Source organism: Papio anubis, chromosome 1, assembly GCF_008728515.1.
Source record: "Papio anubis isolate 15944 chromosome 1, Panubis1.0, whole genome shotgun sequence".
Lineage (NCBI taxonomy): Eukaryota > Metazoa > Chordata > Mammalia > Primates > Cercopithecidae > Papio > Papio anubis.
In genome coordinates this window covers 85,829,410-85,901,498 of record NC_044976.1, presented here as the reverse complement: position 1 = coordinate 85,901,498, position 72,089 = coordinate 85,829,410, and positions in this window count along the sequence as shown.

Genomic DNA, 72,089 nt, shown 5'->3' with positions numbered 1-72,089 from the left:
GTAGCAGGGAATGCTTCACTTGGTTCTTATTGTTTTCGCTCAGGGTGGAGGTAGGGGGCCTGCAAGAAGCCCGTTTTACCACCTCGGTACAATTTCTGCTGCAAAAGAAATCTACACAGCCCTGAATGGAGTCGAGAATCATTTATTCTTTCTTTATTAGCATTTTTTCCTTCCTCACATAAGAGTCTGTTGGAGTCAGGAAATTGCTGTTATTCAATATGCAAGCCAGAGGTTGTAATGACCGCTTGGAAGGGTATGACCAACAATTACAGCCCTTAATGAATTGGGGTAATCTAGTTGAGACTAAACACTAGTAGCAACTCTGGGCTGTCTCTGGTTAAATTAAAAGAACAGCAATGCAAAGGAAGTTAACAAGAATTAATTAGTTAGATCGAACTGAAAACCTACTCATTAGAGATGTTATAGGCAAAGTAAAAGCCTATCTTCAGTGCAATTAGGTAGACAAATGAATTGTACAACTGACTGACTCACACCTGCTAACAGCTAAGGGCTATAGCACTATGTATGGGATCCACTTTTTCCAGTTCATGCATACTTGCATAGTTTAATGGATCTTACATTCTTGAATTAGCCTCCATTCCTTCAAATTTTTACTTGGATGTTTGATCTAAATATGGGCAGTTTCAGTGCTGCAGGATGTTAACAAGCACTGGCTGAAGAGGGCAAAGGATGTGTTTCAAACCCCCTAGAGAGGGTTTGTCTCATTTAAAAACAGCCTAGAGTGGGTTCCCCTGACCATTTCCTCAAAGAAAGAAACTGCATCTTAAAGGGTGTCTGTTTTCAGATATGTCTATTACCTAATTATTCAATCTTAAATCATTAGAAGACAGTCTAGGGTGCCTGCATGTTACAGGTAAATAAATGTTAAAAATAGAAAGGTAGTTTTAGGAAGCTTTATAAAGCAGCTGTCTTCTTTAATGACACAGAGGGTTGGGAGTGATGCATGGTTGTGGGGAGGCACCGGGGCAAGGAGGTCTGCTTTGCTTTTGGGGGCATGTGTACAATAGATAAGGAAAAGAGAATCCCTAGAAATCTTAAACTGGGACCTTTCTGGAAGCTGATATCATAATAATGTGCTCTGGTATTTTTTTTCCAGATGTTTCTCTGTTTTTTTTTCCTACCTATTACATTTTGTCTTCTTTGCCTTCTTTCACAGAGTTTCTGAAAGCTCTCACTGTCTAAAGTATTTGCTCCTGCTCTCTAGTTTGGGATGGACGGTTTCATTACAGGGGGAGGAGTAGGCAAAGGAGTTGTGGAGTTGGATTCGTCTGCTATATTTATGAATGGAGTGACAGGCTAGGGGCAACGTGGTTCTCCCAGAGTGGTATTGTCGAGCAGGAATCAGGAGTCAAAAGTTTCTTTTCCCGCACTGCCCCGGTGTCTCTGAATGAACTTGGAATAACCTCTCTGTGGCCCATATTTTTGCCTTTTTAACAGGGGTGATCACCAGAGTTTCCAAAATTTATGGGTCAGTCACAGGGGGAAATTTTCTACTAGTCCCCCTTTCACCACCTCTTAATCACTTCCCCACTACCAGTCAGATTGGTCTTTGCAGTGGCACCAAGTAGTTGTTTTGGCACCAGCCTTCCTTTCCATTTTCTTTCTTGTCAGTAGGGGCAGAGGACAGACCAGACAAGCAGGAGTCCAGCACTGATCCTCAACTCTGCTTCCCTCACCACTTTCGTCCCCACCAGGATGCCTCCTACTGGTGTGAGAGAAGGAAGGGGCCTCTAGACAGGCTCTTACAAGGCAAGTGTTCAGCAACTGCTAAAAGCAACTGGATGAGTGGGTTTCTGAGCTATGGTTTCCTGGCATAGCTTCTAATCACTTTCTGAGAAGGGCAGGACCAGTTGAATCCACTAGTTTTGAGTCTCCAGAAGGCGAGGGTGATGAGTGCATAAGCTGTAGCCTTCTGCTCACATGATATTGTGCTAAGAGCAGTTATAAAATCCAGTCTAACTCAAGTGCCCTCCCAGGCTGCCATACGTCTAACCCCCAGAGTGAAAGCCATGGAGCCAAAGCATTTTTGAAATTGTAGTCACTTCTGCTAATACACAGTAAGCATGCAAGTAATTAGAGAACTAGTTTAGTTTAGTCAACACAACTTCTCTTTGCTCTGAGCCAAAGAAAGCCCTTATGATGCTGCCCAATAGGTTGGAAATAAATGACTAAGGCAACAGTATAGGGGAAAGGCTACGGAGAAACAAAGAAAGGAAATGCCCTCTTCAACTAAGAGCAAAGAGGACAAACCATGAACATGCTTAGAGGGGCCAGAATGCGAAACAAGCTTGGAAATGTTCTCAGTCTTATTTGAGAGCCAGGCAGCAGGGGTGAGACAATTAAGAACATTCAGGGTTCTCACCCACAGGCCACTTGGTGACCCCTGGAGAATCCCCACAGGACAGGAGTGGCATTGAGAGGGGCCCCGCCAATATCTCTGCCCTATCATGTCTTTTCCCTTTATATAGCCTTTGGAATGCTGATGGCCCTGGCCCTTTCTATGGGGTTCATTCACTGCAGTTTGTCTGGGCCTTAAACTTCTTGTGAACCTCCTCCCATTTCCCAAGAGCAGTCCCAGCAAGGATGGCCACATTTCCATGGGCCCCAGATGGAGGCACTTGGTTCTTAGAGTCTTGGTTCTGGTTTACTGATTGGACTTTCATTAGTTTCCTAGGGCTGTGGTAACAAGTTACCACAACCTTGATGGCTTCAAAGAACAAAAATTTATTCTCACACTTCTGGAAGCTAGAAGTCCAAAATGATGCCTCAGATTAAAGAACCACTTCTGGGGGCTGAAGTCCAGGGGTGCTACTGGAGGATGTTTTCTTGCCTCTCCCAGCTTCTGTTGGCTCCTGGCCTTCCTTGGCTTGTGACAACATGTCTCCAGTCTCTGCTTCTATCATCACATGGCCTTCTTATCTAAGTGTCTCTGTGTCTCAAATCTCTCTCTCCTTTTTCTTACAAGGGGATTGGCCAATGAATTTAAGCCTCACTCTAAAGTTTTTAAATCCAGGATAATCTTGTCTTGAGCTCCCTACATAAATGACATCTACATTTGGATCTTTATTCCAAATACAGTCATGTTCTAAAGTTCTGAAGACGTATCTTTTGAGGGTCACAATTCAACTCACTACAGGACTATAATCAACGATGTCGGTTCTTCAATCCAAGGCACCATTTTTCAAAGCGTGTTCCGTGGAGCAGTAGCCCCTTGAGATTCTTTGGAGGGAAAAAAAAGGTTGGATGGCTCTGTGGTCAAGTAAGTTTAGAAAGCTATACACCCCTTTGGGGAATCACAAATCACTGAGCTCATTAAAGATCATGGAGATGTCCCAAAGTTGTTTAACTTTATCAAAGTCATTGTTCCCCCAAACTTAATTGACCAAAAAGAGCTGCTGCTTCTTTTTTAAAGTAACACATTATTAACAACCCATGGAATGCACTGAGAAATGCAGGGCCCATAATGTTATTTCAGTGAGCAAATATGAGCCTCAAACCTCAAGTCTATTATCTAGTCTTTCCTGAAGTTTTGCTTCATACTGAATAGCAGTCCATGGCTAGCCCTTTCCACTTCTTTGGTCTATCAAGTTGTAAACAAGCCCAATTACAGCACAACTTCATGTCACCCAGATTCAGCCAGACTATAGGAGTGGTCTTCTGAAGCAAAATGAGTTTTATAAAAATATGATCTTTTAAAGTTTTTGCAGAGAGTGTTAGTTCGGCCCAATCCTAGAATTATGAAGAAAGAAAAAAAAAAGCCTCATTTCATAATAGTGCCTTTATTTCTTGGTCTAAGGTTTCCTCCCTTTTCCTACTTAACCTTTGTGATATCTGACATCCTTTTACTCAAAACAGGATTAAGTATCAAGAGAATGAAATTGTGATCCTAGCTCTACCAATGAAGACCTATAAAGCTGTATGAAAATCAGTTAACTTTACAGTGGAGCCTTAATGTAATTCTTTAATCTGAAAAATGGGCTTATTTTAGCCTAACAGCCTCATCGAATTATTTTAAAGATCTTATTTGAAAATAGATATGAAAACATTTTACAAGTTCTAGAAAAACTTTTTTTTTTTTTTTTTTTTGAGACGGCATCTTGCTCTGTCCCCCAGGCTGGAGTGCAGTGGTGCCATCTCGACTCACTGCAAACTCTGCCTCCCGGGTTCATGCCATTCTCCTGCCTCAGCCTCCCTAGCAGCTGGGACTAAAAGGTGCCTGCCACCGCACCTGGCTAATTTTTTGTATTTTTAGTAGAGACAGGGTTTCACTGTGTTAGCCAGGATGGGCTCTATCTCCTGACCTCGTGATCCGCCCGCCTCGGCCTCCCAAAGTGCTGGGATTACAGGCGTGAGTCACTGCACCAGGCCGAAAATCACCTCTTAAGTGTTTTATTTGTTGTTATTAAACAGCATTTTAAAATCAATAATGCTTAATAACAATGCTTTAGAAACAGCAACAAACATTCTTATCATACCTTGAGAATACTAGAAAGAGAGAGAGAGAGACAGAAAGGAAGGAAGGAAAGAAAGAAAAAAGAGAAAAAAGGAAGGGAGGGAGGAAGGAAGGAAGGGAGGGAGGGAGGGAGGGAAAAGAAGGGGGAGACAGGGAGGGAGGAGGAGAGGAAGAGGAGGGGAAGAGAGGGGAGGGGAGTGGAGAGGAAGGGAAGAAAAAGAAAGGGAAAGAGGAAGGAAGGGAGGGGAGAGGGAAAAAAAGGGAGGGAGGTGGGGAAAAGGCCCAGTTAGGGGCCAGCTTCATGGGCATGCAACTCCTGCAGTCTCTTGGGGCCCCACACTTAGGCCTTACACTCAATTTAATTCTCGCTGTCACTGTCTTGAATTTTTTTTCTTAACAAGGAGCCCCACATTTTAACTTTGCACTGGAGCCCCCAAATTATGTAGGCTGGCCTAGGCCCAGCCATTCGTCTCTCATAACCCTGTGAGGAAGTTATTGAGGGACCCCTTTCCAGTGGAAGCTAGACAGCATTCTGACTAATTTGATCCTACAATTTCATTTCTGCAAGAAAAGCTTACCATTAAGGAACTTCATTCCAGTTCAACAAACACTAAAAACCAATCTTTGGAACTGCTCCAAGTCCTGAGTCCCTTCGTATTTTCAGTTTACACATTTTGAAAAAGCCCAGGCCACAAAGCCAGCTAGAACATTTTAAATTATGGGTGTGGCCCAAGTGTTATTTTTAAGCCATTAAATGAATTCTTTCAAAGTTTGAACTCTTGCAAAGTTACTTCTGTGCCGAAAGCTTTTTAATGACCAAAAAATGGGAATTTGCAATAAAAATGTTGACACAAGCCCACTCCAGGGGCAGAGTTTCTCCGCTCTAAGCGTAGTACACGGCAGTATGGTAATAAGGGCAACACCGCGTAACTGACAAGAAGCAGAGTCTCTGAGCAGTCAAGAAGGTCAGAGTTTGTCAGTTTGTAAAGCTGGGTGGATTAGTCATTGGATCTCAGGGAATATTCTTGTCAATTCTGTTGGCCGGTATTGCTTCATATTTATAATAACCAGGTACCTTCGGATTTTACTTGTCTTATTATAGTTGCTTCAATGTGGAAAAGACAATAGTGTTGGACTCTAACTTCTGCTTGCTCAGAGAAAAAGTTTCAAAAAGGATGCTGACTGGATAGGCTCTGATCTTCAGAAATTGTCATTATCATGATGATAGCATTTGTCGAGTTATTTTTAGAAACTGTTGAGTTCTCTTTCTCTCTCTTATACATTTCTTACTTTTTAAAAATATCTTGGAAATTTGGAACTACTTTAATATTTTTTCATGATTTTGTTCTTTAAGATTCAGAAAGCAAGTGCTGGGTACTTTCATTCCATCTTCGGTTGTGCACAGAGCTGAAATGGCATTGGTGCTTTTCCTTAACAGCAATGACAATGGCTTAATTTATGTGGCGCTGCATGTTGCCAAGCCATCTCAGTTTGTACCCCATCCACATCACCAATGATGGCACATCTCACAAACAATACTTGTTAGCGGCTGGGACCGATTCAACAGATGGAGTCCAAAACACTGTTTACACAAGTTCTATAAAAATAGTGGTTTTAAAAACACATTGGCAATTTTATGGTAGATTGAAGAAGAAAAAAGAAACTACTTATCATTTAGATTAGTTTTTCCCATAAGATTGTGAAAATGTTAAGGAGATTAATCTCAGATCAAAAAAAAAAAAAAAAAGAAAGAAAGAAAGAAATACCTGCTAGGGATTGGAAAAATGGGTATTCAAATGGAGGACAACCTTTGAGAGAGATACAGAAGGTTGAATGCGAGACTTTGGTTTAACCAAACTGCTTAACATTTACAATAAAATCAACACTTCTTAGGCAACAATTGATATCCAAGCCATTCCTCGAAGTTAAATAATTACCATCACCATACAGATTTAAGAGACAGTTGAGGGACAGTTTTATAACTTCACTATTTTGAAGCCACCCGTGACTCAGAAGCTAAGCAGGACTACATGTAACCAAAACCTCCTGGAATTTTAAAATTTAAAAAAACTTTAGAAATCTTCTAGTCTAGCATTATGTAATAGAACTTTCTGCAATGCTAGATATGGTCTAAATATGTGTGGTCCAGTATGATTATCATTAGTCACATGTGACTGTTAGGCATTTGAAATGTGGCAAGTGTAACTAAGATACTAAATTTTAAATTGTATTTAATTGAATTAGTTTAAATTTCAATGACTGCATGTGGCTAGAGCTCATAGTGTTAGGCTGTACAGGTTCTAGTCCAACTCCTATTTTGCAAAAGAGGAAATGGAGCCTACAGAGTTTCAGGTTCTTGGACAGAGTCTCACACCGACTTCATGAAAACCAAATAGTATCAGAGCAAGGGAGCCGACTCCCAGGCAGGTGTTCTGTGTGCTCACACAGTAGTACCCACTTCCTGGTCCATAAACGTGCAGAGTGACTCAAAGTAAAGTGAGAAAGATGAGGGCAATAGCTTATATTTTTCATAAAAGTTCCCATGAGTCAAGTTTTAACTTTTTATAGATTTCTATTGTTGTTATAGTTCTCTATGCTGTTATATACACATTCCAAATACAATTTTCAAACTGATGAATAGATGAGAAAAGTTAAAAACTGGCAAGTCAATGTTGGTCTCTTTTTTTTTTTTTTTTAATTTTTCAATTTTACTGGCCTAAGAAACCTAGTTCCAAAGTCTTGGAAACATGTATTAAATCCCACGTGGGCAGCTCACTATAGTCTGGTATAATCCTTTCTAATTATGTCATAATTTCTTAGAAAGTAGCCATTTCTTCTACCTGTCTCAAAACCTCCACAATATGTATAAAATTGCAAGACACATAACAGACATTTAATAATTTCTCACAGAATAGAATTAGATTTTTTAAATGATGCCCTCATAATCCAAGCATGCCAGTTATCTGAGAAGAGGAATATTTTAAGCTATTGTCAGTCATTAACTCAAATTGGTTATACCATAAGAAGTAATCTAAACATATATCTCTTGCTAGTTCATAAAACTCTTTTGCCCATATGCTGTCATTTAATCTTAACAATATTATGAGACATAAAACAGAAAACTGCTATAATTCTTGCCTTGCAGTCAAAAACTGAATTCAGAAACGTTAAGCAACTTGCCCAAGGACTCACAGGTAGTCAAGACGTAACCATGACCGCGGCAGCTGCAGTATTCTAATTCCTTGGCCAGTTCTGTTTCTAGCATATACCAGAAAGAAAAAGTGAGGTGTTAACAGCAATGTAATTTCAATAACCTCGAAATTAACAAACACATGTACTGAGTACCTTCAGTGTTCCCGGGACTGGGTAGTGTAGGGAACACAAAGACAAAACTTTCAGAACCCAATGGTCAAACTAATTCACCTGAAAGAGCAGGCAATATGGAAAGAGGACACCGACTGATGAGTTTGAATGACAGAGGAAGGGGAGAGGTGATGAGTGAATGCGTTCAGGGCATGAGGTACTGTCCCAAGAGGAAAACCCAGAGTGATGGGGAGGAAAACCCAAATTGATGGGGAGGAAAGTGGGCCTGATGCGCCCAAGGAAGCAGGAAGGCATTGGATTCTTGTGAGTAGAGAGTGACAGCAGAAGGGCCCAGGGGCACTAATGGAAGAATGAACAAACACTAAAAACCAGCATCTCCTGTTGCCCAGGTGCTCCCTCCATTCCCATTGCTCAACTCTGCATGCGAACAATGGAAGCAATCTATTTTGCATCTGGTGGGTAGGCCCATTGACTTGATTGTCTGAGTTGGTAGAAGTCCCTTTCTGGCAAGTGGCCCAGAGCCACTCCCTACTGGTTGGTGTAGGCTGCCTTCTGCTTTGCCAGGTCCCTCTGGGCAGCACCTGCCAAAGCCCAACCTAGTGTTGTTCTCCAGCCCCTGGGTGAGCAGGCTCTTTGAAGCGTATTTCACAAGCTCCATCACCAGTGGCTGCTGTCGAGGCATAGCTAGACCAGTTGCCACATTCCCCAAAACAGCTACCATAGAGAAAGAAGTCTGAGAACACTTAAGGGTGGTAGTGAGAAAGAAACGGAAGATCAGAGACCCAGCTGTTATTGAGAAGGAAAGGAGGAGAAAGAGCAGGAAATAAAGGTGAGGCTGAGAGGAAGGAGGCAAGGGACAAGAAACCATAGGATGAATGAGAGTGATCCCAGAGGTCTGGAAAAACATCTCGATTCCAGATGGACTGCACCAGAGTCGTGCCTCCAGGCTAACAATACAACAAACTCTTCAGCATCAATGAGGTCTTTTATCCTCTTCGATATATTCGTAGACAGTGAACAGCAGCTCTCTCAGTAGCCAATTTCTATGTTTTATCAGACTAATGGCAAAGATTGCTTCCTGGTACTAGTCAAAAGTTTCCTGCTTTACTGTTTTGTTTTCTCTGACTTAGTCACCTGGGGCATTTAAGGCTGCTAGCTGATAGGTGATAAAACCCACTACCACCCTAAGATTATTGGTCTCGTCTTAGTAGACACATACAACCTTTGCCATGATTCATACATTCTTTCAACAAACATTCAATAATTGACTATGATATTCAAGTCACTCCTACTCAAAGTTGATGAATACTTCTCTATTAAGTCAGCTGTTTGTAATATAACAAAATATATTACAAACAGGATGATTTCTAAGAGAACCAGTATTATACAGGTAAATGACTAACAGGTGACTAGTGCATACACAGACTCTTTCTATCTTCAATTGAGTGTTATTTTTAAAGATACTATGTTCTAAATTATTTGTGACTGTACCCCCTGAGTCTAGCTTGTCCCTGGCCCAAATATTTCTTTCCTCAAGCTTCTTTGTGACTCCACTACACTATTCCCTACTCAAACCCAGCTTTCTTGTGAACTCTACAAGGCACCTAAGGAAAAGAGAGGCATGGATGTTTTTTTCTGCCTACCACTCTGCCACCTCCCACAAGTCCCATGTTCTGTTTCAACTGAACCCCACTCCTTTCTGAAGTGTCCTGACACCCCAAACAAGATGCCATTTCTAGTCCCAGCTCCTACAGAAGTAATTCTTTTTGTGTCTGTAACTGGCCTCTTTATCCCACAGAAACCCCAGGGAATCTGCTTTCTTTTCTCTATGGTGTCATCCAGAACCTAGACCCAGCCAGTCTTGTGATGGAACAAGAGGCCTCTCTTGTTTATCTCTTGTCTATCAGCTCTTAGCAGCCAGAGCTAGTCAGTTTGCAATTGTTTATTCATTTATTCATTCAAAAACATTTATTGATTACCTACCAATACCATACACTCTCTATGCCAGGACAATATAAGAAGAAAGAAAGGAAAGGAGAGAGAAATAGTGAGCTCTTGTGCTCTGGATGGTTATAGTCCAGTGGAGGACTAAGACAAATAAACAAATACCTATAATACAATGTAATTATTGTTGTGATAAGAGAAAACAGCTTGCCAAACAAAGGTGAAGACCATCCAGGCCACACTCAGACTCCTATCAAAGAAATACCACACAGAGACCTGTGGGGTTGAAATGTCAATATTGATAGTCTTTTAATCCCATGGCACTTTTTAAAAACTAGTGCCAATTGTCTTTCTCTTGTGGAAGGGCTGTCACCAAGCACATAGACACCAAATCATCACACCCATTGACAAATCACCTCCTCCCTGATTCCCCAAGGCCTCTCCTGCCCAGACTACACTGGCCCCTTCCTAAGGCATCACCGATCCTTTGCTCCATAAGCCAATACCTGTCACGGTGTAGACTCCAGCCCCTCTCCCATGTTGGTGGTTCAACAGCACCTTTGTGCTGTCATAGTTATCGCTCTTTTCTGCATTTTTCTGCAGCAGTGACAAAGATAACACTGAAAAAAACACCAATGAAGAAAGATGCAAAAATGGCTTATTAATTTTAGAGTAATTTTAAATTTATAGCACAGATTCTTTCTACAAGATAGAGATTTCACATTGGATGTGATATTCTAATATTTGAAGGATTGGTAATCTCCACACAGTGTATAAAATGTGACTTGCTAAACCTGCCTTTGTCTAACCCAGACATACTTCATCCATTTCACATGTGAAATTCTAGAAAGGAAACTGAGAGGCGTTCTTGTCGGGGCATGGTTGCCTTAACAAGAAAAAAGGTGCCAAAGACCCTGCTTGTTGTCTTTTCGCTGGGCACCCTGGGAAGTTGGTTTGGGCTGCTCCTGGCTCACCACCACTTAACCCCTGAGTGTACCTCAGGAAAATGGTCAAGGAGGGATAATTAATGCAAATTTGCATTTGATTTAAAGACCTTTCAAAATCAGTGTAGCTGGTCCTTAGACCCTGCCTGTATCTACATATAAAGAACTTTTATCCCAGCCGTTATCCCAAGACTTAAACCTAACGAAGATCCCATTTGGTTTGGTTCTCATGAGTCCTGCTTGATTCTTACAACAGTGCTTCCCAAACTTTAACGTGGGTCAGAATCACCTGTAAGTTTTGCGAAAATGAAAATTGCTGGGCCTCATTCACAGAGTTCCTGATTCAGTAGGTCTGGGTTGGGGCCCAAGAAACTGTGTTTCTAACACATCCCCAGATGCTGTTACTCTTGGTTCAGGGACCACACTTTGAGAAACACTGCTTTACAAAAACCACAATATAACTCACTGTCAATTTGCAATTCCCATAATTTTTATCATTGTTACATATTGAGCTCCTCTGGACTGTGTAGAACTTTACTGAGTAAAGCAAAGAGAAAATACAGTTTGGCAATGACACAATTACTAAAAGGTTTACAATTATATGCATCATTCCAACAGCTGTGTTTTGTATCCTCTTTCTTCCCGATGGATTTGAAAAGTCCCATAAACATTTGTCAAGTCTTACTGGTCCCCACTCTTTGTATGGACCTCACCACCCCATGCCTCTCATGGTCACCCAGGCCTAAGCTATCACTTCCTCTAACTGCTTTCACAATCAAAGGGCACAAGTATCAGCTTTTCAAGAGACTAACTCAGAACTTCTCAGTTAATACAGGTTTTCTAATGAAAAGAAAACTAAGAGAAACAAAGCATAACATGTCTTTCGGGTAGACTGCCTAATTCTCTTGAAGCTCAGAATAATTTTTTCAGCCTGGGGTCCATGAAAATCTGCCTCCTTGCATGATTTTGTTGGGCAAATTTTTAAAAGTACATTCTTTCTGACAAAGCCACTCTTTTGTCTCTCATTTCTCATCTTATAAGTGATTGCTCTCAGTAAAATTAAAAGTACTTACCAAACTTTATACTTTCACTGACTCTAAGGGCTAGAGGCACATTTGCATTTTGCATGTGCTTGTTTATTAATTATAGAGTAATTTTTATTTGGATCACGATTGCTCTATCTGCCTACACAACAACGAACATGTACATTCATTGTTATCATTGTTTGCATCAGAGAGCTATTAATCAATCATTAAAAGTTGCTTCATATCATGCACAGAAGATTATTAATGTCTTATTGTTGAAAAAGCTTACCTAAGCTGATGTTTTCAAAACTGAAACAGTTCATCACATTTGGCATATTTTGGTTTTTATTTAGTATACAAGCCTAGCTTGTCCAAATAAAAGTATCAAATGACAAAGATCACACTGGGAATATACTGATGGAGAGATAGATGCAGAGAACGTGTCTAGTTGAAAGCATCCAAATATGTTTTCATTGGAGAGAATCAGTAATGAAGACATGTATTTAAAAGAACCTGGGATGTTTTCATTTTCAAATTTAGCATTTAGACCAAGATATTTCTATTTTTAAAAATCCCTATGAATATTTTTCATTTCCTATTTTGTTGTTGGTTAATAGTTTCATAGCTTTTCAGCGTCTTGAATTGTTACAGGTGGGAGATATTTTCAAGTTCTAACAATATGCATCATTCCACCTTCTAAGTAAGACTTCTTATTAAATTTTTTTCATTCCCCTGTCTCTTCAGCAGTCTCTCTGTGCCTTAAAAGTAAAATAAACCGTCATTTTAAAAAATGTCAGCCCTATCCACAGCCTCAGAGGAAGTCTTATCTAGTTGTTAGAGCAGGAGTCTGGTTCTCTAGAGCCCTAGGTACAATTCTGTGCTTCAACACATGCTCTGAATTTGTCACTTATATTCTCCGTGCCCCAGTTTTCCCATTAGCAAAATGAGGACAATATCACTTCTTATAAGTGTGATGGGAATGAATCGGCATTGGCAAAGGGTTTTGAAGTTCTTAGATAAAAACAGACAACATGGAACCAGGTATTTGGCCAGATCTACATTCCCTTGAGCCAAGTGGGAATTAAAGAAATATCTATTCTCAGGAAATTTTGAAGGGAAAGGCCCTGGCCTCTTACTATGATACTTATCCTGCAAAAGGAAACAGGCCCTTAAGTCTTTGTGTTGTGATGTGTTGATTTTGGTGTTTCCCCACTAACCAAAAGGAAAATGTTTTAAGGTGGATAAGCCTTGATCATATAATCTCTGATCAAGAAAATGAAGCATGCCAGCATGTCATCTTCTGCCACTCTGTGGGAGAACTTCCAGGTCTGGTCCTACGTAAATTTTTTAACGTGGGAACACAGGCTCTTGAAAGAATTAGGCAGAATAAAAAAAGTCTGGAGGAATCAAGTTGGAAAAAATATCCTATCCATTCCCCTATTGAGAATATCAGAGCTTCAAAAATATGCTCAAGGGAGAAGGAAATTGGAGAGCATGTAGGTTATTTTAAATATATATACACACATATTTATACCCATGTAAGAGGAAATAAATTAGAGAAAAAGGAAGAACTCTCACTGTGAAAATCTGTTTTCTATGATGTTTTTGGATATAGAGAAGGCAAGGACCTTCAGGAAACATTTTAATGTTAAACAATATCCCATCTATTGTCTAGAGGCAATTTGACAGCAGGGAGTTGAAAAGATCCAAGTTCAATTCCTCACTCACTGTCCTCACGGATGACAGCCAGTAAGCTTCATGACCCAGTTTATCCTGCAAACCTAAGATTGTAACGATTTAATGAGTAGATATCGGCAAAAGTGGTATGCTTGTTAACCTTTGTGCCACAAAAAATAGGCAGTGAGGAACTTTGGAAAGAGAGTAAATCTTTAAAAGCCCTGATTTACAGTGAAAATAAAAGGCAATAACTTTTATCAAACACTCACAAAAACCTTATAATCTGAAAGAAATAATAACTCTATCATAGAATATAAGTAACATACCAAATACTCATTTAGTCTTCTTCTAATTGTAGATATATCATAAAAACAGGGAAACAAAAAAAAAGTCAGTGAATAACAGAATGTTCTTTGGATGAAACCCTAGCAATCAACTAATCGAATGTTCCAATTTTACTGGTGAGAAAAAAGCAAAGCCCAGAGAGTGACTTGTCCAAGGTCACTCAAGCAGTTTGTAGCAGAGGGGGATAAACAATTCAGATCTTATGAATCTGGGTCCTTTTCTTTTTTTTTTTTTAACCATACCATGCCACCTTTAAAGGAGCATTTCTTCAAAGAATGTCAGAAAATATAACTAAATAGGCTTAGCTTTGAAAGTCTAGTGTAACCAGAGACAGAGAAATGTTCACCCTCCTGTTTTCTATTAAAGTTATTTCTATTAAAGAGTTCCAATTAAGCTCTTAAACTTGATATAACAAGAAATTAACACAACTATCTTTAATGATAAGCATGTCCCTGTTCTGGACACAAGATGGATGACATTTCCCACCCCCTTGCAGTTACATGTGCCCATGTGACTGATGGCAGCCAATGAGATGTGAGCAAAAGTGATACATGCCAGCTCTCAGCCAGGCCTGTAAAAACTTAATGTGTAGTACTCATCATATTATTTCCACATTCACCAGCTTGATGCAAATTAGCACGGCAACTTTAATAATCACAAGTTGAAGACAGTAGAGCTGCAAGATGAAAGGAGTCTGGGTCCTCAAATTCCACCTTAGAGGAGAGCTGCCCCACTTGACATGAACACTCAGTTTAGACCTCATGCAGGAGAGAAATAAACTCCCTTTATGACCAACCCACTGTGATATGGGGGCTTATGCATTATGTCAACTGATGGTACCTTCACCAATGCACAAGCTCAAGCACAATATATTTACTCAGTTTTTCAAATGTTCGTGTGGCTTTCTTCCATCAGCAGTGGACATGTGACATTCTTCATAAAAACCTTGATAAAAATTATGAAGATGTGACATTTTTAAAGAAAGCTCAGCACAACTTGAGAATAAGTCTATTGTTGATGGCCATGAAATACATATTTAAATATAAGACATGGATGATTCAAATGAAAAGGAGTAAAAGTTTTAGGATGTGTAGATAGTTTTAACTCAGCTAGAGCTGCCGTATGGTTGCCTCATGCCTTGTATTTCTAATTACATTTACAAGGAACTTTGGTCATCAAATTAGGCTTTAATCTGACAATTCCAAAATCACATACATTTGTGGACTGAGGGCTCATATTATCTGGACGATTTGAAATGATGTATATTACAAATGAAAACATATCGTTTGCAAATGCCCATTTGAATAAAAAGCTCTATAGCTTCTACAATCAAAGATATTGCAAAGATAAGCCTAAATATAGAAATACAGAGACATATGTGTGACTTCAGACACAGGAGGGTGGATTTTTGTGACATGTGTGAATTGTCTGTTGGAAGCTTTTTTGTTTTCTTTTTCTTACTTTTATCTTCTGCCTTCCCTGTGGCAGCTCTGCTGTTGGGATATGAACAGTAGCCACGTTTCTCACTCTTTGGGCAGGTTTTCTCTGGGTCCAAGGTGCATTCTTCAGTCTTAATAACTGGGAAGAGCATTCTTAACCTAGACCATAAAATTGTATTATTACCCTATGAGGCCAAAAGCCTTTTGTAACTATGCACACTTAACTTCTGACCTTAAAGAGATTTTACATATGTAAAACTCTCGACAGGGGAGTCTGAAATCATCCTCAAACTAATCTATGCTGTATTGGCAAATTGGAATGGCTATTTAGAAAGTACAATGGCAAAATTTCAACTCTATGTTTATTAAACCTAATTTGCTCTAAATCCCTGCTGATGAAATTATGTCTCCTGTCTCTTAGGAATCAAAAGCTTCTCTAGAGGATAAACTAAAATAAGCTAAATAAACATCACCAGACTGAATGGATGGCTTATTGCAATTCTGCCTTTACTGAGGTATCTAGTAACAACACAACCTCTGAGAATGAAAAGTGAATCACTGAATATTACTTCATAGAATAGGATAATAAATTCTCTGTGGTGTGTTCATGTAGATATTTTATGATGGGAAGAATCACGTTATACAATTACACTGTAAAGAATGAAAGTCTTCTTTAGTATTTAGTGGGACACTTTATTTGAGGATATAAGGTCAGTTCACCTAAACAGGAGAGTGTGTCAAATGGATGAGAATCTTAAGGATTGGATTTTCAGTGATTCCGTTCAATATCTCCAAGGAAGTTGTAGGAATTTATTTAGGAAAACCCTGATGGCTCCTGACTTTGGTATTTTGCAGTATAAGTTCACAATTACACTTCATAGGAGAATGTGTCGAAAAATTCAAACTTGTTTGGAATTGATCATTTCACTTTCTCACCCAGAGATTATATTCCAAAAGAAAGAAGACTTTTGAAAATCCAGGTGTCTTTGAGGCATACACATCGTATAAACAATATGTTTTCTTCTAAAAGGAAGTTCCAAAGTTGTACAAGGTGAGATTATCATAAATACCATGACCACAGAGTTAAATATTTCATAAAGTGTTTTGGGGCTTTTTTTTAAAGAATTTCCTCTTTAATGTTGTTTATTTGTTATCGAATCTGCATTTAATCTATTCAAGAAATTAAAAAGCATAGCTGCATACTCTGGCTTCCCAGAAACTTTATATCCACGGATGTGTGCTGAATAGTTTCAGATGATTATGCGCAGTGTGCTTCCCAATGCTTAAAAATTAAATCTGTCACAAAAACATGCAATACCACAGTGGCATCTTTGGTTAAGGAATTAGACCACTGAACTGCACGGTCACACATATGGACAGTTACATGTGATTAATGAAAATACAACCTTCTTTTTGTCCTACATGTATATGAGAAACAGAAACTCGAACAGGAGGCTCCTGAAAGTAGATGTCAGAGATGACACTGGCTGCTGTGGGGAAAGTGGAGGATGCTGGATTCACCTAAAAAAAAAGTCATCTCCATTCCTTGTGTTCAGGATTTATAATGTTAAGAATCATGTCGCTATTTGAGCCTACTTCTAGGTTGTAAAATCAAATGGATTTTTTTCTCATTTGCTAGATGACACCAAGTTCTTCTAAGTCAAATTTTCACAAGCAAGTCCACTTTCAAAAATGCCCCTTAAGAGAATAAATACCAAATAAGTATCTATATGTACTAGAAGCAAAAAAACTAGAAAATCATATTTTAAAGTTACTTTTAAAATAACATTAAAACTTATATACGTATGAATAAATTTAACAAAAGATGTGTAAGACCACTATATTGCTAATTAAAACATATTTCTCAGAGAAACTAAAGAAGACAAATGAAGACGTAGCGCATAATCTTGTATTTAAAAACTCAATATTATTATCACTACTATCAATGTTATTAGTATTTTTAGACAGAGTCTTGCTCTGTTGCCCAGGCTGGGTCGAGGATCACTTGAGCCAGAAAGGTCAAAGTTGCAGTGAGCTGTGGTCACTCCTTTGCGACCGCGACCACCCTGGCTCAGGTGATCCTACACACATGCCCTGCCCAGCTAATTTTTTAATTGTATGTAGACACCAGGTCTCCCTATGTTGCTCTCGCTGGTCTAGAATTCCTGGGCTCAAGCAATCTTCCTGTCTGGGCCCGCCCAGGGTGCTGGGATTAAAGACATGAGCCATCGTGCCTGACCAGTACTATCAATATTACTATATTGAATATTAATATTATTAAGATGTTAATTCTCCCTCAAACTGATCTAGAGATTCCATAAAATCACAGTCAAATATGTCTTCATTGGCAAGATAAAGCCTTTTTTTTTCAGAAGTTGACATTTGATTCTAAAATGTATATGAGAATAGAACCTTAAAGACACAAAACAATCTTGAAAAAAAAAATCAAGGATTTGACTTGTCTGCTGATTTGAAGATTTACTCTAAAGCTACAGGAATCAAGACTGTGTGATAATGATGAAAGGACAGACAAATAGGTCAATGCAACAGAATGAAGAGTTCCAAAAGGAGACCCACGCAAACCTGCTCCATTGTTTTTTGACAAAGATGCCAAGGCAAGTCAATGGGAAAAGGAAAGTCTTTTCAAAAATTGGTGTTGAAACACCTAAATATCCATATGAGAAAGTAAAATGAACATTGACCGCTACCTTACACAATGCACAAATAGTCATTTGAGATGGATCATAAACATAACCATGAAAGCTGAAACTATAACTTTTCTAAATTAAAATGTGGGAGAATATCTTCATGATTTTCATGCCCAGAAAATGATATTTTAGAGAGGATACAAAAAGTGCTAATCATAAAATTAAAATGATACATTCAACTTTATAAAAAGTAAAAATGGCCAGGCACGGTGGCTCATGCCTGTAATCCCAGCACTTTGGGAGGCCACGGCGGGCAGGAACAAGTAATCATCTTAAGTCTATTCTAATACATGTAAAAAGAGCACGTCACTCAAAACTGCATCCATTTAACTGCTATTATTAAAAAATTGCTTTATATGCAACTCCCACCTAATGCATATACACTGTGGCTGAGCACTATTGCATCAGTGTCCTGCTTGCACTGGCAGCAGCTCTTCTTAGATGCAGAATAACTTTTGGGCTCTTTAGCCTGGCACACTAAGGGAATCATGACTGGACCCCACTCCTTTTCCAGGCTTACTCCCTCTTGCCCTGAGCACTCTGCCCCTGCCTGCCCAGTGCTTTGGAAAAAAGACTCGCTTCAGTCCTTTCGTTCTGCCATGCCTTTGCTCACGCTCTTTCTTTTGCCTATAATTTGTTTACTTGAATCTTCCTTTCATCTTCCTTCTCTTGGCTAAAATTCCTGCCTTTCTTCAAGGATTACTTGCATATAACATATCTGATGCTTTCTATGACACCTTATTCCAGTCTGTTTTATTGTCTTTGCTTAGGCCTTACTTTATTCCACAGATGCCAAAATATTCCACATGCCTCCCCACATCTGTTTCCATCCTTCTCCACATTGCCCTGTCCCCTCTAAGGCAATCTTCATGGACTGTAGACCAAATTCATATGCTCTTTTGCTATCTTGGCTTCCAACTAGGTTAGGGCAATGAGGGGAGGGCAGGAAATTGGAAGGCAAGGTGACCATAAGGTCAGGACATTTTCCTCTCACTTTCCCTGCTGGATTGGCTCCCAGTGCAGGTTGGCTTTTTCCCTCTACTGCAGGCCACAGTTCCAGTCATGTGCTTCTCTTATCAGCTTTTCCTCCCAGTTCCAGCACTGCTCCGGCCTTCTCCATGATTCCCTCCCTCATCCCTTCGCCAAGAGGTGGAAGTGCTCCTGGCTATTACCAGCCTACAGGACCACCTGACCTCTTGTTACTTTGCCTAAACTCTGTGCACACCTTCGAAGATGGCCTCCTATTAAATCTTCTTTAATTGGCCAATTTAAGTGTGCTTTCTGTTTCTGTAGGGATGTCAACTGATAAACATTTCTTACACTTGCTATGAGCCAGGAACTTTTCTCAGCCCCGAAGAAATAGTACTGAAGATGACAGGATCCCTCAGGTCTTGAAGCTTAATGTAGAGGAGACATACAATAAAGAATGAACACATACATATAACATAATGCTTAGAGGTATTGTGTGCCAAAAAGCAAGGTAAAAAAGGATAAGCAGTTATGAACCACAGCAGTTGGGTTTAGGGGCTGGCTTGGGGTCATGTTTTGGATAAAAAAAAGTCTCTCTGCATAGAGACTTAGTCAAGATGATGATGTCTTTCCCACTCACGTTAGGCATCTCCACCCTCCTGATATGCTTTCTTCATTGGGAGTAGAAAATCAAAATGTAGCTAGTGCTTGAGGACTCAGGCATAACCTGTGGCCTCTTTTTTCTGTGCATCAATTAGATTGACTGGATGGACATATATTGCAGGGTAACTGATTAAATGGCTATTGCAGTAATTCAGGCAGAAGCAACGAGGTCCTGAACTAAAGGAAATTTAGCAGGGATGAAGAGGAAGTGACAAACGCCAGATATATTTAGAATATAGATCCAATAGAGCTTGGAGATTCACCTTTGTTAAAGGTTGATTTCTGGCTGAGTATTGCTGGATGGTGGCACTGTTAACTAAGGTAAGAAGCAGATGGAAAAGTGGATTTGGTGGGGAGGATGACAAGTTTAGTTTGGGATATAACTGAGTTTGAGTTGCTTGTTTGATATTCAAATGAGTATATCCATTTAGCAGTTGAAACTGTAGACATGAAGCTAAGGGGAGAAATCTGGACTAAAGAATGAATATACATTCGCCTTCGGTAAATAAGCATTAGCTGACTCTTTAGGAGGAGAGATGATTGTACAGGAAGTGTGCTTAAATGAGAAATGACCAAAATACATTAACATTTAAATGTATAAAGAAGAAAGATAAACCAGTAAAAGAGAGTGAGAAAGAATGATCTGAGATGTAGGAGGAGTGAAAGGACAGAAGAGTCTCTAGAAACACAGAAGAAATTTCAGATGTAGTCCTGGACGCTAAAGCTGTCTAAATATCAGGCAAGGTAAAGATTAAACAGTGTCCATTGGATTGAATAATTGGGAGGGTTATGATAAATCTAATCATTAATTTCAACAGAATTAATAATTAATAATAATTCTGTTGAAATTAATCAGATAAATTTCAGATTTAATTAATCAGATAAATTTCAACAGAAATATGGAGAAAGAAGCTGGGTTAATTTTTAACCTGAAGGACAAGAATCTCAAAGAAGTGTGTGCCTATAATTGAACAAACCAGCCACAGCTGTGGAGTCAGAGGAACTGGGTTTGAATTCCTTTCCTGCCTCTCCTCTGTGTGTGTGGCTTAAGCAAGTCACTTAATCTCTCAGAGTCTAAATTCTTTTCTCAAGTGAAAAATCGAAATAAGTCCTTTTTTCCACCCACCCCATGCAGTTGTTTTGAGAGTCAAATAAGTTAAATAGGTAAATATATTGTTAGCTCTAAGTTGTATTGAATAAGGTAAGGTATTACTGAACTAATAATAGAGGTGGCTCACTTTATGCAGTGAGTGATTTCCTGAAAAGTTGCACAAATCAAATAGTACCCAATGCTTAATATTAGCTTGCTAGTTTAATAAATCTATCGTGGGCCGGGCGCGGTGGCTCACGCCTGCAATCTCAGCACTTTGGGAGGACGAGGTGGGCGGATCACGAGGTCAGGAGATTAAGACCATCCTGGCTAACACGGTGAAACCTTGTGTCTACTAAAAATACAAAAAATTAGTCGAGCTTGGTGGCGGGCACCTGTAGTCCCAGCTACTCTGGAGGCTGAGGCAGGAGAATGGCGTGAACCCAGGAGGCGGAGCTTGCAGTGAAGCGAGATGGTACCATTGCACTCCAACCTGGGCAACAGTGCAAGGCTCCATCTCAAAAAGAAAGAAAGAAAGAAAGAAAGAAACCTATGGTGAATCTTTTAGAAAGTGACTAACATTTTTTAATGTTAAGGGTCATTCTACAATTTTTTATTTCTTTCTTTCTTCCTCTTTACTGTTCTTTTCTTTCTTCCTTCTTTTCTCTGTTTTCTTCTTCATTTTTACCTGCATGATGTCTTTAATCCATAAATTAAGACAGAGTCTACCTTAGAATATGTAATACACAAATAAAGCAAAGACTTGATTTGATGCCTTCTTATAGTGAAAACTGTAGTAAAGTGGGATGCGATGGGACAAAGAATATGCAGACTGAGACAGGCTTGGAAAAAGAGAGAACACCTAAAACTAAAAAGGAAAAGAAATTGTTCCTGAAATCATCACATCTGCCAATGCCGTAATTGCACAAAAGGTCTGCAGTCTTTTGAGCCTAAGGGCCATTAATTGGCTACAAAATGCTCATGGTCATGGTAGGAGACCTCAGACATGAAAAGGGAAAAGCATAAAGATTAAGGAAAGAATCTGAACAAGAAAGTTATAAAACAGACACATAAAAGGTAGGGGAAAAGAGAAGAAGAGAGGAAGAGTAAGGAAAAAAACACAAAGAGATTAGAGAAGGAAGCCATAAACTTTGGGCGCTCAATGGGGTTTGGAATTGGGACTCTACCATCTCCCAGCTTTTTGACTTTCACAAATTGCTTCACCAATCTGAGCCTATTTCCTCATATATTAATATAGATAATTATACATACTTGCTGTTGAGATAATTAAATTTAAAAGTAAGTGCCTAGGAGAGTGTCTGATATACCGTTAGTATTCACAAATGAATGGATGTTACTATTTTTACTAGGGTCCCTTAACTTTGCACACTAAACAGACAGATCAGAATAAAAGAAGTCTTCTGGAAGCAATTCTGCAAGGAGCGTGCCTTGTATTATGATTCTCGGGATATTTGCCCAGCCATGAGGGTAGACTCATTCAAACATCCCCGTGTTCATTTTCTTCTAGTGGCTTCTCTGCCTTTTCTAGAAATTAGCAACTATTTCCACTGCATCTGGGTTAGAGGTTCTGAATACTGTATGCACTAAAAGCTACATTCATAAACCACTAAAAATTACCACATTATTTATTCAGAATCGTCAGCTTTCCTGCCTCTGATGACCCCATATTATCACACTCTGAAATTAGAAACCCTGCATTTGCAATTTGACTATGTTGGATCTGGGTTTTCACAACATGTAGTTTGCACAGTAATAATACTTATAGATCTTTCATTTTTCTGCAGAAATTAATTGCCTAAACCACAATGATTTATAGTCATACTGAACATGATTATTAATTTTCCTGATGATTATACCTGTGGGCGGCAACAAATCTACTTGTGATAGACCTGGCTTTGAATTGCTGCTAAAACTAAAATGTCCATAAGGTAATAACAACTAATTTTTACCTTAATCAACTTACACTTAAAAGAATTTAATATAGGGCACTTGTGCCTTGTGGGAAAACTTGTTTGAAATATAAGGTGCTGAGTTATTTATGAGAATAATTATATATTTGCTAGTCTAGTTTGTACTGGGAAATCAGGATCTGAAATGAGTCTGAAATACATTAAAAAATATAATGAACTCAGTGGAATTGTGCATGGTAAAGAACTTTTGCACTAAAGTAAATACGAAGCAGAGCATAGGTACTCTAGTTATGGCGGGGGGGAATATTAAAGCCCACTAAACCGTGCTTTTTTTCCCCTTCCCTTGTCCTGCTATTGCCTCAAAGTGCTATTATGATTAACAAGAAAGGTAAGGCATTGATACCTAAGGGAACAGTCTTGTCCTTCCTTCCTTATTACTCGCCCTAAAATTATTTTCAAAAGGCCTTGCTCTGCTCTTGTATTCTGCTAATCAGGTCCCTATTAGTTGCTCGTTATGCAGGAAAGAACGGTGGTTTGGGAAAATTTAACCCAGATTATGTCATTTTATGTCTTCCTAGCATGCCCAGCTTCACTTCTTGGTGCTGGGGTGGTTCATTCACTTCTGTAGAAGATTTGTTTCTCCCTATTGGGATACAAGTTACAAAAAAGAGAAGGCTCTGATTATTGGTTGATATGCATACCTTCTATAATTCTGTATGTTCATATCCCAGAAATATTTAAGGCTTTTCCCTGATTAGTGGCATTATGCAGTTATGCAAATAATCTGTTATATCTAGGCACATTATGCCGTTATGTAAATGATCTATTTCATTTATATTTCCCACAGAGTAATGGGGTAGGGAAGAAATACTCTTCTGCATTTCCCCTGGTTTTTAATGAGTTGTTCAGATATATTCAGCTGGTGATCAGTCTGGATTTCTGGGCCGGGTGTGAATTAGCCTTTCTGTTCCATGGCCACCACCTATATAGAACTTTCCCATTCAATTCAGCAAATATTTATTGAGTGCTTACTGTGTGCAAGGTGTTTGTGTAGGTGAAGACCAACCAACTGGGCTCAGATACTGCTCAGGTAGACTCTAGGAGGGATGTTATTTACCTTGGAATCTTCCCTCTTTGATTACCTGGACACATGGTGAATGTCAGTTCAGCTCCATCCATTTTAGAACTTATAAGCCATACTAGAAACAATCTTTACAATTTAGATACTTTTTTCTAAAAAGGGAAAACAACTTAGAATGTCTAATAGCATGTTGTGTAATGAAATATACTGAGTAAGCAAAAAATATACATATGGCCATAGACAATGGGCTGCAATTAATATACAAATCTAAGTACAATATGGCATCTGGGATAAACTAAAATTGATTTGCACTTGGAAGCTGAATTAAATCTATGTTCATTCTCCTGGTACCTGACTTCTGATCGTTTGCAATATTGCACATGCTAGTCTATAGTCCATAAGCATTTAGACCAGGCTGGTCACTTCCTTTATTAAGACTGATAGGCCAACATAGAGAATTCTCAGCCTCCATGTCAGCAACTGCTCAACATTTATTGAGTCACTTAGCAAATATTTATTGAGCATCTACCCTGTGTCAGGACATCCGTCCTCATGGAGTGTGGTAGAGGAGAAAGATTAATTCAAGAACACATGGGTAAACTGCTCAGTGCTGGGAAAGACAGGCACTTAGGCTAGAAAGTGTCCTTGTCAGGAAAAGAGAAGGTCCAAACTTTCAGGTCCTGAGTCTTTTTCAGCTGCCACACATATCTTTGCAAAACCTGGTGCATGTTCCTTGGAAAGACAATATACAAAGTCATGTTATCTTCCCTCTGTGGCAATTGCAGTGAATAGGATTCCAAAACACTCCTCAGAATTTAGAGTAGAGCAATATCTAGCCTGAGGCCTCCACCAAATATTTTTTTGATTCTAAAAAAAAAAAAAAAAAAAAAAAGCACCACTCTGTAATTTCCCCATGTCATATTATCTTTGTTCTTTAACCATTTCATGATCACTGATCTATTCGTGGAATTAGTGCTAAGTACTCAATCAGATAATATCACTAAACTTTTCCTGTTAATCGAAGATGATATGGTGTGGCTTTGTGTCCCAACCCAAATCTCATCTTGAATTGTAATCCCCACAATCCCCGTGTGTCATGGGAGGGAACAGGTGGAGGTAATTGGATCATGGGGGCGGTTTCCTCCTTGCTGTTCTTGTGATGATAATGAGTGAGTTTTCATGACACCTGATGGTTTTATAAGCATCTGGCATTTCCTTTGCTGGCGCTCATTCTCTTTCCTGCTGCCCTGTGAAGAGGTGCCTTCCACCGCGATTGGAAGTTTACTGAGGGGCCTCCCCAGCTGTGCAGAACTGTGAGTCAATTAAACCTCTTTTTTTTTTTTTTTTTTTTTTTTTTTTTGAGACAGAGTTTCGCTCTTATTGCCCAGGCTGGAGGGAAATAGAGCAATCTCAGCTCACCACAACTTCCACCTCCTGGGTTCAAGCGATTCTTCTGCTTCCGCCTCCCGAGTAGTTGGGATTATAGGCATGTGCCACCATGCCGGGCTAATTTTGTATTTTTTAGTAGATACGGGGTTTCTCCATGTTGGTTGGAGTGGTCTCAAACTCCCGACCTCAGGTGATCTGCCAGCCTCAGCTTCCCGAAGTGCTGGAATTATAGGCGTGAGCCCCCGCCTGGCCAAACCTCTTTTCTTTATAGATTACCCAGTCTCAGGTATTTCTTCATAGCAGTGTAAAAACAGATTAATACAGAGAATCTCGCCGAAGAAGGTAAACAAAGAAAAAAACTGATCTTAACACTACACGTTCTCAATAGAATATACTGGTCATTTAACTGCTTCTGATTATAATTCAATTCAATAGCATTTATTGTATATGAAAATAATACTATTTTTCCCAGTAATGCACTCCCTTTCCCTTAAGAATATCCACGTCCAACCTGTTACCCTGTGATGTATAGTGCTTCCATTGGGAGAAGTGTACTCGCCCGTCCAGGATCAGGCTTGGTCATGTGTCTTGCTTTGGCCAATGAAGTGAAAGCAAATGTCAGGTATACGTGACCTGACTAAAAGCTTTAGGGGCCGACACATGTGTTTTCTCATCTTTCTATTGTTCTTTTTTCTCCATCAGAAGGACGCAATATCCCAGATGGGGGCTGCTACTTCTGATTCTGGATTCTGAAGTGAGGAAGTCTTATGGAGCCGTCATGTGTCTTAAAGCCAGAGCAGAGTGAGAAAGAAGCTTCTGTGGTGAGAACCTCCTCTGGTAAAAGCTGACTGACGTGCCAACTACCAAAGGGACACACCCGCCTCCAAACTAAGAACTAGGAGAGGGACTATGACCCATGCCCCCAAAGCATCCACAATCTAGACCTCTCATTAGTTTTTGCATAAGGGTTTATAAACCAAGGGAGTGTCAGAGGCCACCGTGAGTTTGAGTAAACTTCACAGACCGAAGCAGTAGCTCTTGCCCGTAATTCCAGCACTTTGAGACACTGAGGCGGGAGGATCGCTTGAGCCCAGGCAACATGATGAAATACCATCTCTACAAAAATTTTAAAAATTAGCCAGGCGTGGTGGTGAGTGATTGTAGTCCCAGCTCCTCAGGAGGCGAGGTGGGAGGATCGTTTGAATCCAGGAGTTCAAGGTTACCGTGAGCTATGACTGTGCCACTGCACTCCAGCCTGAGTAACAGAGCAAGACTCTGACTCTGAAAAGAAAAAATAATACTAATAAAAGTAAACTTCATACACACACACACACACACACACACATATTCTACATGCTAAGACACACTTCCCAAGTTCTTTTTCCCTAAAATAAAGTATAAAAAGAGTCAATACAGTAGATCTACCAACCCAACCTTAGGAAAAAGAGACAAGAAATCTAATAGTCTATCCTCGATTTTGTGATCTCTGTTCCCCAACTACATTATTTTAATGATAAAATTTAGCAATTAGGAGTAGTGGCTTCTTGATTGCCCTCATCTCTGCACCCCCCGCCAAAAAAAAAAAAAAAAAAAAAAAAAAAACCATTTGCTCGATTCCTCTGTTAATGCCTTGAGTGGGTCCGATTTTAGACTTCAGGGTTGACATCAAGTATTCCCAATGTCCACTCTACAACTGAACTAACTTCACAGCTCTAACATATAGCTGCCTTCAATATGTGCCTATGGTGTCTGAAGACCAGTAGGCCATCAGCGGCCCAAGTAGAAAACCTTCAGACAGCACAACATTTTGTGAATGTAAGTAAATTTAATAAATTTGTAATAGTTGGCAGATTCTAATAGCATTCTTAGATATTTATAGATTGAGACAAAATGACATGTTTACAAGCTAAGAGTTCTTGGAAGAAGTACAGTTTCATGGTCCAGTATCTATGCATTTTTAGAAGATGCTGATCACTGCAATTCAAAGCTTTGTTCTAATATCACATAATATACTTCTTGCTGGGATAATATTATTTTCATTTTCATTATAACCACCTTGTACTTTTCTCAAGTTCCCATTATTCAAAGAAAAAAACACAAGTTATGTTTGTAGCATTTCCAGGTTAATCTCTACAATAGAGTACATTTTAAGGAAAATAAATAGAAAAGGAAGTAGTAGAGATACACTGGTAGAAAGAAGGGGGGGAAAAAGGAAGGAAAGAAGGAAGAGAGTCAGGGAAGGAGAAAGGTGGGAAATGAATAGGAAGCTCATGAAAGAAGTAGAGAGGAAAAGACATAATGAACTGTGAGCTTTGAAGGCATTCAGCAAATGTGGAGAGCAAAACTGAAGGTAATTGCAAAAAATATGAAAAATTGAGGATTTAACAATGAGAAAGTAATAATTTTAAAGCTTATCATAAATATGAAAACAAAAAGAAATGTTTGAGGAGTTAGAGACCTAAAAGTCCCAATGAGAAGAAAGAAAAAATAGAAGTGATGGCAAAAAGAGAAAGGATTTCAAACAATCAACTGTTATCCACTGGAAGAACTGTTACAGAATGAAAAGTTAGAAATAAACAGCTTTTAGAAAAGCCCTGATTTTTTTTGTTTACTATTATCATCACATTTTGTCTTTTTAAGTTTTTATTATTATAAATGGATAGTGCCAACAATCCCAGTATTGCATACTGTACATCATTCTCTAGGTTATATTACATATATAAATCTGGAACAGTATTGGATGAAAATGCACCCAAAAGGGAAAGCACGCATAAAAGCCAGAGATAAACTATAACTTGACAATGTGCACAAAAAAATCATCTATTCCAAATTATATACCCTTAGCTTTCTAATGCCAACTTTAAATTATGTTTGCCTTTCTTGTGCATTTTCAGACTTGTTAAGCAGAATTACAATCTGATATTTGTTTTGCTATTTATTTGGTGGAAAATCATCTCTCACTGTGGTTAAGTCAGTGAAGGTGGTAGAATCACACAACCGCACACTTGGACAGATGGAGACGATGTCCGCACATACAGATTAGAGCCTTCATACGTCTCCTCGTGGACTTCCCCCCACATCATCTGAAGAGGTGCTCGTCTTGCCTGCACGTTATTTCCTTCGGTAGGTTTTTCACACTCTTGTCTCGGGAAATTAAGTTCTTTCCTTTGGGACTACATCTTATTTTAGTGAAGACAAGGACTGAGGCATCAGTATCCTTCATGCAAGAAAGAAAAATAAATAAAATATTCCTTTGCAGTATTTTTGCTCGATCTTTGCCTGGCCAGGCTGAAGTTTGCTGTCTTCAAAAGTAGGAAGTCTGTTGTAGAATAGGCTGCTTGCCAGATTTAGTCTAGGCCTCATGGGCCTGAGATTTACTGTTTTTAATCTTTTTTCTGATGGGCATTCTAAATACCTGTTTCATGCGATGTTTAATTTCAGCACAGCAGGTATTAGTGTATCCAAAAATGGGAATAAGCTGCCTGTTTCCTTGTGTGATGAAATGCCTAAAACACAGCTAGGTTTTTACTGTGCCTAGTCCTTTATCGCCTTAACAGCGTCTGTTCCTTAAAAAAATGCTACTTTTTATCAATTCCCCTGACCGTTTCTAAGATAATTTTCTATAGCCCATCTTCTCCACTAAGAATGTGAAACTCCACATCTGTGTTCATTTGGACAGTTTTTGGACTGAGACTAACACACAAAAGAAAGATTTGGGGCTGCTTGCCTTTAACAAAATGGCAGCCTAAAGACGTGAAAGAAAAACAATCTCTTTACATTTTCCTGCACAGATGTTGATGACACAAAGAGAAATTATCTTCAAAATAATCAGCAACACCATTAACAATACCTTTGCTAATATTTACATAATCTAATGAAATGTTTGATCCTCAGTGTTCAATGAAGAATTTAGCTCAATGGGATATAACTTATAAAGTTAATGCAATAACAGTCTAATATGCTCCACACAAATTTTAAAAGAGAAGGTAATTACTTTTAATTGCTCCAGGAAGGCAGGCCAAAGGAACTGACCATGCAATTGTATGAACTTACCAAACACACACACACACACACACACACACACACACACACACACACCCTACATGCCGCAAAAGAGAGGGGGAATGAAACAGGCATTTTCATATAAGAAAAAAGTCAATCATCCGTGCTTGAAACCTAAGTCATTCAACAGTGAGAAGGTCCCTCAAGTTAAAATAAAAACTATGTCAGTTAACAAGTATTTATTAAGTATGTGTACCTAACCGGCCCAGTGTGAAATGCTTTCCACATGAAATGTGTGGTTCTCTGCAAAGAAAGCTCTTCAATAACACTTCTCCAACTTACCCATTTCTATTTCCCCCAGGGTTCCCTCTTGCCAATTCCCACTTAATCCACTTCAATAATAAATAAATACATTTAAAAAATTAAAATTACGGACAGTCCCCAACTTACAATGATTCAATTTAGGATTTTTCAACTTTACCATGGTACAAAAGCAACACTCATTCAGTTCACTCCTTGACTTACAATGGGGTTGTTACATCAGGGGTTACATCCTGATAAACCTGTCATAAGTTGAAAACGGCACTTTCAACTTACGGTATTTTCAACTTACAAAGAGTTTATTAGGACATAACACCATCTAAGTCAAGGAGCTTGTGTGTATAAAAGTCTTTAAAAGAGAAAGCATAGAATGAAATAGGCTGGACAAATCTCAGGAAGAGAATACATTTTTAAGAACAAAGGGCTCAGATAAAATGTCTTATCCCTTCAGTCTATTTGCCAAATTGCAACTAAAAGGATCACTCCACAAATCAAATCTGATAATAATAGTGATAACAAATCAAACTGGATAATGATATTGATATTGATAAGAATGCTAATCAGAGCTTACACTTATTGAGTGCTCAGCATGTGCCAGGCATCATCATAAATACTACCTGTACTGGACTTTTTCTAATCATATCTGCCCTGTGTTGACATGTCTTCATTGGCTTTCCATTGCCATTGCTTTAAGAGATCGTATAAGACTTTACTTAATCTAACCTCTCTTTTAAACTTTTCAGTCTAATTTCCCACTCTCTACATTCCAAACATCAGCCATCAAGGGCATTTTTGCTCCTTCTCATCTTAGGACCAATCTTACTATTTTGAAGGTCTCAACTCCAGTATCACTTTCTGTAAGGAACTTTTCCTGTTCCTGCACATCCTGGTGAGTTGTCCCTGCTGTGCCAGAGCACCTGTGCTTGCTGCCATCAGTGCACTCATTCCAACATGTAATTCCCTGCTTACATATTCTCCATTAGGCCATAAATTCCATATGGACAGAGACACTGAATGCGATGCTTACAGATTGTTCCCAGTAAATATTTATGGAATTAATAAATGGATAAATACATTCTTATTTCTATATATTACACAGAGGGAAAGGAAGCAGAGGTGACTCTCTTTGTCTGTTTGAAGGTTACCTTCCCCTAGTTGGGAGTATAGAATTCAGTCTCAGTGGTGTTCATGTCAGGTGAAATCATCCTAGAGAACAGCTGGGTGTTCTCTCCTAGTCTAGCACAGTGGTCTCCAAAATAGGCTATATGGGATAACCTTTAGTTTTGCAGGAAGAAGTATTTCAGTGTTCATTTATAGTTATATTTCTATAAAAAGAAGTCATACAAGCACTTGCTGTAGGGACTGATGCTCGTGCCCATCCCAATGTGTCAGGTAGCCTTGAGTGGTGTGGTAAGCACTGGATCCTGGACAGGAAGTGATAACACATACAGCACACAATTACCACAGGTTACATGGATGAATATAATGGATTTATAGAGCCTGTTACATAACTTGAGTGATACTAACTTCACAATGTGTATATCCTGTACAATAATTTAATGTTTTTAAATTGCTGCAAAAACTACAGATTGAAATTAATGCAGATTGCAGAAACGTCACAGATCCATGATGATACCAGTAATATATAAGCTGGTTACACTTCCTAGCAGAGCTCTTCAATGGCCACATTTCTAACCAAATTAAGGACAATATAATTTTATGTGACAATAAGTCAGCCAAAAGTAATCAAAATCATTTTTTAACTACTTCATTTATTATGAATGATAAATTTTGTGTGGGTGTTGCACCTTGATTTGTCAACTGATATAGTAACACATGTATATAATTTGCAAACAAAAATGTATAGGTGTATGTTTGAAGAATTTGTTTTTTAATTGAGGGGTGTTCAGTCAAAAGAGCTTTAAAGAACACTGATGGAGAAGGAACAAATATCTTCATTCTTCCCCATTCCACTTTCCACCCCATCCCTGCCAACGCTCTCAAAGCCTGAAGCTTGCTACTGCTTTCAACACTGCTGTATGGTTCATCCGATTCTGTGATGCCTGTCAGTTTTATGCATCCCATCCAGGCCAGCCCTCTGCTCTTTGCAACCCTGTTGCAGAAGTCAAGCTGAATTAATGGAAATCAGCTTTTAAGTAAAAACTTTAAGACATTGGAGAAATATCTCCATTGGTTATTCCCTTAATATCTTTGTTAGTGGAAAAAATACACTAGCAATTCCTGAATACAATAAAATATAAGCTCTAATCCTGCTCTCTAGGAACTGGTTTAAAAAGATAGTGTGTAAACCAATGTGAATTGTAAAAGATTAACTCAGGTCACTAGTGTCCAAATCTTCCTTCTTTTTCCTGTCTTCCAGACAAGTAAACAGGGCCCCTTCAATGGTCTGGTGACTGGAGGTGAGTGTGGGCTCAGGAACATCACCCCATATTTTTCTTTTTTTATTATTATTATTATTTTTATTATTATTATTACACTTTAAGTTCTAGGGTACATGTGCATAACGTGAAGGTTTGTTACATATGTATACTTGTGCCATGTTGCTGTGCTGCACCTATCAACTCATCAGCACCCATCAACTCGTCATTTACATCAGGTATAACTCCCAGTGCAATCCCTCCACCCTCCCCCCTCCCCCTCCCCATGATAGGCCCCAGTGTGTGATGTTCCCCTTTCCGAGTCCAAGTTATCTCATTGTTCAGTTCCCACCTATGAGTGAAAACATGCGGTGTTTGGTTTTCTGTTCTTGTGATAGTTTGCTAAGAATGATGGTTTCCAGCTGCATCCATGTCCCTACAAAGGACACAAACTCATCCTTTTTTATGGCTGCATAGTATTCCATGGTGTATATGTGCCACATTTTCTTAATCCAGTCTGTCACTGATGGACATTTGGGTTGATTCCAAGTCTTTGCTATTGTGAATAGTGCCGCAATAAACATACGTATGCATGTGTCTTTATAGCAGCATGATTTATAATCCTTTGGGCATATACCCAGTAATGGGATGGCTGGGTCATATGGTACATCTAGTTCTAGATCCTTGAGGAATCGCCATACTGTTTTCCATAATGGTTGAACTAGTTTACAATCCCACCAACAGTGTAAAAGTGTTCCTATTTCTCCACATCCTCTCCAGCACCTGTTGTTTCCTGACTTTTTAATGATCGCCATTCTAACTGGTGTGAGATGGTATCTCATTGTGGTTTTGATTTGCATTTCTCTGATGGCCAGTGATGATGAGCATTTTTTCATGTGTCTGTTGGCTGTATGAACGTCTTCTTTTAAGAAATGTCTGTTCATATCCTTTGCCCACTTTTTGATGGGGTTGTTTGGTTTTTTCTTGTAAATTTGTTTGAGTTCTTTGTAGGTTCTGGATATTAGCCCTTTGTCAGATGAGTAGATTGCAAAAATTTTCTCCCATTCTGTAGGTTGCCTGTTCACTCTGATGGTAGTTTCTTTTGCTGTGCAGAAGCTCTTTAGTTTAATTAGATCCCATTTGTCAATTTTGGCTTTTGCTGCCGTTGCTTTTGGTGTTTCAGACAAGAAGTCTTTGCCCATGCCTATGTCCTGAATGGTACTACCTAGGTTTTCCTCTAGGGTTTTTATGGTATTAGGTCTAACATTTAAGTCTCTAATTTTGTGATAGTCATTAGTGCCATTTCAAGGGCTTTCACTTCTTCATACAAAAGGTGTCATCAAATTACACAAAAGCCAAAACTATCATTAATTAATGCATTACATTTTGTTGGATCTGGATTGAAACTGCCAGAGCTATCAATCTATAAGGTTTTGATGATTTTACTGGAAATCTTAGAAATGGAACAGTTGTCAAAGAATAGAGGCATTCTTTGAGAGTTGTCCTCCAAGAGATTTTTAAGAGCTCCCCCTAAAATTTGACATATTAATGATCTACTATTCAACCCAACATTCCTTGCTCTGAAAATGTTTAAAGGAATTCACTCACCATTGTCCTTGTTACTTGGAAATGAATGCTTATTGATCACAGGTATTGATCTACTACTTTAGATAAAAACAATACTTTTCAAAGTACACTCCAAAGAGTTTAAGGACTAAAGCAAAAATGTAACTCACACTGGTTACTATGTGATTGATCACAACTGATTTTGCTGCCATAGAACATAACTTACTGTGACACTGCTTATCTGGGTGCCAGAGCCGGCCTTCATTGAACTGTGCGTTATGTATGAATGATTGATGTGGGTTTGAATATTTTGTTAGATTCACCTTTCAATCTACTTTACATAGCTGACTTACATAAAAGATGAGTGCTACTCAAAATTCTTCAGGAGAAATGTAACAATTATGAATGCAGGTGATCTGTGGTGATTTTGTTCACCTGATAAAGCTACTTCCTGCTTTGTTTAGCCTGGCTCATTTAGGGAGTATTTTTCCAAATGAAATATCTTTGTTTTCCATGTCATAAAATTTTAAAAAAGAAAAAAAAAAAACTGATTAAAATCTTGCGAAGGTCAGGAAATGGAAACAGCCAGATGTATGTGAGCAGAGGGAAACTGTAAAAGATTTGTCCCTTGAGAACTGTAACATTTGAACTTTATATCCTGACCCGCCTTAATTTGACCTCATTTATTCATTTCATTGTAACTAACTAAAATATATATTTTTAACATTTGCAGGGGATTAGATGAAAGCATACAGAAATGGCAGTGGACATACAGTGATATAATGCCTCTCCATCACATTATGGGACATGAATTCATGATCTCTTTGTCCACATAAGAACAGGGTTTGGTGATATAAAATGACAGCTGTTTTCATCTAGCTTTTCTTCCCGGTCAGTCTATTTCACACAACAGTCCATCATTAAAGATCATTACTGTATTACCATTGTTAACAAGGAAGAATAAAGCCTACGCCTTTGTCTTTCTTAGATATAATAAGTCTTATGGAACAAGAGTACCCTAAAGGCCCTTCGCTTCTAAAAATGATTAAACTTCATTCAAATCACAGCCTGTAACCCACTTCTGGGCATAGTATCAAAGTCAGCTCCATAGGTGTGATCTAAGGCAGTATACTATTCCTGCCTCAGGTTTTGCACAAGAGTAGTTTGCATGCATTATCCTCAAAGAACAGATTGCCTTTTACCAAAATCCTATGCATTTTGGCACTTGGTGAGTGTCTTAGATGGCATTAACTGTAAAACATTTCTTTTTACATAATTATGGCTTTGTTTTGAGTGTGTGCTAAGATGGTTGTAAAAGTTTTAAATGTGAAGGGCTTCGGGAATAAGAGAAAATCTTTGAGCAAAAATGAAAGCCTGTTGTTAACAATTAAAGTTAAAAAATTTTCTGACAGTCTTTCAAACCTTAAAAAAGCTCTACGTGATTATTTTAATAATTGTTCCCCAAATTATGCCATTATTGGAAATGTATAGAAAATACAAGTTGTGATGATTGCAAAACACCTGGAGAATTAGAGCTATTGTTTCCTGGGCATATTTATGTAGCAATAAGACAATCTTTGTCAATAACTGATAAAAATAAATGCAGAGAGACCTGGGGTTCATTCTAATAATGAGAAATCCTTCCCAGTACTCAGAAAAGGTCTTTGCCTCAAGGCATTTACTCAGATTCCTGAATCCACCATCCTTGCCATGAATGTGTTAATTGACATGCTTGTATAAATTTTAGTAAAGCCATAATATTTTTGCATGGCAACTATTAAAAATATTTTTTCTCTTAATTTCACCAGGGAGGCTGAGACTCTGAATTTTTCCCCCTTGCAGGAGGGAATAATTTAGATTTTCTTCCATCCCTGTCAGAAGTTGAACAGACGAACAAAACAGATTCTTCAGAGACAATTTTACACAGAGTTACATCCATCCAATTCAATTATAAATTAAATTGACTAACGAACCATAGCTCATTATGGGAATCAATTACTCAGAACTGTCTTTGGACCAAAAATGTGGAAAATAAAAAATAATGGTCATACTTCAATATACCAGATTGTCAACGTTTGAAAGCTCTGTTTTTCTCTAGCTTGGCATAGTCCAACGCCAAAAAGAAATGATAATCATTTGTTTTACTGCTCCTAGAGATGTTCTCATTTTATGAAGACTAGTTAATTCTTGAGTTTTGATCTCTTTGGGACGAGTACCTCAGGCTTTTCTAAGATGACAGGCCAACCCTGGAGTCATGTAATCGCATGGGGATCTTTCAGATCAACGTATGCAAATGTGTTATTAAAAGGAGCCCCATTTTAGCCTCTAGTGCCACCCAAGCAATAAGAGTCAAAAAATCTTGGGAGGTCATGTTAGAAGCATTTTATTAACACAATGATTCTAGTAACAGGGTAAGGGAGGCCATCACTCTCTGGAGTATTTTCAGTCCAATTGTTTGGTAAAAGTAAACCCATTGATAACCCAATGGCTGCCTTATTTACCAAGCAGGAGGGGCTAATGAAGGAACAGTATTAAAGCAGTAACACTTTAAAGTCTTTCTCCTTTTGAAGTCCACAGCCCAGAAATTTTCCATCTGCTACAATGAACAAAAAACTGTTGTGTTTTGAACATGTGCAAGTAAAGGTGATACACATGAACGCATACATATACCAATATAGGGGACATGTCCTACACAGTGCGGAAGCTATTGCCCACTTAACATGTCATAATAAGGTGGCCAAAGAACTGTGCTAAGACATTTTTTCAGGGAATTGAACTACCAAAGATGCCTTAATTTTACTTTTCCACTTACGTTCTGTATTCACTTGTATTTGGAGAGTAGTAAGAATAAATATTTCCAACTCAAGTGCTCACCTAAAGAAGTGAGATCTCTAAAAAAAAATACTACTATGTATATTTTTGTCATCCAATGGAGCCAAAAGGAAATTGTTTGCTCAGGAAAGCTATACTATACACGAAAACAAGTTAATCCCCATAAATATATAATTCAGCGTCATTTTGCTTAGAACCTCATACTTTAAAAATATCAATTTCTTAAAATGGATTAAATTTGACTTTGTTTTCACTAAAACGTTATTTTTTGAAATATCAGACATAAAAGAAAGTGGCTGGAAATTTTCAAATGTGTTTTTTTGCTGATAATGAAGAGGGGGACAGAGCCTTCCTCATTTATTTACCTCTTTACCATTAGAACAAGGGAAAAGAATAATTGCAGTTCCCATTATGTTCAACAGAAAGGGAAGAAGGAGGAATGGATCTGTAATTAGAAATACAAGTATTTAAGGAAAGGTCTCTTGAAAAAATAATTTCAATAAGTTAGACTATAGTTCAGGAACTCAGGTTCAGGATTCAGAACTAGGAGTTCAAAGATTACATAATGTGTTTTAGTTTGAATGATTTAAAAGGGAGTTTGGTTATTTTCTACAATAAATAACACAACTCAACTCATTTTTCAATGACCTTCTCTTTTGTTAACAGCTCAAGACTTGAGTCGGGCCTGGATTCAAATCCTAATTCTGTTCCTTAATATCTGGGAGACAATGGGCAAGTCAGCTTCTCTAATCCCAGTCTCTTAACCTTTAAAGCTGGAATAATAATAGTACTTACTTTCTAATGTCGTTATGAGAATCAGATAACATAATGCATGCAAAGTACTTAGCACAATGCCTGGCACACAGTAAGACTCAGTACGTGTTAGCTATTATTCCTGCTATGGTTATTTTTATTTTATAATTCCAGAATATGGAACAGCACAATTCACAACCCAAATGGAAAAGAACATTCTTTCTTTTCATTCTATTCTCAGGCACTTTGTTAAAACTGCACCAAGCCCTATTTCTCAAATGGCTAGCCAATGCAGGCCATGAGTGGTGTTTAAGGCTGTGTGCTGGTGCTGGAGTAGGGACTCAGTGCCTGCGGCTGGGCATGAGCAGACTCCTGTGTTGCACGCAGTGCAGTGCCTTCTTTCAGATCCCTCACCCTACAAGAAGCTCCCTTACTCCCCAGTCCTTGGCCACATCTCCAAACTAAACAGTGCTCAGGAGGTCACCCCTCAAGCATAGGACCATCATATAGAATCACTACCAAGTGTGTGATAGCTTCTCCATAGGCTATAAACACCCAGGACTGGGAAATCAAATAAACATTTCTGATAATTTGTCAGAATTTTGAAGACATGCTTCTTAAAAGTCTCAAGCATCATCTAACAGTGCATTGCATAAATATTTTGCTTGTGAGCCTGCATTTGACAGAATATTAGTGTTATCAGAAGTAAATACCTTTCTCTTTACTCCTTCATGTAGCGATAGGCAAAGAATCTAAGTTTGAGAGGCTGAAATCAGACTTGCATTATTTTGCAGTCCTTCTTGGCAAAGGCTTCTGCTGTTTTAATTTTAACCAATTAGAAGAGCCAATCTTCTTTTATTTCAGCAATGTATTAAAAGATATCACATTCAAAGGCTGGACATGCCTGCAATTAATTACTGGTGTCCGGCTAAAGGTCTACCATTAGCTATTGCCATGACAACCTTTAGAAGGCCTTGGCCCACCTGTTGCAAGATAGAAACAGCATTAGGCAGTTGGTTCCTGCACTTGGCCTCCCTCTGGCCTATGGGGAATTCGTACTAATTAGAATTAGTTGTCCTTCTGTAGTCCAGCTCCTGACACAAATTGCATTCTGTAGCTTTTTGTTCCACTTGAGTTCACAGACAAAATAGCCCGTGCCATGTTTGAAATGAAGCAAGGCAATATAAAAGGATTTTATGTAATTGGCTAATATACTTTAACATTCTAACTAATATCTTCAGTGTTGATTTCTTGGAAGGAGCTTGTTTGCTTTCTTCTCCTTTGACTCAATAGTTGTTTATGATCATACAGGATATAATTTTAATATGGCTTATTAGGGTGTCATTAACCCATTGCCAGGCTCAACTGCATATGGAACAAAACAAGTGACCTTTAAAAATGATAGTTTGAAATGGCCCCATGGTGATGGTGAAGAGAAGTACAAACAACAGAGAAAACGAAAGGACACTTTCTCACGTCTCACTGAAGAAAAACTTTATTGAAAACAAGAGCCTGTGAAGGAAGAACCTCAATGAAATAGAAAAGCCTGACCATGAAAGAAATTATTAGGATGTTAGCAAGTACAGCTTTGCTGGGAAGAGGGGTCCACAGGCACTGTGAGATCCAACAGGATTCAGCCACAGGACACACAAAGGGAGACTTGAGAAACACTTACCGACACTTCCTCGGTAGGACTAACTTTTAAGACATACTCTCAGGTTAACATTAGGCATGAAGCAAGGAAACGCCACAAGCACTTTACCTTACTACCTCTTACTATGCAGAGGAAGACACGAGCTGCAGCGGTCAATGTGGTCTAAGAATAAGAAGTTTTTTCGTTTTTTTGTTTTTTCTTTTGAGACGGAGTCTTGCTGTGTCGCCCAGACTGTAGTGCAGTGGTGCATTCTCAGCTCACTGCAACCTCCACTTCCCAGGTTCAAGCAGTTCTCCTGCCTCAGCCTGCCGTGTAGCTGGAACTACAGGTGCCTGCCACCACCCGCGGCTGGCTTTTTGTATTTTTAGTAGAGACAGGGTTTTACCGTGTTAGCCAGGATGGTCTCGATCTCCTGACCTTGTGATCCACCCGCTCGGCCTCCCAAAGTACTGGGATTACGGGCGTAAGCCACCAAGCTCAGCCCCCAGAAGTATAATCTTTCTGTAGAATCATTTTAGTTATTTCTAGAAATGGTAAAACTCCAAAATAGAGAGCCAAATTGGTAATTTTAAGGATTCCTGTTAGATTTTTCAGAGACGAAGGAGCCTGGCAGCCTTACTGTGCCCAGCGTATTTTAGTTCTGACCTGGAAACAGGACTTGATGCCGTGCTTCGCTTCTCCAGGTACCCAACTTTCCAAGTAGTCATGAGACAAATGGCCTCATGTGTTTTACTGAGTGTCTCTCTATACAAGAAGATTTCTAAGCAAGGTATCTTAATCTTCCCACAAACAAGCAAGACACAGTTTTATTTTATTAAAAGAGACCAGTAAGGGCTAACAGAGTGTTTCTTTCACGATAGATGTGTTCTTAGTTGAGGATTGTTGCAAAACCACCATTTGCTTGTTCATGAAAAAGGAAATGTAAGTAAATGTAAGTCGTTTTAAAATAAAATCTATACACATCCCAAATTCATTCTCTAAGCTTCCATATCAACCTCATATTGTTCAGAATGGGACTGAAGCCAAGAACAAATATCTCTCTTCCTTTCTCTGACTTTAAATCTGAATTCTGAAATGATAAGAGGTACTTTAAAATTCTTAAAATAGATAGATTTAGGAATGTCTGAGCCAAGGTAGAGCCTAGTTACTCATAGATAAGCCAGAACTGCCTTCGTGAGTATATTAAATGTAAAATGTATAAAATGTGCAAAATGTGCAAGAAAAATCACTAAAAAGTCCAAGAAAATTTTAAAGTCTCATTTTAACTGAGAAAATTACCTATCTTTTCAGTCTTTTGTGTGATATTGTAAAGTACTGTAGAACTACTTGGGAACAACAAGAAACCCCTTCTTTAGAAAGCAAGAACCTTCCAGATGAAAATGCCAATGTGTTTAGCAGGGAACAGGCCTTTCTACATTTTCTGTGTGTTGGGCAATTTGAAGTTATTTTATTGGTTTGTAAAATTCTGTTTTGTCTTGAGCCATTAGGGAGGAAAGAAAAAAAAATTTTTTTCACTCAAGTATCTATACTTGAGAGTATTGCAAGGCAAAATGTGGATCCCCCTAATACCTACCATCATATCCAACATATAGTAGGTGCCTAATAACTGTTTGATAAGTGAATAAATGCATGCATGAACACGTTTCATTATATTCTGACCATCACGATAAAAATAGAAGTTAGCTTGACATCTACCTTTACCTGCTTCACAAGCTGGGTGGAACAAGCCCATTCCAGAGAATTAGCATTTTAGTGAAGAATTTGTTCTTTGGCAAAATGCTGCCAGCATGACCCTCAGAGAAGTCATGCCTACCTGGATAATAAAGTGTTTACATTAACAAACAGTATCTTTCCTTTTGATCCTGACAGAGTTCATGGTTCTTTCTCTTATCCAAACTCTTTGCCTTCTGAAGATACCAGAAGTGGGAAGTGAAGGATGGTCTGTAATGCCCAAGAGAGGAACAATGGTAGAGTCAGGGAGGTCTGAGGTCCCTATGAAAACTGGTAGAGATTTGCCTGAACAACAAAGTACCAAGATTTATTCCTAGGTTTGATTGTTCATGGTGACCTGAAAATTTTCTCCTACTTACTTAAGAATGGGTCTTAACTGTCACGTATCATCAAGAAAAACTTAAGCCTTAGCCAAAAGTCACATTTACAGTAATCCTGGGTGGAAAACGCCTTAACCAATCACAATGATCTCTTAACTTTTGCTTCCAACATTCCTGAGTTCTGGAACACCCTTGGAGTGAAAAGGCAAGGAAAACTGAGGCTTCTTGTCATTGGCAGGCAGTTCCAAGGCCTCTCCATGTAGCTAGTCTTTTTGATATGACTTTTCTTTGAATTTCTTTACTTTTTAATCACCAAGGCATTTCTCTGAAAAATCATGTATTGCAAAAGGCCCCAAAGCAAGTGTTAAGGAGAGAATAAAATCATTTATCAAAATTGTAAGACTTTGTAATTCATAATAGGCAAGAGGCAATTTAAGGAGATAGTTTTCTATCCCTGACACTGCTGTCAAAATAAATGTGGGAAAGATAATTATAGTAATTAACAAAATAGTTAATTTTACTTTGTCATGAGACAAAATTCATTCTGATTTCTGATTAAGAGAAGATCAATACCAAATGCTTTTCCTTCATAGCTGTTGTCAATTATAAATTTTGACTAGGTATACATATTAGCTTCCTCACCATTGACTTGCATTGGGAAAAAAATGTATCAACATTCACATGCTTCACCTACAACTCTCAGCTCTTTCCTGCCAACCTCCAGCCCATGGCTCTTCTACCTACTCAGCAAAGGTTATTTCGTTATATTCTACTAAGTCATACACAAAAGTGTTAGGTCCCAGAATATCTTTTGAATCAAGGTCTTAGCTTTCTTATTAAGAAAAACAACAATCCTTGAAGAGGTCTTGGGCTTGAGTTCTGTTTGATTTTGGTCACCCAAGAATCACATGATCCAGCAGCAAATGAAATTCCTCTGGCAAGCAAAACAGAGGAGTGATCATGACCTCCAAGTCAGAGTTTAGTCATCATTCGGCCAATTGAGGAATTGATGTTTTGTTACACTGATACGCTTGGAGATGAGGAGGCATACATATGCACATATCTGTCTGCTGGGGAAGTCTTGGCGTCAGAGTAGTCTGCAGTGAGGATCCAAAAACACCATAAATGGGGCAGAAGAAAATATACATGCTGTCTTTCTTTAGTAATGGAGTAATTTGGTAACCTCATTCTTGGATGTTTATAGCATCTAGGACTATGTTTATGAACAGTTTGTGCCAACTGCACCTTTTAAAAAAAAAGAGGATAAATGAAAGACTTTAGTGATCAAAGCTTGGCAGGGAAGTGGGAAATGTGCCATAGCTGTGGAGGCCAGTGGTTCTTCTCTGGTACCCTATCAAAATAAACTGTGATAGAGTCTGCACTTCTTAATTGGCTGGGCAACCTTGAGTAACTTACACCAATTCTTTTGACTCAGTTTCCTTTTCAAGAATTGTCTTGTTAAGATAACAAATAGCTTATTGGCAGCTGTAATATTTAGTAGGTTCATGATTTTATAAGGGCCAAGATTTACAGTGGCTAAGCTAAGAAAGACAAAGACTTGAATGCTTTTCCCCATATGAAATGTTAAGCTTTCTAGTCAAGAGTATGCACAATCTTTTTCTTTCTTAAGTAGAAGGAAGAAAAAAAAATTAGAAGAAGAAAAAGCACTGTACTAGTTAGCTGTTGCTGCATAATAAATCACACCAAAACTGACTTCAAACAATAAGCATTTATTATTTTTATGAGTTTACAGATCAACCAGATAGTTGGCTAATCTGTGCCCGGCTCAGCATATCTTAGTGGTGCATTCTTATTTGTTTGTGTCCAGCTAGTGAGTTGACTGAGGGCTGCTAGCTTAGAATAGCCTTACTCATGTATGGCATTTGGCTGGCTGTTAACTGGGGAAAAAAAGGTAACTCAGCCGTGGATGTCTCATCAGTCACTAGGCTAGATCAGACTTGCTCCTTCTTGAGGTGTAGGCTCAGAATTGGCACACTATCATTGTTGCCATATTCTAGGTATACATATTAGCTTCCAGATGCCAGAAGTGGGAAATAAAGCTCTACTCCTGTAGGAAGGACCTACCAGGGTCATATGACAAGGCCACAGCTGCAGGGAGAGGTGAAGAATCATGGTCATTTTTCATGGAATCAACCTAAATGCCCATCAGTGGTGGAATGGATAAAGAAAATGTGGTACATATACGCCACTGCACAGCCACAAGAAAGAATGAAATCATGTTCCTTTCAGCAACATGGATGGAGCTGGAGGCCATTATCCTAAGCAAATTAACGCAGGAACAGAAAACCAAATACCACATATTCTCACTTATAAGTGGGAGCTAAACATTGAGTACATATGGACACAAAGAAGGGAACAATAGACACCACGGCCTACTTGAGGGTGAAGGACAAAAAGGAGGGTAAACATTGAAAAAACTACCTATTGGGTATTATGCTGATTACCTGGGGTACAAAATTATCTGTACATCAAACCTCTATGGCATGCAATTTACCCATGTAACAGACCTGCACATGTACCCCTTGAAGCTAAAATGAAAGTTGGAAACAAACAAAAAAAATGAATCTTGGTCATTTTTGCAATCAACCTACCACAATCACCAGTAATGTTTTGATGGGTTGCTATAAGTAGACTTGTTTTCAGCTATGAGGATACAGTGATAATCAAGATCCACTCTTCACCTTCAAGAAAACCACAGTTTAAAGTTGGGGGAAGAACCAGATACCACGAATTAAAGTGGAATGTAATAAATATTATAACAAAGTATCATAGTATCATGGGGCAACTCCTGCCCAAGAAACTCAGAGAAAGCTTCCCAAAGGTGGTGACATTTGAGCCAGGTCTAATTCAGAGCACTGTCCCAGTTCCTTACACAGTTCCTGGCTTACACTAAGCACTCAATAAATATTTGATGAATAAATAATGAAGAAGAAGAAGGAGTTGGCATAAAGGGAATGAGAAAAAGACCATCTCAAGAAGTAGAAACAGCATGCACTATGAAAAAAAGACTTAACATTTCATCTCCAAGAATACTTATGTTTTCAACAAATGTTGAATGTTTGCTGTGGGCTAGACAATGGGAATAAGGAATAAGGATCCTTGAGGGAGTAGGAAAGATGGTGTCCTTATATTTATACTCTCCCTGATTGGAAAAAATATCCTTACCTCTTCCTAACTTCTTGTGTCCTACCCACACCACAGCTATCACCTTCCATGTGACCACATCAGTGTGGACGAACTCAGTGAAGGTGTGAGCCAGCTGTATCTGCTGGGCTGCATGGGGACACATCTTCAGACTTCAGGATACACTGATTCAATAGAGCCAGGTTGATCCCTAGTTACCTCATCAGAAGTTCTTATTTATATTCCTCTTTCAATATAAAATACTCACAAAGTACATAATCTGTAAGTACTCTTACTGGTTGGGATCCAAGACTGTCTTGGAATACTGTCTAGGTTTTATGGAAACCCTACTTATGTCCTGGGACATGTACAAGCCTGATATACGTTTTTTCAGATCTTGTAAGTACATCAATGCTCTTGTAAATGGTGTGGACAGGTTCAACCTTAATTCTTTGGAATCTACTGCATATTTTTAAGGTTAGTTGTCAAAGGCATAATACCATAAAAAGGGTTGCAGGATATTTTGCTGATTAAAGGATCTTTGTCAGTGGGTGCAAAAATCCTATGATTAGAGTTTTCTCCATGTGTATAATACCCATTCAAGTGGTAAGCTTCTGAATCCTTATCAAACATACCCAGAATAGCCCATAAAATACACGGACTCAAAGTATTAAATGTCCCTAAGTTTGCCTTTGTGAATTCTATTAGGCTTATCTCGACTTCTTTTAAAGGCAACAGACAAAAGTTCATTTATGTAGGCCGAAATATAGATGTCTGTTCTTTGTACTTGACTTTGTAATACTGAATAGATATCCATGATGTTTATATAATTAATAACAAGTAGGAAACAGGGAAAGACCAATCAGAATGGACACATGGAGACCCCAGGTGTGCCCATCATTAACCCTTAGTTGTTGGGTGGCAGGGAGCTCTGGAGGAGGCATGGGGTTCTCCAGTGGCCAGGATGGTTTGGGTATGGGGAGACCTTTGGGGACTCTTGGATTCTGCTCTTGAAAAAGCATCACAATAGGCATTGTGCCATAGGGGCATACACCTGTGCCCCTCTAATGAATACCTACCTCTTTGGTTACCTGTGCCCCTCTGATGAATACCTACCTCTCTGGTTGTGACCAATCATAGTCAAATTATACTTTAAGATTGCTGATTTCTCAAATTTGGGGATAAGGCTAGTGGTAGTTGTGTCCAGATTGACAAAAAAATTATTTGCCTTTATTTCAAGTAACACCAACAGCCAATCTTTTTTATTGCAGGGAAGAAATTATACATTCAAGGCCAGGATGGGTAACAAATAGTTATATGAAGTCAGCTTTCTAAATGTGTTCTTAAAATGAAACAACTGCCAAGCAAATGTAAAACCAGACTTTGCATTGGGGTTAACAATGTCAATATTTCCTTTTCTTATCCTTCCATTTCTCCCCTATATCCTCTGATTCTCTCAGCCCAGCTCTCATTAACTTGCATGACTTGAGGTCTGGAAGTTTGAGCTCTAGAAGTGCAGGCATGTAGTAAAGACCTTGTGAAAAACAATCAACGACCCAGTCTGGTGCAGGCACTGGGCTTCATTTTCATGTTGTTGTTTTCCTGGTCTTTAAAGGCAAATACTTTGCTGATGCAGTAAGACTGGAGACTGATAAACAGAACAAATGTTATTTTAAACACCATAATGATAATAATTTAATCAAGTGTGATTTGCTTTAAATAAATTCTTTATTGGCCCTTTCATTTTGAAAAGTGGCCATGGGCATGGTTTTTTTTTTTTTTTTTTTTTTTTTTTTTTCCCCTTCTGTTTTTAATGAGAGAAGAGATAAATGATCTTACTTGTAGGAGCAGAAGACTAATGATGCTTATTCCCATTCTCTTTGTTTCATGGAACTGACTGCCCACCCTGCCATTACAACTGAGTGGCCTGAAACTCCAACCTTCTGGATAAAGCCAGTGGCAGCATTGGACCTGGTCTTTCCTTTATACTTTGAGATGTGGCATTTGCTATGGTTCGTAAATGCTTTGTTTGTTCCCGCCAAAACTCAGGTTGAATTTGATCCCCCGTATGGCACTGTTGGGAGGTGAGATTTGTGGGAGGTGTTTGGGTCACAGGAGTGGCTCCCTCATGAATGGTTTTGTGCCCTTCTCCAGGTAGTAAGAGTTCTCGTCCTGGTGAGACTGAATTAGTTCCCTCAATAATGGGTTAGTTTCCTTGAGAGTAGGTTGTTAAAAAGCCAGAACCCCTTGGGTTTTCTTTCTTTGCACAGGTCCACCACCCCTTTGACCTTCTCCACCATGTTTTGACCTAGCACATGGCCCTCACCAGAAACTGAGCAGATGCTGGCACCATGTTTCTTGCACTTGCCAGCCTGCAGAATGATGAGCTAAATAAACCTCTTTTCTTTATAAATTACCCAGTCTCAGGTATTCTTTTATAACAACATAAGACAAACGAAGAGAGTATTCACCAGCCAGATAAATACTAACATTTGAATAGTACCTAATTGTTTAGAATACACTGTTACTACCATACTTTCCTTCAAAGTATATTAGTCCCATTTCACAGATGAGACATTTAGAGTAAAACTCAGTTCCCAAAAGTAAGTGGTAGCATTGAGACTTGAACACTGCCCTTCCACCTCCATATTCAAGCTCCCTCCTCCACACCATGGTGGATAGTGTGTTAATATAACTAGCTTAGGCAGTCCAGGTTGTAATTGCGAAAACAACTGAATCCTATTCATTCTTAAACCCAGCCCTCTCATACCACAGACCATCTGAAAAAGAAAACATAAATAAATAAACAAGTCACCATTAAACCTGCAAACTTGCTGGGTGAACAGACTTTGCCAGGATATTGAGTTGGAATTATTTGAATTGGAAAACTTCATTTACTCATATATAAGGGTCTCTGTAATTTAAGAGGTTTATGATGATAGAAGTGGCTATTGCTACCTTCTCCAACAGGGGGAATATTGTTTCCAAACTATGTACAGATACAGGACTGGGCCATCATGAAAGCATTTGTAGGCTGTTAAACAACTTTCATTCTGCTGGAACCCAAGGCTCATGGAACTAAGTGTCCATATTTTACACTTACCTTTATTTGAAAGGCTTGCTTTCCCAAAAACAAACTTTTTACACTAATTTAATGTTGTGAATTCCAGACACTCAAGCCACATACCCAATTAAGAGGGCCATAGATTGGTGAAATGTGTTAATAATGCCAGGATACATTCTTGATTCCTTAAAATTGATTACTCAACAAAGAGCAGTGTGAGAGAAGGGGCTAGGATAAGGGTAGGAAATAGGCATAAGTTGTAATAGATTCTGCCCACCCACCCACCTCCAACAGCCCCTTAAAAACTGCTTTGAAAAAGAAAAGGGGGACTAGTAAATTTATTTATGCTTTGTAAAAAGCACTGCCAATCCCAATTGATCAATTACTGTCTTGTGACAGTTTATTCATTGTTCACTGTTAGAAGCCAGAAGTTACATAGAAATGCATGATTGGTGATAGCTTCTCTATTTCAATATGGTATAATAGAGATAACACAGTACCCAAAAGCTCTGCAGCCGACTTTTTGTCTGCTTTGTCTCTTTTCATTACTCTATCCGAATCTTCATTTAATATAATCCAAAAAAGCAAGGTAATTGCTTCACTTATCGGTTATCATCGCTCTCGCATACTTATCATGTCAAAATTATTTATGTGGATAGGCCAGGTTGATCTTGCTGCATTCAGAAGTTTAAAATTTGAATAACTGTTCTGCCAGTTAGGTTATCAAAATTGCAGCATAAGCAATGAGCTTCTCTTTTCTGGATATTGGAGTAAGAAAAAGGCACAGCCTCCTAGATGTGCTGGTGGGAAGGGGAGGCCTAAGCTAGGGTAGCACTCAGAACCAGCTTTCCTGGTGAAAGGAGAGAAGAAATGTACTCAGAATGAAGAGAGCAACTGGAAGATTCATTGTGCAGGTTTTTAAAGAATTAAATGAGAAATGAAGCCAACTAGACTCTGCCTTTCAGTGTTTTTCCTCAATTGTCCCCAAAATAATTAATACAATTATTCTGAAAGGTAAGACAAACAGTTCAACCTAGGTCTTTATCCACTTCTCCCATTTTAAAATCTCCACAGATTAGTGTGTCAGCACACTTTTTTCTTCTTGTTAATCATTTGTCAATTGTCAAGTATTTTGTCACTTTGAAGACATATTAGGCTAACGTGAAATGTGGCAGGTTTTCAGTCTAGAAGCAAACATTTATTCTACAAAATAATTTTTGTTAGATAAGCATTGTTTTGAGGCATTTGAGTCTCTCTCTCTTTTACAAATGTTGATGGTGAAAAGAAACTACTTTAGAGTGTTTATTTCCAACATCAGCATCAGAGACTACAGCTCTATTGGCAGAGAATGGTTAAGTAAATGTAAATTTTGATTCTTGCCAAATTTTGCAAGAGCTCTTGGTGAGAGTTTCAGAACCTGTTGGAACTTTCTATCCCATTTCTTCCAGAGCCACTAACCCTCTCCCAGGTTTTCTATTTTGAAATAGTGTTTGAGAAAGTCATCTTGGCACATGGAGTGGCACCTTCTCATATTCAGTCAGTCATTCTCATATCCAGTCAGGGAATGCCTAGAGTTGACGAATGCTATGATTGTGATTATCTTAACACTATCTTGGGCTATCTAGTAGGTACTTTGTAACATTTTTCAAATTATCTCAATATGATCAGTCTTTTTAAAATTATTTACCAAATCCTGACACGTGAGTAGCTAAGATCTAATACCAATAACAAAAATTTCTCTTAACTAATTGTCAATTTCTTTCTTTCATTTTTTTTCTTTTTTGAGATGGAGTCTTGCTCTGTTGCCCAGGCTGGGGAGTGCAGTGGCACAATCTTGGCTCACTGCAAGCTCCGCCTCCTGGGTTCACACCATTCTCCTCAGCCTCCCGAGTAGCTGGGATTACAGGCGCCCACCACCATGCCAGGCTAATTTTTTGTATTTTTAGTAGAGATGGGGTTTCACCGTGTTAGCCAGGATGGTCTCAATCTCCTGACCTCGTGATCTGCCTGCCTCGACCTCCCAGAGTGCTGGGATTACAGGCGTGAGCCACCACGCCCCACGTCAATTTATTTCTTACTATACAGCTGTTCAATCATTTGTTACAGCTTTAATTCCTCACTTAGGGTGATTTGTCAGGAGTTGGAACCATGAAAGCACCTAGGTTATATTTGTGTTTTTCTTTTATTGCTGTTTTGGTAACTTTTCTAAAAATAAAGTGAAGAATATATGCTTAAAATCTAGCGTTTATATTAAACTTCTAGTAGTTACCACTATTACAGACATTAGAACTGAAGACTAGGTGGTTCTTAAGACCTTTAAAATTCCTTTCCAACTCTGAGATTTTATTCTTCTTTAAGAATATAATGCACCTGGCGGGCACAGTGCCTCACACCTGTAATCCCAGCACTTTGGGGGGTCAAGACAGGTGGATCATCTGAGGTCAGAAGTTCAAGACCAGCTTGGTCAACATGGTGAAACCCTGTCTCTACTAAATATACAAAAAATTAGCCGGGCGTAGTGGCGGGCGCCTATAATCCCAGCTACTCGGGGGGCTGAGGCAGGGGAATCGCTTGAACCCGGGAGGCAGAGGTTGCAGTGAGCCAAGATCCTGCCACTGCACTCCAGCCTAGCGACAGAGCGAGACTCCATCTCAAAAAAAAAAAAAAAAGAAAGAAAGAAAAAAAGAAAAAGAAAAATGAAAAAGAAAACAAACAAACAAAAGAATATAATGCAGCCATACATGGTGGCTCATGCTTGTAATCTCAGCATGTTGGAAGGCCAAGGTAAGAGCATCGTTTGAGGCTAGGAGTTTGAAATCAGCTTGGGCAATATAGCAAGATCTTTTCTCTATAAAAAAATTAAAAATTAGGGAAGAGGATGCAAAGAAAGATGGCCAAATAGAAGCCTCCACCAATCATCCTCCCTACAAAAACACCAAGTTGAACAACTATCCACTCTCAGCTGAGTGATCATAGTAGCTGGTTTTAACTTCATATCACTGAAAGAGGTACTGAAGAGAGTAGGAAAGACAGTCTTGAATTGCTGACCCCCACCCTTCCCCCATCCCCCAGCAGCAGTTGTGTGGCATGGAGACAGAATGTGTGTGCCTGGAGGAGGCAGAGGACAGTGACTGTGGGACTTTGCATTGGAACCCAGTGCTGCCTGTCACAGCAGAAAGCAACACCAGGCAGAACTCAGCCAGTGACCATGGAGGGAGCATTTACAGCCATCCTAGCCAGAGGGTAATCACTTATCCCAGTAGTTGGAGTCTGAGTTGCGGCAAACCTCGTCACTGAGGGCTAAAGTTTTCTCGGGCCCTATAAAAACTTGAAAGGCAGCCTAGGCCACAAAGACTGCAATTCTGGGGCATCTCCTGGTGCTCGGCTACGCTCAGAGCCAGTTTACTTGATAGACACACAAGCTAGTGAGACACCAGGCAGGGTGACCGAGAGTGCTTGCACGACCCCTCCCCAAAGTCCAGACAACACAACTTGCAGCTGTAGGTGAGACGCCTTCCCTCCATTTGAGGAGAGGAGATGGGAAAGCAGAGAGAACTTTGTCTTGCAACTTGGATACAAGCTCAGCTATAGCAAGAAAGGGCACCATTCCAGACCCTAGCTCCCAGATGACATTACTAGACACCCTGGCCCAGAAAAGAACCAGCTGTCTTGAAGGGAAGGACCCAGTCCTGGCAGGATTCATCACTTATTGACTAAAGAACCCTTGGGCCCTGAATAATCAGCAGTGGTATCCAGGCAGTACTTGCCATGGGCCTTGGGTGAGATGCAAGACCATGCTGGCTTCAGGTGTGGCCAGGTGCATTCCCAGCTGTGGTGGCTATGGAGAGAGACTCTTGCTTGAGGAAAGGGGATGGAAGAATACAGGGAACTTTGTCCTGTAGCTTAGGTATTAATTGAGACACAGTTGGGTAGAGCACTGTACTGATTCTTGGGGTTCCTGAGTCCAGGTGTTGGCTTGTAGATGTCATTTCTGGACTAGCCTTGGGCAAGAAGGGAGCCCAGTGTCCTGAAGGGAGAGTCCCAGGCCTGGCAGCATTCACCACAAGCTATTGAAGAGCCCTTGGGCCTTGAATGAACATTGGAGGTAGTCAGGAAGCACTCGTCACAGGTCTGGGGCAGTGCTGGCTATGGGAAGAGACTCCTCTGCTTGTGGAAAAGATAGGGAAGAGTGGGAAAGATTTTGTCTTGTGATTTGGGTGCCGGCTCTGCCACAGTAGAATAGAGCACCAGATGGAATCCTAAGATTTTCAACTATAGGCTCCAGCTCCCAGATGGCATCCCTGGACCTTCCCAGGAGTGGGGGTAACCTACCTCCCTAAAGGGAAGGACAAAGCCTGGCTGGCTTTACCACCTGATGATTGTAGAGTGTTAGGCCCTTGAGCAAAGTTAGACAGTAGCTAGACAGTGATTACTACAGGCCTTGGGAAAGACCCAGTGCTGTGCTGACTTCAAGTCTGACCCAGCATAGCCTCAGTGGTAGTGGCCACAGGGGTGCCTGTGTCACCCCTCCCCCAGCTCCAGGCAACTCAGCACAGAGAGAGAGAGACACTCCATTTGCCTGGGAGAAAGGGAAAAGAACAAGACTCTCTGCCTGGCAACCCAGATAACTCTTCCAAATCTTATCTAAGACCACCAAGATGATACCCCTACAAATCTACAAGAGCCACAGCATTACTGGGCTTGGAGTGCCCCCTAATGCAGATACAGCGGCAGTGACTAAAAACTTAGATCACAACACCCAAGTCCTTTTGAATATCTGGAAAGCCTTCCCAAGAACAGGTACACACAAGCCCAAACAATGAAGACTATAATAAATACCTAACTCTTCAATTCTCAGACACCAAAGAACATCCACAAGCATCAAGACCATCCAGGAAAACATAACTTCACCAAATGAAATAAATAAGACACCAGGGACCAATCCTGGAGAGACAGAGACATGTGACTCTTCAGACAAAGAATTCAAAATAGCTGTTTGGGGGAAACTCAACAAAATTCAAGATAACAAAATTCAAGAAAAGAAATTCAGAATCCTATCAGATAAATCTAACAAGGATGCTGAAATAATTAAAAGGAATCAAGCAGAAATTCTGGAGTTGAAAAATGCAACTGACATACTGAAGAATGCATCAGAGTCTTTTAAGAGCAGAATTGATCATGCAGAAGAAAGACTTTGTGAGCTTGAAGACAGGGTATTTGAAAATATGCAGACAGAGGAGACAAAGGAAAAAAGAATAAAAAAAGAATGAAGCCTGCCTTCAAGACCTAGAAAACAGCCTCCAAAGGGCAAACCTAAGATTTATTGTCCTTAAAGAGGAAGTAGAGAGAGCTCAGGGTAGAAAGTTTATTCAAAGGGATAATAACAGAGAACTTCCCAAGCCTAGAGAAAGATATAAATATTCAAATACAAGAAGGTTATTAAATGCCAAGGAGATTTAACCCAAATAAGACCACCTCAAGATATTCAGTAATCAAACTCCCACAGATAAAGGATAAAGAAAGAATTCTTTTTTTTTTTTTTTTGAGACGGAGTCTCGCTCTGTCACCCAGGCTGGAGTGCAGTGGCATGATCTCGGCTCACTCAAGCTCCGCCTCCTGGTCCCATGCCATTCTCCTGCCTCAGCCTCCCGAGTAGCTGGGACCACAGGTGCCCGCCACCACAACCGGCTAATTTTTTGTATTTTTAGTAGAGACGGGGTTTCACCGTGTTAGCCAGGATGGTCTCAATCTCCTGACTTTGTGATCCGCCCGCCTCAGCCTCCCAAAGTGCTGGGATTACAGGCGTGAGCCACCACGCCCGGCCAGGAAAGAATTCTAAAAACAGCAAGAGAAAATAAACAAATAATATACAAAGAGGCTCCAATATGTCTGGCAGCAGACATCTCCGTGGAAACCTTACAGGCAAGGAAAGAGTGGCATAACATATTTAAAGTACTGAAGGGAAAAAACTTTTAACCTAGATTAGTATATCCAGTGAAAATACCCATCAAACAGAGGAGAAATAAAGACTTTCCCAGACAAACAAAAGTTGAGGGATTTCATCAACACCAGACCTGTTTTACAAGAAAATAGTAAAGGCATTTCTTCAATCTGAAAGAAAAGGAGATTAATGAGCAATAAAAATCATCTGAAAGTACAAAGGTTACTGGTAAGAGTAACTACACAGAAAAACACAGAATATTATAGTGTTATAACTGTGGTGTGTAAACTATTCTTATTCTAAGTAGAAAGACTAAATGATGAGTCAATCAAAAATAACAACAACTACTTTTCAAGACATAGTACAATAAGATATAAACAGAAAAAAACAAAAAGTAAAAAAGCAGGGGGACAAAGTTAAAGTGTAAAGTTTCTGTTAGGTTTCTCATTGTTTATTTGTTTGTTTATGCAATCAGTGTTAAATTGTCATCAGTTTAAAATAATGGGCTATAAGATATTATTTGAAAGCCTCTTGTTCATCTCAAATAAAAAAAATACAAGAGATACACAAAAAGTAAAAAGCAAGAAATTAAAACATGCCACCAGAAAAAAAATAATCTTCACTAAAAGGAAGACAGAAAGGAAGGAAAGAAGGAAGAGAAGACTGCAAAACAACCAGAAAACAAATAACAAAATGGCAGGAGTAAGTCCTTACTTACAATAATAACATTGAATGTAAGTGGTGGATTAAACTCACCAATTAAAAGATGGAATGGCTAAATAGATTTAAAAAAAAAAAAAAAAGACTCAATGATCTATTGCCTACAAGAAATACCACTTTACCTCTAAAGACACACATTGACTGAAAATAACAGCATGGAAAAATATTCCATGCAAATGGAAACCAAAAAGAGCAAGAGTAGCTGTACTTACAACAGACAAAGTAGATTTTAAGACAAAAACTATGAAAACAGATGAAGAAGGTCATTACATAATGAAAAAGGTGTCAATTCAGCAAGAGGCTATAATGATTGTAAATATATATGCGCCCAACATGGAAGCACTCAGATACAAAAAGTAAATACTATTAGAGCAGAAGAGAAAGACTGAGCCCAATGCAGTAATAACTGTATACTTCAACACCCCACTTTCAGCATTGGAAAGATCATCCAGACAGAAAACCAACAAAGAAACACTGGCCTTTGTCTGAACTATAGATCAAATGGACCTAATAGGTATTTACAGAACATTTTATCCAATGGCTGCAGAATACATATTTTTCTCAGCACATGGATCATTCTCAAGGATAGACCCTACATTAGGCCACAAAACAAGTCCTAAAAAATTCAATAAAATTGAAATTGTATCAAATATCTTCTCTCACCACAATGGAATAAAACTAGAAATTGATAACATGAGGAATTTTGGAAACCATACAAATACATGAGAATTAAGCAATATGCTCTTGAACGACCAGTGGGTCAATGAAGAAATTAAGAAGGAAATTGAAAATTTTCTTGAAACAAATGATACTGGAAACACAACATACCAAGACCTATGGGATACAGCAAAAGCAGTAATAAAAGGAAAGTTTTTAGCTACAATGGCCTATAACAAACAAGTACAAAAAAATCAAATAACCTGACAATGAATCTTAGAGAACTAGAAAAGCAAGAGCCAACCAAACCCAAAATTAGTAGAAGAAAAGTATGAAGATCAGAGCAGAAATAAATGAAATTGAAATTTTAAAAATGCAAAAGATCAAGGAAATGAAAGGGTGTTTTCTTTTTGAAAAGATAAACAAAATTGACAAACCTTTAGCCAGACTAAGAAAAAAAGAGAGAAGACCCAAATACATAATATCAGACATAAAAAAGGAGACATTACAACTGATATCACAGAAATTCAAAGGATCATTAGTGGCTACTATGAGTAACTATGTGCCAATAAATTAGAAAACCTAGAAGAAATGGATCAATTGCTAGATACATACAACCTCCCAAGATTGAAACCTGAAGAACTCCAAAATCTGAACAGACTAATAACAAGTAATGAGATTGAAGCAGTAATAAAAAAATCTCCCAGCAAAGAAAACCCAGGACCTGATGGTTTCAATGCTGAATTTGACCAAACATTTGAAGAACTAATACCAATCCCACTCAAACTACTTCAACAAATAGAGGAGAGAATACTTCCAAACTCATTCTGTAAGGCCATTACCCTGATACTAAACCAAAAAAAGACACATCAAAAAAAGAAAACTACAGGCCAGTATCTCTGAAGAATATTGATATAAACATCCTTAACAAAATACTAGCAAACCAAATTCAGCAATATATTAGAAAGATCATTCATCATGGCCAAGTGGGATTTATCCCAAGAATGCAAGGATGGTTCAACATACGCAAATCCATCAATGTGATACAGCATATCAATAGAATGAAGGACAAAAACCATATGAACATTTCAACTGAGACTTAAAATGCATTTGATAAAATTCAACATCCTTTCATGATTAAAAAACACTCAAAAAACCATATAGAAGGAATATACTTCAACACAATAAAAGCCATATATGACAGACACATGATTAGTATTGTACTGGATGGGAAATAACTGAAAACTTTCCTCTAAAATGTGGAACAAGAGAGGGATGCCCACTTTCACCACTTTTAATTCAATATAGCACTCGAAGTCCTAGCTAGAGCAATTAGACAAGAGAAAGAAATAAATGGCACCAAAATTGGAAAGGCATAAGTCAAATTATCTTTGTTTACAGATGATATGATCTTATATTTAGAAAAACCTAAAGACTCCACCAAAAAAAAAAAAACTATTAGAAATTATAAACAAATTCAGTAAAGGTTCAGGGTACAAAATCAACATGCAAAAATCAGTAATATTTCTATATGCCAACAGTGAACAATTTGAAAAAGAAATCAAGAAAGTAATTCTATTTACAATAGCTACGAATAAAATAGAATACATGGGAATTAACCAAAGAAATTAAAGATCTCTACAATGGAAGCTATAAAACATTGACGAAAGAAACTGAAGAGGGCATAAAAAATGGAAAGTTATTTCATGTTCATGGGTTGAAAGAATCAATATTGTTAAACAGTCCATACTACCCAAAACAATCTACAGATTCAGTGCATTCCCTATCAAAATACCGATGACATTCTTCACAAAAATATGAAGAAAAAAAAAAAAATCCTAAGATGTATACAGAACCACAAAAGATCCAGAATAACCAAAACTATCCTGAACAAAAAGAACAAAACTGGAGAAATCACATTACCTGACTTCAGGTATACTACAGAGCTATAGTAACTGAAACAGCATGGGCCTGACATAAAGACAGACACATAGACCAATGGAACAGGATAGAGAACCCAGAAACAAATCCATACATCTACAGTGAACTTATTTTTTTTTTTTTTTTTTTTTTTTTTAGACGGAGTCTCGCCCTGTCGCCCAGGCTGGAGTGCAGTGGCCGGATCTCAGCTCACTGCAAGCTCCGCCTCCCGGGTTCCCGCCATTCTCCGGCCTCAGCCTCCCGAGTAGCTGGGACTACAGGCGCTGCCACCTCGCCCGGCTATTTTTTTTTGTATTTCTTAGTAGAGACGGGGTTTCACCGTGTTAGCCAGGATGGTCTCGATCTCCTGACCTCGTGATCCGCCCATCTCGGCCTCCCAAAGTGCTGGGATTACAGGCTTGAGCCACCGCGCCCGGCCCAGTGAACTTATTTTTGACAAAGGTGTCAAGAACATACATTGGGGAAAGGACAGTTTCTTCAATAAATGGTACTGGAAAACACTGGATAACCATATGCAAAAGAATAAAACTAGATCCCTATCTCTCACTACATGCAAAAATGAAAACAAATGGATTAAAAACTTAAATCTAACACCTGAAGCTATGAAACCACTGAAAGAAAACTTTAGGGAAACTCTCCAGGACATTGGTCTGGGCAGAGATCTCTCAGGTAATACCCTACAAGCACAGATAACCAAAGCAAAAATGGACAAACAGGATCATATCAAGTTAAATAGCTTCTGCACAGCAACAGAAAAAATCAACAAAATGAAGAGACAACCCATAGACTGGGAGAAAATATTTGTAAACTATCCTTCTGACAGGGGATTAATAATCAGAATATATAAGTAGCTGAAGCAATAGGAAAAAAAATTCTACTCATCTGATTAAAAACTGAGCAGAAGATCTGAATAGATATTTCTTAAAAGAAGATATACAAGTGGCAAACAGGTATATGAAAAAGTGCTAAACATCAGTGATAATCAGAAAATGCAAATCAAAACCACAATGAAATATCATCTCACCCCAGTAAAATTGCTTTTATCAAAAAGACAGGGAATAAGAAATGCTGGTGAGAATGTGGAGAAAAGGGAACCCTTGCATGCCATTGGTGGGAATGTAAATAAGTACATTAGTGGTTGTACTAATTTACAACCACTATAAAGAGCAGTTTGGAAGTTCCTCAAAAAACTGAAAATAGAGCTACCATGTGATTCAGCAATGCCACTGCTAGTTATATACCCCAAAGAAAGAAAATCAATATATCAAAGAGATATCTGCACTCCCATGTTTATTGCATTATTATTCACAATAGCCAAGATTTAGAAGCAACTTAAACAACCATCAACAGACAAATGGATAAAGAAAATGTGATATATGTATACAGTAGAGTACTATTCAGACATAAAAATATAATGAGATCCTGTTATTTGCAAAAACTTGGATGAAACTGAAGGACATGGCATTAAGTGAAATAAGCCAGGAACAGAAAGACAAACTTTGCATGTTCTCACTTATTAGTGGGGGCTAAAAATTAAAACAATTGAACTCATGCAGTAAGAGAATAAAATGATGGCTACCAGAGGCTGGGAAGTAGCAGTGGGAATATTATAACAAAATACCTGAGGTTGGCTAATTTATTTTAAAAACAATTAAAACATTTATTTTTTATAATTCTGGAGTTTGAGAAGTCCAAAGTTGAGGGGCCACATCCGGTAAGGGCATTTTTACTGCATCATAACATGGTGAAGGACATCACCTGGCAAGAGTGCAAGAGCACACAAGCTCAGGTTTCTCTTCCTCTTCTTATAAAGCCACCAGTCCTCTCATAAGGGCCCCATCCTGATGATCTTATCTAATCCTAATTACTTCCCAAAAGTTCCACCTCCAAATGCCATCGATATATGAATTTGATGATTAATATTGCAACACATGAAATTAGGGGAAACATTCAAATGGTAGCATTCTATCCCTGACCCCCAAAATTCATGTCCTTCTCACATGCAAAATACATTTAATCCATCCCAACAGCCCTGAAAGTTTAACTCATTCCAGCATATTCTTATCTAAATTAGTTAAGAATGAGATTTGGCCGGGCACGGTGGCTTATGCTTGTAATCCCAGCACTTTGGGAGGCCGAGACAGGTGGATCACGAGGTCAGGAGATCGAGACCATCCTAGCTAACATGGTGAAACCCCATCTCTACTAAAAATACAAAAAAATTAACCAGGCGTGGTGGCGGGAGCCTGTAGTCCCAGCTACTCAGGAGGCTGAGGCAGGAGAATGGTGTGAACCTGAGAGGCGGAGCTTGCAGTGAGCCGAGATAGTGCCACTGCACTCCAGCCTGGGGGACAGAGCAAGACTCTGTCTCAAAAAAAAAAAAAAAAAAAAAAAAAAAAGAGATTCACGGCATGCTTCATCCTGAGGCAAATTCCTTCCACGTGTAAGTCGATAAAATCAACAAGTCATCTACTTCCAAAATACAATGCTGGGACAGGCATAAGACAGACCTTCTCATTCCAAAAAGGGAGAAATAGGCAGGAAGTAAGCAAAAACATGTCCCCAAGCAAGTCCAAAACCCAATAGAGAAGACATTAAATCTTAAGACTGCAGAGTAATGTTTTATCTCCTGGGCACACTGCTGTTGGCAGTGGGGCCACAAGTCTTCAGGCAGCCTTGCCTGTATAGCTTTGCTGGGTTTAGCCTATGCTTCAGTTCTTCCAGGCTGGTGTTGCATGTTGGTAGCTCTACAGCTCTGGGGTCTCAGTGGTGGTCCTATTCCCATGGCTTGAATAGGCCTTGCCCTGGTGGGGACTTTCTGTGGCAGCTTCAATCTCATATTTTCTTTGACATTGCCCTAATAGGGACTCTCAGCACTGGCTCCATCCCTATGACAAAGTTCTACCTGGGCCTTCAGGCTGTCTGATACATCCTTTGAAAACTAGGTGAAGGTTGCCATGTCTCCACAGCTCTTATTTTCTGTGAACCTACAAAATTGGCACCATATGGGTGCCACCAAGGCTTATGGCTTGTATCTCCTGGAGCAGCAGGTTGAGCCACACCTAGAGCCATTGAGCCACAACCGGGGCAGCTAAAAGTACTGTGCCCAAATGTGTGTGGGGAGCATAGGCCTGATGTGGCCCTGGGAAGCAGCCTGTTCTCCAAAATCATTCTCCCTTCCTAGGGCTCTGGGCCTGTGATGGAAGGGGCAGTCTCAAAGATCTCTGAAATACCATCAGTGTTTTTCTCCCATTGTCTTGATTATCCTTTCTATCTAATCTCCTTAGCAAATGGTCACTGGAGCACACCTTTGGTTTCCTGTTGTGAAAATGCCCTTTCATTCTCTGCCACAGAGCCAGGCTGATAATTTTCCAAGTCTTTCCACTTTGTTTCCCTTTTAATTATATATTCTATCTTTCAGTCATCTCTTTGCTCTCTTATTTCACTGTAAACAGTGAGAAGCAGCCATGCAGAAACCTGAATGCTTTGCTACTTAGAAATTTTTTCCAGCAGATATTCTAGTTCATTGCTCTTAAATTCTGCATTCCACAAAATTCTAGGGCATGGACACAATGTAGCAATGTTTTGCAACTTTACAACAAAGGTGGTCTTTATTTCATTTTCTGGTATCTTGTGCCTCAGTTCCATTTGAGACATCATCAGAATGGCCTTTACTGTTTATATTTCTATTAAGCTACTGGTCATGACCACTTAGGTAATCTCTGAAAAGCTCCACACTTTTCCTCAGTCTTCTTCTAAGCCCTCCATAGGAATTGCCATTAATTCTCCATTTATGGCAATAAAGGCTTTTTTTTCTAGCATTCAACAAACCTGTTCCAGTTTCTATCCATTATCCAGTTCTAAAGCTCATATATTCATTATTATCCACAGACCTACCTCTTAGTACCAATTTACTATTTTAGTCTATTTTCTGTTGCTATCTAAGAATACCTGAGACTAGGTAATCTATAAAAAATAGAAGTTTATTTCACCCATGGTTCTGGAGGCTGAGAAGTCCAAGACCACAGCATTGGTATCTGCTGACAGCCTTCTTGCTGAACTATAACATAGTAGAAGACATCATTTGGCGAGAGCAAGAGTGTACCAGCTCAGGTCTCTCATCCTCTTCTTACAAAGTCACTAGTCTCACACAGGGACCCCATCCTGATGACCTTATCTAATCCTAAATATCTCCGAAAGGCCCCACTTCCAAATGCCAACAACACATGAATTTGAGGATTAAATTTCCAGCACATAAAATTTGGGAGACTTTCAAACCACAGCATTCCCTAAGTTTCAACATTCAAAATGCCATTCAACATTTAACAAACATTATGCACCTACTACTTAATAGGCTCTGTCTAAGGCTTATCTTATGTCTAAACACTTTATAGAATCTTTCCTCAGTTTCCAGTTGCAAAGGAGTCGTAAAACAGTGTACCTTATCTTGTCATTATGAACATATATCTCTTACATGCTGTCTTATGCAGAAGTTAGGAACTTGACGTAGGGGCTGTGTCTATACACTTTACTACTCCCATGATGACTGATGAAGTGCCTTATACACATTAAATATAAATACATCTCTAATAAAAAGTGAACTGATTTTTCTTCGGCATTGTCTGGGTCTTGAACCAAACCATCAGCATGGTGCTTCTACCTTAAGCATACTTAGTTGTTTTAACTGTTTTTATAGTCCATATTTTCATAACCACTCATTATGCTTCTACCTAAATCAAAATCTGGTAAAGCATAGAAATGGGAATGTTAATGAATATCTACTGAATGCCAGCTTTTTAAGAAATGAGACAAGTAAATTATTTACACTTTACTGGAGTGCAGCTTGCCTTTAATGCAAGTTCACTACATTGTTTATTCATTAATTTATTTGTTCAGCAAATATGTTTTGACCATGTGCCAGGCACTGTGCAGCTACTAGGACCAAGGGATGAATGAGATATTTTTCTGTCTTTGAAGAGTTTGAAGACCAGTGATGGAGAAAGAACTATAAATAATTATGCAATGTAAATCTGTATCTGTATTTGCTACTTGCTAGTTGTGTAACTTTGGGCAATTCATTTACCTTCTTGGGACTTGGGCTTCCTCAACTGGTTAAATAAGGGTCATCACAGTGAGATTGTGCCCCTACGATATAGTTATTTCATGGCGCAGTATCTGGTAAGTAACAGGCATACAACAAATGTGGGTTGCATCTGAGTGTACAAAATACCAAAGGAACAAGAACACAGAGAAATTAACTCAAAATATGAGGCACGGAAGTCTTCACAGGGTTCAGACTTGAAGGATGAGTAGATGATTTTCAAGATAAGGAAGGAAAAGGTAGATCCTGACCGGGCATGGTGGCTCATGCCTGTAATACCAGCACTTTGGGAGGCCGAGATAGGTGGATCACAACGTCAGGAGTTCGAGACCAGCCTGGCCAAGATGGTGAAACCCCATCTCTACTAAAAATCCAAAAATTAGCTCAGCGTGGTGGCAGACACCTGTAATCCCAGCTACTTGGGAGGCTGAGGCAGGAGAATCTGTTGAATCTGGGAGGCAGAGGCTGCAGTGAGCCGAGATTACACCACTGCACTCTAGCCTGGACGACAAAGGAAGACTCCACTTCAAAAAAAAAAAAAGTAGATCCCAGAAGTGAAAGCTATATATAAAGATCAGAGGTGTGAAAGATCCTATCAAATTATAAAGTCAGTGGATAATAATACTTGGGGACTCTAAGGGACTTCTGATTACCTAATAGTTCTTCCCAACTTCCAATTTATGGACATACTTTTTTCCTTCTTAATTAAAACATCTTATATCAGCATGTGTTCCATTTTATTTTATTTGATTTTAGGACAATTACTTAGTCTATTGAATTTATTTTAAATTTAATTTTAAATTCTAGTGTAAGACAGCCACCACCAGGTTTCAGTCATATATGCAAATTTTTAACATATATCCTGCATACATATCAAGAAAGAAATTGGCATCTCAACAATGACTCAAAATTTTCAATTTAACATCATATTTCTGTGTTATTAGAAGCATCTAAATGACAACATACAATTTGAACAAAAATCAAGAAATGTGGCCAAAATCCAGATGTCTTAAATTATCCAGATGCTTAACAAGATACAGATTAAAATCCTAATAAAATGGTGATAATAAATAAATATTTTTTCATTTAAAAACTTGTATTAAGTTTTGGATATTTAACGTTATGTTGATACAATATATGAACACATTGTTCCTCTACTCGTAATGGCCATTACTCTGTAAGACTGTCTAAAACTTATTTGAGTTAATCAGTATGCACTGCTTTTTGTCTATGTAAAAGGTCATTTATTCTCAAACAACTTTTTATTGCCTTTTAAAAATAGGTACTCCTTTGGCTTTTTCCCAGTGATCTGGGGTCCTGCCAATCCTCCACAGATCTTCACATGTTATCATTCTTGGCTCCATGACCACATCAATTATTTTCTTGGCAAATCCAAGATAGAGTTGGTCAAGCCCAACTAGCATAAAAATATGTAACACCCCAAAGTAAATTCCAAGTTGGTTCAAATTCTGCTTTAACTTTAGTTTTTGTTTTAGCCTTCTTCATTTACGTACATCTCTATAGTTACTTTGTTTTGTTATCCCACTCTTCTATACACATATGAAACTGCCAAGAGGCTCAGGGAACAATTTAGAATTATCTAAAGCCCTTAACACTATTAAATCCTACTTGATCCGTGAAGAATAATTATCATGGTCTGGGGGAAATTGTATGGGAATTTACCTATTTACAGTTAGGTCTATTTGTGAGCAGCCAGAAGAGTTTTAGCCAAGTTCGGATAACCATGTAGAGCAATTCTAAGATAGCTATATAGTTTCCTAGTTTGAGATGGTGGACAGACCTGCAGTTGCCTCTTCTTCATTCTAAATACTCATCAAAATGACAATATCTATATAAAAATAAATAAATAAATCCTTAGCAGGACTTGAAACAAACCCAAAAAAAGGGAGGGGAAAGAAGGTGACATTAGCAGGCCAGAAAGTTTGATGAAGTCTTGGAAGGCAGGAGACAGATTGGATTATATTGCTAAATAAACTCTAGTAGAGTAAATTACAACCCAAAAAAGATATAGTGGAATTGGGAATCATTTTCCTTAAAAGATCTCTGATGAGTCTCCAACCACATACAGACAGAAGTGGCTAAGGGGCAGCCATAAGGGTTTATAACTGGAAGATCATCCTCAGAAATCTGGACTTAGGTAGCTCATCTTTTTCCTTCATATATGAAGCATTTGACTTATTTGACACTTGTGGTGCCCCAGGCCTGTTCATATACTAAAAATAAAAAAGCCACTTATTGGCCAGGCGCAATGGCTCATGCCTATAATCCCTGCACTTTGGGAGGCCAAGGCAGGTGGATCATGAGGTCAGGAGGTCAAGACCATCCTGGCTAACATGGTGAAACCTTGTCTCTACTAAAAATACAAAAAAAAAAAAATAGCTGGGCGTGGTGGCAGGCACCTGTAGTCCCAGCTACTTGGGAGGCTGAGGCAGGAGAATGGCATGAACCTGGAAGGTGGAGCTTGCAGTGAACTGAGATCACGCCACTGCACTCCAGCCTGGGCGACAGGGTGAGACTCTGTCTCAAAATAAATAAACAAAATAAAATAGCCACTTAACAATAAGGTTCACCCTTTGACACAGGGCTTGGCAGTCCTCCCATTCAGGACAGTGGCCTTTTGGGTGAAAGGGTCTGTTTAACTTCAAAAATTACCCATGCCAGCTCTCTACATTGATGAATATAGTCCTTTATGCACAAAAATTAGTAGTCAGCCAAGACCAGATGTTTAAGGGGAATCAAGTAGAAGAAAAAGAAAGACAAAAGTGAATAAATAGAAAATCTGACCCCAGAAGAATCAGTAATAATGCAAGGAATAAAATAAAACATTAAAAATCCTAGTTAGTATCCTCAGAAATTCAAGAATATATTGTATTTATAATTTAAAAAGAGGCTGCTATGAGTTCTTAGAAATAAGAGATAAGTTTCTATTTTTTAATACATTAAAATTTGAAAAGCAATGATCTAGAGCACCGATCCAGAATATCCTATACCTATCTGTAGAGGTGTTTTAGAAGGAGACAATATAAACAATAAAGGAGTTGAAATAATCAAAGAAATAACAAAAGAAAATAAATTAAAATTTCCATCAGCCAGAAAAAATATAAATTCAGTCACTGACAAATCCCATCAAATGTTCAGTGGAAAATATTTGCACTAAATACATCATTGTAAAATTTCAGAACAGCATGCATGAAGAGAAAAATTGTAAAAACTTTCAGAGGGGGGTTGGGTGCAATGGCTCACACCTGTAATCCCAGCACTTTGGGAGGCTGAGGTGGGCCGATCATGAGATTAGGAGATTGAGACCATCCTAGCTAACATGGTGAAACTCCATCTCTTCTAAAAATACAAAAAAATTAGCTAGGCATGGTGGCAGTCACCTGTAGTCCCAGCTACTCAGGAGGCTGAGGCAGGAGAATGGCGTGAACCCAGGAGGCAGAGCTTGCAGTGAGCCGAGATTGTGCCACTGCACTCCAGCCTGGGCGAAAAAGCAAGACTGCATCTCAAAAAACAAACAAACAAACAAACAAAAAAACACGTTTCAGAGAGGGAAAAAAAAGTGATTAACCAAAAAGAAATGAGCATCAGATTAACACAAATGTCCTTTTAGTATACACAACACAACATACTAAAAGACTATAAAGCAATGTTAAACATATAATTATAGATGAAGTGCAGTTGTAGACAAAATTTAAGTGAAAAAATAAAGGCATTTGTAGACATGAAAGAACTTAGAAAGTTTACTTCTCATCCCTTTTCTAAAGAAAATATTTTGAAGATGTACTCCAGCAATATGAAAAAATAACCAAGAAGAAGAAAAGGAATACAAGGACAGTGTAACCTGACCCAGAGGTACAATGAAAGAAATGTCAGAATGAACAGTACATCATTAGAAGGAAATTAGAGGACTTTATAAAAAAATAATTTTATATTAATTGGAGGTGAGTTAAGGATATTGAGAATGGTCATGTACATGAGAAAATGGATGTAAGATGAATTCATGGTGAAATATAAAGGAAAGTAAAAAAAGACATTTTGAGCAATTGTTGATGTATATATACATACATATACAGATAGCATATTATGTAAACATATATATATATAAAATCCTTTTTAGTTGGTGTTTGGAATGATATGAAATTATACTGCTTTCTCTGTGTGCCTAATCATATGACATGGTTTTACAGAGAGTAATATTTGTATCATTATAATTTTTATATATTTCAGATTTTTATGTTTTTAAATCAAACTATAGACAATATGTAAAAGACTTTTTATACTTTCAAAACCAAACTATAAGTGACACAAATATAAAAATATCAACATGTAAGTGTAAATTATTATAAATCTGTTTACATGTAAGTTGCTTTAAACTTTAAAACATGTAAAATGTAACGATTCCACTGACAAAAGTCAGCAGGGGGAAAGAAAAAAAGAAAGAAAGTTGGTGAGCTGATTTTCTCATCTCACCTAGTATGGGGAAAATAGAGGCAGTCTAAAACTGGTGACTGAAAAACATAGGTTAAGGATAATACTAAGTGATAAAGAGAGCCAATATAAAAACTAACACACTACCTCCGAAAATAACCAACAAAAATATCAGAACTTGGAAGGGAAATAAGAAGAAGGGAAAGAGTATAAGTACATAAAACTTAATCTTTCATTTGGAAATCAATAGATATGATCTCAAGTCTTAAGAAAATCAAGAAAATAATATATGATTTAGAGATAAAATGGGAAATGTCAGAATGCTACAAGAAAGAAGCAGTTAAAATCATTGTCTTTGGAAATCTTTACAGATCAGTAGGAGGTAGTAAAGACAAATTTTACTTTTCATTCATTCCCCTTCTATACAAGTTTGAATATTTTAACCAATATATGTTGGTTAGAGACTGGGAACGGTAGGGGACAGAGGGGGATGAAGAGAGGTTGATTAATGGGTATAAATATACACTTAGATAAAAGAAATAAGACCTAGTGTTCAATAAATTGGTAGTGTGACTACAGTTGACTTAATCAATTGTACATTCCAAAATAGCTAGAAGCAAATAATTTGAATGTACCTAGCTTAAAGAAAAGATAAATGTTTAAGGTGATGGGTATCCCAGTTACCCTAATTTGATTTTTGAATGGATCAAGTTATGACATGCACTCTAAAAATATATATGTATAATATGTAGCAATACAAAATAAAATTGAAAAAAAGTTAAAATTTTTAAATAAAAAAGGATTTCAGTGGGACTTGTATGATATAGATACTCAATTACCATGAAGTGGAATAAGCACAAAATATTTACTAGTGTCTGTTTTTTATTAAAGAAATTTTCTGAGCACCTACTATTTGTATGATCCTTGGTCTATACTGAATCAGACAGACATGCTCCTATCATGAGAGAGCTTAATGTCGATCCATAAAGACAGACGTTAAACAAATAATTACACAAATAAATTGTTCAGTTATACTTGTGTCAAGTGTTGCAAAGGTTAAATGTATAATGAGAAAATATAACAGGAACATAAGCCTGGGAGTTTGCTTTGGGAGATTTGTATGCAAGTGTAACAAAATTTGATTTCTTGGTACTAACATATAACAGCAATTGGACAAAAAGGGAATACACAGTAAGAAAGTGGTCCCTGTCCTTTTTGACACCAGGGACCGGTTTCATGGAAGACAATTTTTCCTCAGACCCAGGGGCAGGGAGGATGGTTTTCTTTTTTTTTTTTTTTTGAGACGGAGTCTCACTCTGTCGCCCGGGCTGGAGTACAGTGGCTGGATCTCAGCTCACTGCAAGTGGAGGATGGTTTTCAGATGATTTAAGCACATTACATTTATTGTGCACTTTATTTCTATTATTATTACATTGTAATATATAATGAAATGATTATACAACTCATCATAAAGTAGAATCAGTGGGAGCCCTGAGCTTGTTTTCCTGCAACTAAACGGTCCCTTCTGAGGGTGATGGGAGACAATGACAGATCATCAGGCATTAGATTCTCATAAGGAGCACACAAGCTAGATCCCTTACCTGTGCAGTTCACAATAGGGTTTGTGCTCCTATGAGAATGTAATGCTGTGGCTGGTCTGACAGGAGGCGGTGCTCATGCTCAGGCAGTAATGTGAGTGATGGGCAGTGGCTGTAACCACAAATGAAGCTTCGCTGGCTTGCCCGCCACTCATCTCCTGCTGTGCAGCCTGGTTTCTGATAGGTACCCGTCCATGGCCTGGGGTTGGGGACCACTGCAGTAAGAGACAGTTGTTTAACTAAAGGCAACTAAATTAGCTCCCACTTAAACTAAGTTCTGTCCCTTATTCTATATAACTCAAGTCAGAAATAAAAACATTTATAGAATGTCATGGTTTTAAGTTTTCTGAACTTGAGAAATGTTCCCCCAAAATGAATCAAATCACTTAACTTTTTTCAAAAAATAATACACTGAAAGCTGACAATTTGGCAATCTGCTGTGAGAGTAGGTAAAGATCATCCCACTTTAACATTTGAAAAAAAGCATAGTATTTCCAAAGCTGTCAAGAACTTCAAGTTGTGAAGGAGGTAATTTGATCTCCTGCACTTAAAAACTATTTACTTACGCATTTCCATCAGTTTTCACTCACATAAACTAAGTGTGAGAAGCAGAAAGCATATTTTCATTTAACCTGTATCCAACCAAGATACGGGCTAGCGTGTGCCATAGTTGAGAGTCTTATGACACAAGATGAGGGCTGGTCAGATAAGGAAACCTATTCTGAGTGGAAGAGGAGTTTCAGGGAACACAAAGGAAGAATCCATTGAATAATTAGGAGACCGTTTATAATCTTTAAAAAGTGTCATTTCTGGCCCTTACAACAGTCTGGGCCTTCTCGTGTGCCATGTCAGGACTGACATGATATAGCCAACTGTGGACTGCAGGATCCCAGAGCAGGCTCCCTCAGCCACAGCGAGCCTGTGAGCCTCCCCCTGTTCACCCAACTCAGCTTCCTAGTGCCATGACCTTCATGCCCATTTTTGATATTTTTGGTTTGGCAACCTGTTTTACACAACCATTTCATCAGACTAAGAGAGCAAATGTAGACACCTTGTAACTGGTTGTTCCTTTCGAAAACATCAATTAATGTCCATTTCAAGCTGAAAGCTTTATATAAGTAGAGACAGTGAGTAGAATACACAGAAGGCGACCATTCTTGTATGAACCAAGTGAAATTAACCAAGCAAAAGATTTTCTTTCCCACAAATAAGAATGTTTTATTTCAACCTATGCACTATTGTTCTTAAGATGACAAATGTAATAATAGGTGAATCAAAGCCTTTTAACATAGAAAAGTCAACAGATACTAGATTGCTGACTGCCTGTATGTATTTCTCAAACTTAAAACTTCTGTTAAACTCCTAGAAAACTAAAGTTAGAACAATAATTTTAAAGAAAGTTAAACTTCAGATTGACTTCCTTAGAAACTCAATGAGAAAGTAGAATTTATTTCTCAGTGCTTTTCGTTTGTTTTTTCTTTTGGGGGCAAGAAAGTATTTTGCTTTTGTGAAATTATATCCAGTCTCATGATTGTGCTAATAAGCTCTGCTTTGGTAAAGAACGGATATTTTGTAATAGCTCGTCCAGATTCACCTTAGAAAAGTGTGTAGCAATTACTATGTGGCAGACCACTGTTTAAATGCTTTATATATATTGACTCATGTAATCCTTATACCTAGAAGGTTGGTATCCAGAGAGGTTGTATAACCTATCCAAGGTCACACAGCTAAACAGGTGGCAGTGCTAGCATTTGAACCCAAATAGTGTGCCTCCAACAGCTCTAGTATATAAAGCATGTCTTATAAGTAAATATCCTATTTTTTTGCTTTGATTTTCACGATTGTTTTATCAATGTTTATTTAGAGATTTGATGATCCTCAAGTGTCAGTTATTCCTCTGCCCCTTCCAGCCTGCCTGTCAAATAGTTAATGATCTGCATACAAACACTTTCATGAACTAGTGGAGCTCAGCCTTTAAAAGAATCCTAGGGAAATTCTTTAAAGACTCTTTTACAATATGAGTAATCATCCCTTCGTTTATTCATCTGTAAATTTTTGGTTTCACATAGTAGATTTTCTTCAGGCAGGGCCAACCACATTGCTTTTTAAACTCTTCTCGGATATATCAGCTTTGCTTTGTCATTTTGTGATCCAAGAAAGCCAATTCTTTTAATGTCCACATCAACCATTCTCCTTTCAGAATTTATGAAAGTGAAAAATATGTAGCCCAAAAACTCTTTGTTAGAGAATATTTCTCATGAAATGGGAATTGTAGCCCTTCTTCTTACCTGGAGTACTTATTTGTTCAGTCACAAGACAATGAAAATAAAATTTAGGTGTCCAAAATATTATTTCCATCCATTTAATTTTATCAGGCCAGACCAACTTTCCTCAGCAGATGAAATTAAATTTTTATATCAACTTTTTACTTTCATGTCAAGAAAATTTGCTATTCTATATCCATAGACTTTTGAGCAAATAACACCTAGCTCTGATTGCTGTAATCCCCTCTGGCAGGTTTACCAGCTCTAAGAGACCTGCTTTCTAGCAGGTTCAGTTTTTTGAGATCAGGACAAAAGCCAGACTAAAGCACACTTTTAAGTACTTTGAGCAAAAATTAAAGAGGCCCCATAAGGACAGAAACTCCATAGTTGCCACCAAGTCAATCAATGATACGAATGTAACTTCATATTGAAAGCATGTAATGGTTTTTGTCTCAGTTACTGAACCCCAACATTTTGGTTTGGAGTACTCTCTTCAGAAGAGTTCAAGGTTCAAATTAAGGTCTTCCGTTTTCATGCAATAACTTTCTCAATTAATGGTAAGTAGTGGAGATAAGTGTTAATGGGAATATCCTATTCACTTTTCTCTGAGGCCTCTGAAACAGATTTTCTAAACCCTTCCATATGATCCAGACCATGTTATGGGTTTGCTAACTTTGCAATACATTGGATTGAAACATCTTAATTCTTTCCATGACAACAGTGTCTGATGTTACAGATGCACAACCAGTGAGGTCAATAGTTGACAGATGGACGTTGAAGCCATGCAATTACACCTCCCAAACCATTATAAAGAATGTAACAGAAAAAAGGTGGAACCCAGTCTAAAACACACCAAACAATAAAAAGCACTAAAATAATTGCTTCACATTTAATGAATCTTTCTTTGATATGACAACCAATCTAAGAATCTTTGAATTCTCTTTCCCTGGTAAAAGTCAAAACATTTTCGAGGCGGTGGCAGTTTATCTAAATTATTGTTTTTCCTCCATCAGTCTTTAGGCTTAATCTCATTTGCTTTTATGGATATGGTAACCCTTTTGAATAGCTTTTAACCTTTTAAAAGTCGCCTTGACCCGAAGAGCCTAAAAATTTTTAATATAATATTGAATGATAAAAATTGAACAATTGAGCGCTTTTCTGACTCTCAGTCTGCATGCAGTGCTCTGGGTCCTAGAGCAGAATTTCTGGCTGAATGAAAAAAATTAAAATACCTGTATATAGCTTGCTTCTAGCAGAAACCTTCAGCTCTGACCTCCGTTTCATTGGCTTCATTGTTCCTTGTGCTCCCACAGTATCTTGGCTTTCTCTTTTCCAGAGAAAGAGTGTGTTTTATCCTGCAGCACGTCAGCTTCAAAGGGCTCTTACTTCAAGTGTCCAGTGCATCATTCTGGTAAATTAAGAAATCCTCAGCTTAAGATTGTCTCTTTCAATCACATATAATGTAGGTAACTTCATGACTAAATATTATAAACCAAGCCTTTTGTTTGCTTTGTTTTTTTTCTCACCATAGTCTCTGAGGCATTTTCTATTTTGTGTTTAGTAAGATGTAGAACAGGAAGAAGATCTGCAGATACAACTCATCTTTTTTTTTTTTTTTTTTTAACCTTAGTGTTTGTGGAATTTAATTACAAAAACTGAAAGGAGAGAAAACAAGATGGCATTGCTGCTAGTCTGTGAGAAGTGAAGGAGGCCCGCCAGCTGAATGCTAGCCCCCGGTGGGCTCATGGTAACAACAGAGAGGGGAGCCTTCTCTGGGAAGAGCTACCTCCTACTCCAACCCGGCAGACCAGGCTGGGATCCACAGATCCACACTCCAGCATCCTGAGCAGAGAAAGACCTGTTGTTGAGAATGTCAGTCAGCTGACATTTTGCCTCCTACTCTCTCTATCTGAGAAGGGAATCTGAATTTTCTAAGCCAGTTGGCAGCATGCACCACAAACAGCAACGCACTGCAGGCCCCCGGTATAGACTGTCACCCTGTGATAAGTGTGCCAGCCCAGTGGTGCAAAGGTTTTCAGATACCCTCCCTTGGGCTATTATTCCAGTAGGCAGCTCCTCCTCCTCCTCCTCCCCTCTCCCTCACACACACTGAGCATCAGGCTCTCCAAGCTCAGTTCTCAACATAGTTACAATAACCCATCCTGGTCAGTGATGCTTAAAATTGAACCATGGTTCAGGGGAGCAGTAGGCTCTCCCTGCAAGCACCCTAATGTGTTAAACAGTCATGCCAGGTAGCTGTCTCCTTTCTTGGAATCAACTACTTACAGAGATCCTTTGTCAATGGAAGTTAGTTTTTATGCAAGTCCTCTAACCCAGCATTTGAAGGATAAACAAACTTGCACTTATATAATTTTCTTTAAGAGCAGTTCCCTCTAAATATTCGCTCTCACTGCCTGCTTCAACTGTGGGCCTAGAAATGGAAAAGGAGTCCAGGTTTGGAGCCCCTCTGGTGACTGAGCATGCACCTCCAACATGACTACGTTTGTACAGCTGAGACTCAACATGTAAGGCTCTTTAGGTGGTTGGAATTATTTCATTTGGCACCATGATTGCCTCAAATAATACATTTTTTCAGAGAGAGAAACACAGCAAAAGTAAACTTGAACCAATAGGGACATTTATTCTTCAG